Source organism: Ursus arctos, unplaced genomic scaffold (genome assembly GCF_023065955.2).
Source record: "Ursus arctos isolate Adak ecotype North America unplaced genomic scaffold, UrsArc2.0 scaffold_33, whole genome shotgun sequence".
NCBI classification, from domain to species: domain Eukaryota; kingdom Metazoa; phylum Chordata; class Mammalia; order Carnivora; family Ursidae; genus Ursus; species Ursus arctos.
Genome location: NW_026623019.1, coordinates 31,168,951 through 31,241,039, shown reverse-complemented (window position 1 = coordinate 31,241,039; position 72,089 = coordinate 31,168,951).

The window sequence follows — 72,089 nt, the reverse complement described above, 5'->3', positions numbered from 1 at the left end:
CTGGTTATTCAGGGCAGGAGAAAGTACAGGGCCCTCCGAGCCATGGCAACATTCCAAGGACCAGGGCACCAAAACGCTGGGGCCCACGCTCCTGCTCACCATCGACCTTAACTCGGCCCGCACCTCCGCCCATCACACAGCCAGCAGATCGGGCCTGCTGGCCTCCTGGGCGCTAACCCTAACCCTAGGACGGCCCCTGAGGGTCCCTTCCTAATCGTGCCGCTAGGGGCGCCACCATTCATTCAGTGTTGGAGAACTGGCAGGGCCCTCCAAACTCCCTCCAACATTCGAAGGCGCCCGGAACCAAAACGCTTCGGCCCAGGCTCATGTTCACCAGCACCCTCACCTCGGCCCACCGCTCCGCTCGCCGCACATGTGGTGTATCGGGCCTGCCGGCCTCCTGGGGACTAACCCTAAGTGTAGGTCAGCCCCCGAGAGGCACTTCCCGAGTGGCGTGGCGCCGCAACACCGGGGATGGGGACCCCGAGCCCATGTGCTGGACTCACCATGCTGCCCTTCAGCCACCCGAGCCGCTAGGGGCCCCGCTAGTCATTCAGAGCAGGAGAACGGGCAAGGCACTCCGAGCCCCCGGTGACTTTCGAAGGCCCTCCTGCACCAAAATGGTTGGGCCCATGCTCCCGCTCACCAGTGCCTTCACTTCGGCCCACCCCTCCACTCGCCGCACATGTGGTGTATCGGGCCTGTCTGGCTCCTGGGGGCTAACCCTAAACCTAGGTTGGCTCCCGAGGGGCCACTCCCAAGGGGCCTGTCGCCGCGACACCAGGGATTGATGACCCCCAAGGCCCAGCGCCGGACTCACCCTGCCGCCCCGCCGGCACCCGGGCGACTAGGGGCACCGCCGGTCATTCAGGCGGGAGAATGGGCAGGGCCCTCCGAGCCCCTGTGAACTTCTAGGGCCCCACGTGCCAAAAGGCTTGAGCCCATGCTCCCACTCACCAGCGCCCTCACCTCGGCCTGCCCCTCTGCTTGCCGCACAGCCAGTGGATCGGGCCTGCCAGCCTCCTGGGGGCTAAACCTAACCCTAAATTGGCCCCTGAGGGGAACCTCCCAAGGGGCCTGGTGCAGCAACGCCAGGGATTGGGGACCCCCGAGCCCCAACACCATACTCAAGGTGCCACGCCGCCACCACCCAGGACGCTAGGGGAGCCGCTGGCCACTCAGGGCAGGAGAACCGGCAGGGCCCTCCAATCCCCCGGCGACCTTCCAAGGCCTTCCGTGACAAAATGCTTCAGCCCACGCTCCAACTAACCGGCCCCTTCACATCGGCCCGGCCCTCCGCTACCGCACAGCTAGAGAATCATGCCTGCCGGACTCCTGGCTGCTAACACTAACCCTAGGACGGCCTCAGAGGGGCCCCTCCCAAAGGGCCTTGCCCTGCAATGCATGGCATTGGGGACCCTCAAACCACAGCGCCAGACTCACACTGCCACCCCATTACCACACGGACCGCTAGGGGTGCCGCTGGTCATTCAGGGCTGGAGAACGGGCAGAGCCTTCCGAGCCACCCTCGACCTTCGAAGGCCCCCGCGCAAAAACGCTGGATACCATACTCCTGCTCGCCAGCGCCCTGACCTCGTCCCACACCTCCGCTCGCCGCACAGCCGGCGCATCCGTACTGATGGCCTACTGGGATCTAACCCTAACCCCAAACCCTATCCCCTAACCTTAAACCCTAAACCTTAACCCCTAATCCTAACCCTAACCCTAACCCCTAACCCTTACCCTAACCATAACCCTACCCTAAACCTAACCCTAAACCCTAATCCTTAAACCCTAAACCCTAACATTAACACTAAACCCTAAATCCTAACCCCTAACCCTAATCCTGAAACCCTAAACACTAAACCCTAACCTTAACCACTAACCCCAAACCCCAAACCCTAACCCTAAACCCTAACCCTACCCCGAACACTACCATACCCCTAACCCTACCCCTAACCCTACCCCTTCAGCTAACCCTACCCCTAACCCGTAACCTAACCCTAACCCTTACCCTAACCCATACTCTAACCCTAACTCTAACCCGTACACTAACCCTAACCCTAAACTGTACCCTAACCCGTAACTTAAACCGTACCCTAAACCTAACCGTAACCTAACCCATACCCTAACCTTAACAAGTACCCTAACCCATACCCTAACCTTAACCCTAAACCCTAAACCCTGACCCTAACCCATACCCTAACTCGTACCATAACCCATACCCTAACCCTACCCGTACCCTAAACCTAACCCATACCCTAACCATATTCCTAAACCCTAAACCGTAACCCGTACCCTAACCCTAACCAGTACCCTTACCTTAACCTTAACCCATACCCTAACCTGTACCCTATCCCTAACCCGGACCTAACCCATACTCTAACCCATACATAACCATAAAATGTACACTAATCCGTACCCTAACCCATACCCTAACCCTGAACCATAATCAATCCTTATCCCTAACCCGTTCCCTAACCCGTACCCTAAGCCTAACCCTAAACTGTAACCTACCTGTACCATAACCCTAGACAGTACCCTAACCCGTACCCATACCCTAACCCTAACCCGTACCCTAAACCGTACCCTAATGCAAATGCCAACACTAACCCTAAACCGTACCCTAAACCGTACCCTAATGCGTACCCTAACCCGTACCCTAACCCTAACCCGTACCCTAAACCTAACCCGTACTCCAACCCTAACCCTAAACCCAAACCCTAAACCCTAACCCTTACCCTAAACCCTAATCTGTACCCTAACCCATAACCTCTAACCTGTAACCCCTAAACCCAAACCTAATCCATACCCTCTCCTTACTCTACCCTAACCCCTACCCTCACCCATACCCTAAAAGTAACCCATACCCTAACCTTAACCCGTACCCTAATCCGTACCCTAACCCTGGGGATTGGGTACCCCTGGACCCCACCACGGGACTCAGGCTGCCACCCCTCAGGAAACCATGCCCCTTGGGGCCCTGAAGAGCATCCCGTGCAGGAGAACTGGTAGGGCCCCCCTGAGCCCCCAGCAATACTCGGCGGCCCCCTACACCCCAACCCTGAGGCCCACGCTCATCCCACCCCACGCCTTCCCTTCAGCTTGCCACTGAGCTCGTCGCAGAGCCGGCAGATCAGGCCTGCCGGTTTCCTGGGGCCTAGACCTGACCCTAGGTCGGCTGGGTATGGCCTCTCCCCTGGGGCCCGGTGCCGCAGCCCCAGGGACTGGGGACACCTGAGCCCCACTGCAGGATAAAGCCTGCCAGCCTACAGGAAACCGTGCCCCTTGGGAGGCTATAGAGCATTCAGGGCGGGAGAACCAGGAGGGCCCCCAGAGCCCCCGGGGAACTTCGGTGAATCCTAAACCCACCCGTGAAGCCCATGCACACCCCACCCCACACCCTCACCTCAGCCCGCAGCGGAGCTCGCCACATAGTGGGCAGATCTGGTCTGCGGGTTTCCTGGGTCCCAACCCTAACACTAGTTCATCTGTGGAGGGGCCCCTCCCCAGGAGCCTGGAGCCACAGCCGCGGGGATTCGGGTCACCTGAGCCCCATAGCAGGACTCAGTCTGCCACCCCACAGGAAACTGTGGGCCTTGGGAGGCCATAGAGCGTTCAGGGCGGGAGAACCAGGAGGGCCTTCCTGAGCCACCAGCGAACTTCGGCGGCCTCCCGCACCCCAACCCTGAAGCCCACGCTCACCCTCCCCACACCATCACCTCAGCCCGTGTAGCTCACCATACAGCCAGCAGATCGGGCCTGCGGGTCTCCTGGGACCTAACCCTAGCCCTAGGTCGGCCGCGGGTGTGGGGGCCTCCCCAGGAGCCTTAGATCCACAGCCCCAGGGAATTGGGAAACCTGTGCCCCACCGCAGGATTCAGCTTGCCACCCAAAAGGAAACTGTGCCCCTTGGGGCTCTACGGAGCCTGCAGGGCACGAGAACATGGGGAGGCTCCCAGAGCCCACCTTTGGCAGCCTCCCGTGCCGCAGTCCTGAGGCCCATGATCACCCTCCCCCATGGCCTCCTCTCAGCCCTCCACAGAGCTCGCCGCACAGCCTGCAGATTGTCCTTGCCAGGCTCCTGGACCCTAACCCTTACACTAGGTTAGCCACAGAGGGGCCACTCCCCAGGGTCCTGGCACCCTACTCCGGGGGATTGGGGAGACCAAAGCCCGACTGTAGGACTCAGCCTGCAGCCCACTGGAAACTGTACCATTTTGGGGCACAACAGAGCATTCAGGGCAAGAGAATTGGGGCAGCCCCGGAGAGCCCCTTCTGGTGTTCCCCGACATTTGTGGGCCCTTCTGGATGAAACCCCAAGGTTCACACTCACCCGCCCTTGTGCCCTCATCTCACTCGGCCTGGGAGTTCTCTGAGCACTGGGCAGTTCGGACCTGCTGTCTCTTGAGGCCTAACCTAACCCTGGGTCTTCTGCTGAGGGTCCCTCCCTGTTTGCCTGCCTCCAAGGCACCAGGCATTGGGCTCACCTCTGCACGACTAGAGGACTCAGCCTGCCTCACAGCAGGAAACTGTCATTTGGGGCTGCAGCAAGGATTCATAGGAAAATCGGAGGGCCCTCCTCAGCCCATCGCTGGCAACCCCCACTTTCAGAGATGTCCCCGGATCCAATTAGTAGCTTCACACTGACCTTTAAACTTGCTCTCCAAGGAGATCTTTTGAAATTCTCCACACTTCCAACAGATGGCATCATCCAGCTTCAGTGCCTTACCCAGCTTTAGGTCTTGAGATGGATTAAAATGGGAAGTCATTTCACTGATGATGACGTACTGGTGACCAAAGGATACATGCATAAATGCTTCATATCACTTGGCTTCAGGGAAATGCAAATCTAAACCCCTATAGATGCCATATCACATGAGGCCGAATATCTAAAAATAAGAAGACATGAAACTATACATGTTGGAGAGGATGTGGAGAAACGGGAACCCTCTTACACCCCTGTACAAATGCAGTCCGGTACAGCCACTCCTGAAAATGGTACGGAGTTTCTTCAAGAAGTTATAAATAAAGTTACCCTATGTCCCAGAAATTGCACTACTGGGTATTTACCCCAAAGAGACAGAGGTAGCGAAGACGGGACACATGCACCCCAGGGTTCATAGCAGCAATATCCATAATAGACAAGCTGTGGAAGGAGTGCAGATGACCATGGATAGATGAATGGATAAAGAAGATGTGGATCATATATATAATGGAATATTACTCAGCCATCAGAAAGGATGAATACTTACCATCACACCAACCTGGGTGGAGCTGGAGGGTATTATGATGAGTGGAATAAGTCAATGAAAGAAAGACAATGATCATATGCTTTCACTCCTATGTGGAATATCAGAAACAAGGAAGAAGACCATAGGGGAAGGAAGGGAAAATAGAATGGGAAGTCATCAGAGAGGGAGAAAACCCATGATGGACTCTTAACTATCGCAAGAAACTGATGATTGCTGGAGGAGAAATTTGGGGGGGTAACTGGGTGAGTAGCATTAAGGATGCCACACGATACAATGAGCACTGGGTGTTACACACCACTGAAAATTTATTGAAGACTACATCTGAAACTAATGATGTACTGTAAGTTGGCTAATTGAATTTAAATTAAAGAACAAAAGACCTCAAATAAACAATCCTAAACATTTGTATAGAACCACTAAAGATTCCGAACAGCCAGTGCAATGTGGAAAAGAAAAACAAAGCTGGAGGCCTCAGAATTTCAGATTTCAGGTTATACTACAAAGCTGCAGTCATCCTAACAAGACAGTACGGCACAAAAATAGACACAGCAACCAAAGGAACAGGATACAAGTTCAGACAGAAACCCACAATTATGTGGTCCATGAATCTTCCACAAAGCAAGCAACGATATCAAAAGGGAAAAGGACAGTCTCTACAACAAATGGTGTTGGGAAAACCAGACAGCTACGCACAGAAGAATGAAATTAGACTGCTTTCTTACACAATACAGACAAACACAAAACAGTTTCAAGACCTCAGTATGAGACCTGAATCCATAAAAATCCTACAGGAGGGAAGACAGTAACTTCTTGACATGGACCATACCAACGTTTTTCTGGACTGTCTCCTGAGGCAAAGGAAATGAAAGCAAAAATAAACTATTGGGAATACAGCAAAATAAAAAATTTCCACACAGCAGAAGAACAATGAAAACGTAAAAATAATAAGACAACTTACTCAAAGGGAGAAGATATTTGCAAAGATCATATGCAATAAAGGGATAGTGTCCTAAACATATACAACTGATATTACTCGACCCCCAAAAAAGAAATAATCCAGTTAAAAAATAGGCAGAAGACATGGACAGACATTTCTCCAAAGAAGAAATACAAATGGCCAACAGTCCCGTGAAAAGATGTTCACCATCACCCATCATCAGGAAAATGTAAATCCAAAGGACAATGAGGTAATACCTCAAACCTGTCAGAATGGCTACCATCAAAAGCACAACAAAGAGCAGGTGTTGGGAGGATGTGGATAAAGGGGAATCCTCGTGAACTGTGGGTGGGAATGCAAACTGTGGTGGCCACCATGGAAAACAGTATGAAGGTTTTTAAAAAAATTAAATATAAAACTACCCTACGATCCAAGAATCACACTACTCATATTTACCCAAAGAATAGGAAAACAGTAACTTAAAAGGATACGTGCACCCCTATGTTCTTGCACCATTATTTACAATACCAGAATATGGAAGCAACCCAGGTGTCTGTAGAAAAATTGACAAATGAGATGTTAGATGGGTGTATTCACACACACACGCACACACACACACAATGGAGTATTTCTCGGCTTGAAAAAGAATGAAACCTTGCCATTTGCAGGCACATGGCTGGAGCTAGAGCGTATTATCCTACCTAAAGTCAGGCATTCAGAGAAAGACAAATCCCATACAATGTCACTCTAATGGGGAATTTAAGAAACAAACAAAAATAAATAAATAAAAGAGAAAAAGGAGACACACCAAAATACAAACTCTTAATAATAGAAAACAAACGGATGGTTACCAGAGAGGAGGTGGATAGAGGGATGAGTGAAATAGATGAAGGGGATTAAGAGGACGCTTTTCTTGATGACCACTGAGTAATATATAGAATTCCTGAATCACTCTATTGTACACCTGAAACGAATGTAACACTGTATGTTAGCTCTACTGGAATTAAAATAAATTTTAAAAAAAGATTTTTCTTTCAGGAAGCTCTTTGAAAAAGCTTTTCCTGTGCACTGTGCAAAAGCCCTAATTGGGAGGATTCACTCTACAATAATTATTCACTCCATGCCTCAAATTCAGATTTCACTGAGTTCTTACCGTGGATCCCAGCCCCCGGGAGCCATGGTCCTTTTCAGTCCAGGCTCAGCACCAATGCATTCAAGATTGGAAGTAGAGACACATGTCACTTCACAGTCCAGAAAGCTATTATTGTTTCTGTTTCAGTGTGAGAGAGTCACAGACTTTGGGACAGGTTTCAGAGCAGGTTTATTATGGATCCTGGAACTCTACTTCAATGTTCATTGCCTGGATCCATTTGGCTAATAGGTTCCCTGTGGATGGGCTTGCTTCCAAGCACATACATGGAAGATGCAAAGGTGGGTGGGCTTGGTGCAGGACAGGAAGAAGACCAAAAGCAGACAAGGGTCCGATCCCTCCCCTGATCCAGGAACTGCTACGGGAGAGGGTACGGGAGGTAGAATCCATATGAAACTCCAAGGTCACGAGCTGAACACAGGAGGCACAGGTCAAGGGATCTGGAGATGCAAGGGTTGAAGGCTGCTCTGAGTTACCTCTGGGAGGAAGGAAGGGAAGGAATGAGAAGCAGACACTGCTTGCCCCTGGCCCATGCCAGCTGCCCACTACTCCGACACGCATAAGTCTTTGAGCTGACAAAGCCTGGGCTCAGGATGGGCTGGCTCGGGTCCCTCAATCATGAGTGGGACAGCTGGCCCCAGGGCTCAGAGACATGCTGAGGGAGATGAGAGGGAAAGCTGCCCCACCCAGGTCATCCCCTCCTTGAGCAGGCAGCCCTTCAGAACTGCTAAAAAAAAAACCCACTAACGGGGTTGAAAGACATGCCATGGATGAACTAAGGCATAGAGATATGTAAAATAACATTCATTTTTAAGTTCAGAGCTGTCATCTCAGGAAGTGGGGAGAGCTTCCCTAAGAAGACTGACGGGAGGGCAGGCCGTGCTGAAAAGGGAAGCATGGCTCTCCTGATTGGGGACCTGCAGCCCCCTTCCAGTGCAGGGCATCACACTCGCATCACACAAGATCCATGGAAGTGTTCCATCAGGGCCAGATGTTTGTCTCGAGAGGGCTACCCTGGCATCGGACTGCACAGGGCACCAGGGACGAGGGCCAGATGGAGGACAGACAATACCCCGGAGGCCAAGGGGCAAGAGCAGATGCACATGACCTTGAAGATGATGATGAAAAGCAGGAGGTGGCAGCATGGAGCCGGCCCAAAAGTGCCATGGCAGCAGTGCCCACAGCTACACTGACTGGGTGCCTTCTGTGCCCAGTGTGGCTGACTTCAGTGGGCTCCAGACTAGTCCTGACCACAAGTCTAGGAAGTGTGCACCACCCCCGAGCTCCTCTCCCCTTGCAGCTGCTAGGAATCACAGTCACAGACCCTGGTCAGCTTTCGTGGAAACCAAGCAGTGGCTCCCCCGCACGCTGCACCTCTGGTGGTGGTCCAGTGCGACCCTCGTGCCTGGCCAGACACTGATGTCTACCTGTCTCCACACAAATCCACAGACAGGAGGGTGTCCTGAATTCCACAGCACCTGATGAGACAGATCCACAGAACCCAACACCCAGTGGGTCACTCGGGACCTCACCTATGGTCATGGAGCTCACCATACCCTATTTCTGTCACTTCCCACAGAAAGCCTATTTCTGATCCCCCACAATACCAAACATCCTGATTTCTGACCTGGGGTCATGTCATGAACCCACATGGCACATTTCTTTATGTGAAGGCTATGCCTACACCTCCTAGAAAATATTTCTAATGAAGTACAAGTCCATTAGGACTACGGTGTGAATGGTAGCACACAGCCGGCATGGTAGTAGTCAGTAATTCTAACAAGGGTTAACCCCAACCCCCTTCTCACAAAACCTTCCTCCGTCCCACGGAACTCATGGTCTGCCCTCAGAAAACCCTCCAAGAAACAAACTTTTCATCTGAATGCTCTCTTCACCTTCTGCTTCAAATCTTGTCCAACCACAATGATATGAAACTAGAAATCAGTCTCAAGAAAAAAATGGGACAGTCAAAAATAGGTGGAGATTGGGGGGCTTGGGTGGCTCAGTCGTTAAGAATCTGCTTTCAGCTCAGGTCTTGATCCCACGATCCTGGGATCTAGCCCCGAATCAGGCTCCTTGCTCAGTGGGAAGCCCGCTTCTCCCTCTCCCACCCCCCTGCTTGCGTTCCCTCTCTCGCTGTCTCACTCTCTGTCAGATACGTAAATAATCTTTAAAAAATATGTGGAGATTTAACAACATGCTACTGAACAACCAACAGTCAAAGAGGAAATCCAAAAAATTTTAAAAGTACCTTGACATTGATGAAAAAGCAACTTACAAAAACTTATGGGATGCAGGAAAAGTAGCTTTATGGGGGACATACATAGAAATTCAAGTCTTCATCAATCCATGAGAATGCTCTCCAATAAACAACCTGATTTATGTGCTAAAGGAGTAGAAAAAAAAAGAACAAACAAAGCCCGGAATTAGTAGAAATAAGGATATAACAAAAAGGAATGCATAAATAAATCCAATGGAGACTAAAAAGACAAAAAAAAAAATGAAAATGAGACCGGCCTTTTTTGGAAAGATAAATAAAACTGACAAACTTAGCTAGACTCACCAAGAAAGACAGAGGACTCAAATACAATCAGGAAAGAAAGATAATGGATTCCTGTCTCATATCAAAATCAAAAGAACTCTTCAAACTTGGACACAACAACTTCTTGCAAGCCACGTCTCTGAAGGCAAAGGAAATAAAAGCAAAAATGAACTATTGGCACTTCATCAGGATAAAAAGCTTCTGCACGACAAAGCAAACAATCAACAAAACAAAAAGGCAACCTATGGAATCGAAGAAGATATCTGCAAATGATATTACAGATAAAGGGCTGATATCCAAGATTTATAAAGAACTTCTCAAACTCGACACCCAAAAAATGGGCAGAAGACACAAAGAGATACTTCTCCAGAGAAGACATACAAATGGCCAACAGACACATGAAAAAATGCTCCACATCACTTGCCATCAGGCAAATACAAATCAAAACGACAATGAGATACCACCTTACACCAGTTAGAATGGTTAAAATTAACAAGGCAGGGGGCACCTGGGTGGCACAGTGGTTAAGCGTCTGCCTTCAGCTCAGAGCATGATCCTGGCAATATGGAGGTTCCTCAAGACATTAAACACAGAGCTGTCCTATGACCCACCATTTGCACTACTGGGTATCTACTGCACTGACACAGAGTAATGAAAAGAAGGAGGACCTGTATCCCAATGTTCATAGCAGCAATGTCCATAATAGCCAAACTGTGGAAGGAGCCAAGATGTCCTTCAGCAGATGAATGGACAAAGAAGATGTGGTTCATCTACACAATGGAATATTACTCAGTCATCAGAAAGGACGAATACCCACCATTTGAACCAACGTGGATGGACCAGGAGGGGATTATGCTAAGTGAAATTAAGGCAAGCAGAGAAAGACAATTATCATATGGTTTCACTCCTATGTGGAATGGAAGGAATAGCATGGAGGACATTAGAAGATGGAAGGGAAAAGTGAAGGGGGGAATGAGAGGGGGAGATGACCATGAGAGACTACCGACACTGGGAAACAAACTGAAGGTTGCAGAAAGGGAGGGGAAGGGGAATGGGTTATCGTGGTGATGGGTATTAAGGAGGGCACATATTGGGGCGCCTGGGTGGCACAGTGGTAAAGCGTCTGCCTTCGGCTCAGGGTTATGGGATTGAGCCGCATATCAGGCTCCTCCGCTGTGAGCCTGCTTCTTCCTCTCCCACTCCCCCTGCTTGTGTTCCCTCTCTCGCTGGCTGTCTCTATCTCTGTCAAAGAAATAAGTAAATTCTTTTTTTTATAAAAAAGGAGGGCACGTGTCATAATGAGCACTAGGTGTTATAGGCAAACAATGAATCATGGAACACTACATCAAAAACAAATGAAGTACTCTAGGGTGACTAACATCATTTTAAAAATGAGAGAGATATGAAATCCATACAGGAAAACTATCACTATTTGCAAATGACATGAAATCCCGAAAGATTCCACACAAAAAACTGTTAGAATAAAAAAATTCAAGAAAGCTGCAGGGTATAAAGTCAATATACAGAGACCTGTTGTCTTTTTTTTTTTCCGATTTTATTTATTTATTTGACAGGAAGAGAAAAACGACGAGCAGGGGGAGTGTCAGAAAGAGGGAGAAGCAGACCCTCGCTAAGCGGGGAGCCCAACACGGGGCTCGATCCCAGAACTCTGGGATCATGACCTGAGCTGAAGGCAGACACTTCACCTATGGAGCCACACGGATGACCCAACTTCTTGCATTTCTGTATACTGATGACACACGTTCGCAAAGAGAAATTAAAAAAGCAATGCCATTTACAATTGCATCAAAAAAAATCTAGGAATAAAAGTAACCAAGAATGAGAAAGACAGTACACTCAACACATGGCAGAAAAGAAATGAAAAACATGAGCGTCGAGGGGGGCAGAATGTATGAGTCAAAGATTTGGAAGGCAACACAAACAAATGGAAGCTTATGCCATGGTCCTTAACTGGAAAAGTTAATTATGTGAACATGGCCATTGTACCCAAAGCAATCGACAGATGTGATGAAATCCCTATCCGAATTCCAGTGGCATTATTCGAGGAAATAGAAAACAGTCCTCAAACTTGTATGGAATCACAAAAGACCCCAAATACCCAAAGCAACCTGGAGAAAGAAAGGTTCAGTCAACACACTCCTGGATTTCAAGCTAGATTACAAAGCTGTTGTCATCAAAACAGGATGGTACTGGTATAAACACAGACACCAGGTCAGTGGAACAGAACAGAAAGCTCAGAAACTTACACACACGTAGATGATCCTAACTTACGACACAGCAGCAGAAGATATGCCATGAGGGAAGGACTGTGTCTTCAGTGAGCGGTAACAGGCAAACTGGACACTAAATGCAGAAGAATATAACTGGGTCACTTTCTTAAACCACACACACAATTTTTAATGGATGAATCATTTGAACATAAGACCTGAATCCATAAACCTCCAAGAAGACACAGGTACTAAGTCTCTCGACATTGGTTTTGGCAAAGAGTCTTCAGATCGGACACCAAATGCAAAGGCAACAAAAGCAAAAATAAACAAGTGGAACAACATCAAACTGAAATCTTCCACACGGCAAAAGAACCTATCAAAACTTAAAAGGCCACAGACCCAATAAGAAAAAATATCTGTGAATCATATGTGTGAGAAGAGGCTAATATCCAAAATACACACAACACTCATACAAATCAAAACAACAACAACAAAAAAAAGTATAAAAAATGGGGGGAATATGTGAATAGATACTTTCCAAAGATGGCACACAGGTGCCAACAGACAGAAAAAGTTGTTCGACATCACTCATCATCGTCAGGGAAACATCAGTCAAACCCACAATCGGCTATCCCCTCACAACTGTTGGAACAGCAATTGTCCAGAGACAGACACAAGGTGGGGTCAAGGGCGTGCAGACGAGGAGACACTGTGCACTGTTGGTGGGAATGGAAATTGGTGTAGCCACTCTGACAAACTGTATGAAGGTCCCTGAAAAAATAAAAGCAAGTACCACATGACCCAGTAATGGCTCTACTGAGTATTGATTTGGAGAACACAATAATACTGCCTCAAAAAGACAGATGCACTCCCACGTTCACTGTAGCATTATTCACAAGAACCAGACATGGAAACACAGACCTTGGGGGCCTTATGCCAAGTAACTCAGACACAGAAAGACCAATACCAGATGCTCTCATGTACATTCCACGAGGAATAAAAAAATACTGAACGCATAGATACTGAGAGCAGATTGGTAGGTGCCAGATTCAGGGATGGGGTGGTAGAAACGGGTGAAGGTGGTCAAAGTCTCAATGTTTGAGTGAGAAAATCCGACAGTCATGAAATGTTCTGTCCAGCATGGAGACTAAAACTAACCCCGCAGCATGGGGTATAGGTTTCCCTGCTCTTTGAAAGTACAGGGCTTCTGAGAAACCTTGCACAGCAGAAATGGTGTCAAGAAGGAATGGCCATTAATTTACACGGAACAATTAGATAGTGTCCTCAGATTCCAAAATTCCTTCTCTTTGGCTTTTCTTAGCCCTCAGGACACAATTTTCTAATGGAGGCCCAGCATAAATGAAGATAAAGCACAGCAGAGGCTCACAGGCACCATTCAAAGTGCTGGTGGCTGGATGCAGAGAGCGGTTCCCAGCGGAAGGAGCTGGTTGGGGTGCACACTCCCTCTGTCGTGCTTCTCCCCAAAACAGATGCTGACCGCGATTCTCACTGTTCGCCTTTTTTCATAAGAGGAAAATCCTCTTCAGGTCTCTTCCTCTTACTGAAGCTGGGTAATAATGTAGTTCTTTCAAGAAAACCTAGTGTCTTACTGTGAACGTTTAAAAGTGGGGGATACTTGTACTTGGGCATTACTGAGGGAGGAGATGTGAAAGGTTCTCCCAGACACAAACCTCAGCAGATCCACCGGGAAAGGCACCTTCCTCAGCATGCGGAACACGGACTAACTCCTACCCCCCGAGAAACCCTCTCCTTCCCCTCGATCAGGACAACCCACAACAGCTGGGAGTTACCCTAATTCCTCCGTTCTCCTGCTCCTAATAGCTAACCCATCAGCAAATCCTGTGAGCTCCATCTTCAAAATGGACCCAGAATAGGTCTAACCACTCCATCCAAGGTCACCTGCCTGGTCCACAGTGCCTGAGTTCCTGGAAAAGCTTCGTCATTGACCTGCCTTGCCATCTTCAAATATCTGTCATCTGTTCTCAACACTGTAGCCAGGATGGCCCAGTGAAACAGGGTCTCATGGGGTTATAGCCCTGCAATGGCTTTCTGTCACCCTCTGTCACCTCTCTGAGCTCATGTCCTAAGCTGTCTCCTGTGGCCACAGGGCCTTCTTGCTGCTCCTGGACATACCTGGAATTCTCCTGCCCCAGAGCCTTGGCACATGCTTTCCCTTCTGTTAAGAATGCTCTTGATGTGTTCTAACTCACCTTCGGAGAAATCTGAATTGGTGGGTCAGGGACAGAAGATGAGGCTGTGTGTGTTGGGTGAGGCTGGTGGCCCAGAAGAAGGTTCTCTGCCAGCTCTCTGCCTGTGCCTCACTTGTCCTCAGCCAGGAAATTGCACACAGCCCTCACCAGTCACAACTCTCACCCAGGAGACCCACAGCCACCCCTGGAGCCCACCCTGCCCACACCCTGCTGCAGAATGCATTCAGCTCTCCTCTGGGACCCCTGTCAGCTTTACCCATACCTGGAACTCCCCCGTCTCCTGCAAAGCTTCCGGATTCCTCCTCTTCTTCCAAAATCACACTGGCACAGGGCTTTCATGAGAAAGCTATAACGCTAACTAATGAAAAGTTCACACCTACTTTCCCCTTCTGTTGCCTTTCTCTCCACCTTCTTTCCTACCTGTGCAAAGTGTAACATATCAGTGGAACATGAACATGCTCTGAGACCTGAATCTTTCATTGCAGCTTTCTGAGGACTCCTTATGTGATAAGAAACTAGTGTATCCTACAACAGGGTGTTTTACAACTCTCATCTATAGTATAGTACAGCCCAATTAACTGCAATTTTACCTCACTCTTCATGAAGCAGAACACTTTTTCCTTTCTTCTTTTACTTAAATTTCAGTTAGTTCACATGCCATGGAATATTCGCTTCAGGGGTAGGATTTAGTGATTCCTCACCTGCATACAGTACCCGGTGCTCATCACAAGTGCCCTCCTTAAAACCCCTCACCCATTTAACACTTCCCCTCACACCCTTGTCCTGTAGCAACACTCAGTTTGTTCTCCAAGGTTGAGGCTATTTCCTTGTTTGCCTCTCTCATCACCCCTCAACCGTGTTCATCTATTTTCTTTCTGAAATCCCACAAGCGTGAGAGCATAGGATATTTGTCTTTCCTCACTGATTTTGCTTAGCTTAATACACTCTAGGTCCATCCACATCCTTGCAAATGGTAAGATTTCATTCTTTTTGAAGCTGGGTCATATTCCATTATATATATGTATCCCACATCTGCTTTATCCATTCATCAGTGCATGGACATTGGGATTCTCTCCATAGTTTGGCTACTGTGGACATTACTGCCATAAACATCATGGTGCATGGACCCCCTTCGAATCTGCATTTCTGTGTCCTTTGGGTAAATACCTAGGAGAGCAATTGCTGGATCATATTGTTGTTCAATATTTAACTTTTTGAGTAACCCCCACACTGTTTCCCAGACTGGCTGCACCACTTTGCATTGCCACCAACAGGATGGGAGCATTGCCCTTTAAGCAAGACATTATCTGCTGGCAATTTCATAAGAGGAAACAAAACCTGTGGGAGATGCACCCAGGGTCAGGCAAGCAGTTGCAGACTTCACCCCAAGGCTCCTGACGCCAAGCCCCTTGAAGCCACAAGCATGCCACTATCCAAAAGAATTCCCAGACTCTCCTTCTGACTCCACCACCAAAGAAACTACAGAGAGAATATGGCACCTCAAAATATTGAGATAATATATTTAGTAAAACTAGAAAGTCAAGCTCAACTTTTAAACAGGAACAGGCCGCTTTGGATAATTTTGAATTTTCCCTCCACCCTAATTTTAACTCTTCTGATGAATAAACTAATCAATGATGAAACATCACCTTTGTCAAATGACATCATCCAAGTCTGTATCAGATGAAAAACGCCACCTAACTCTAGATGCTGGCCACTCAACCATATCTAAGTCATAATTGAATAAACACTGTTAGATGAAGGAACAAATTAGATGTTACAAACAGGCACAGAGTGAATCTCACCTTCCCTTTCTAATAAAAGAGGGTTCCTAGGAAACAGATGGTCAAAATACATTTGTAAGCAATAAATGGACAGAGAAATTGTGATCCCCTGCAAAGTTCTACCTGCAGGGAAACTAAGTAATTCTTCCACCAAACCCAGAATGCTGACAGCTACTTCAATTTTACTTTGTGGCTCAACTAGAGGAAAGAGAAATGCCCAGGAGGTTTTGGGAAAATGAGAGGTTTTACCTCCAGCCCTGAAATAGATAGGACATTGTGCCAAACATACCTGTGCTTTCTCTGAACACTGGCGTCCTGTGACAAGTTGCCTCGCTGACTCTGATGCTGACGTTCAAAACCTTGGGTGTCTTGGAGCCAGAGCAGAGAAGTGCTGTCAGCTGGGGATAAGAAGGCGCCTCTGACCTAAAGCCTGCACACCTGCTTCGGTTTCTGGGTGAAGGGGCAACACATACTTGTTGTTTAGCAGTAATTATCTTCATTCTCAATAGACCAATGAACTTGCCTTTTCTGAATAGCAGACTTACTCTTCTAAAGAAACCCTCAATTCGTCTATTCCCAATATAACTAGAGTGGATCATTTATTTCGCACTGAAATAGAAAACACTGTTATTGTCGACACTGCGTGAATGAATTTTAAAAACATTTTAGAGAGAAAGGAAGAGTCCTTTATTCAAACCCAAGTCAGGACAGCTGCCTGGGAGACACAATCTTCACCAAGAAGGGAGTGCTCCGGGGAAGGAACATTTGGGGCAGGCTTATATATTTTTTTTCTGTTTTGTTTTACGTACAGAGTTACACACCACAATGAGGATCTTCTTAGATTCCAGAAAGTGACAGACTCTTTCTTATGTTTTCAGTATGTACATGTCAGTATGACTTTAATCTTATGGGAGCCAAAGGTTCTTTATTTTTTCTTATCTTTATGTTGGCATTTTTGGTTATTGTTTTCTTCTCGAAGCAGATGTACAACATGTGCTTGGGGCAGAAACAGGGCCCATGCTTTGAAGATTTGTCCAGTCATTTTGAGCCAGGTAAAATGTTAAAGGATAGCTTCCCTGGGATCCCAGGATCAGGGCCCACAGATGATATAAGATAAAAATTACTTTCATCATTATAATTACTACTAAATGGAGAAATGTGAGACAAAAGCACCTTTCACAAGAGTACCAAGAAATCAAAATCATGCCCACAGAAGACTACCTGCTCCATGGTCAGCACAGGTAACAGAAGTGTTCACAGTCTCTGGACTCTTGCCCTTCTCCTGCCTAAATCTCTGAAGCACACAGACCACTTAAAATCAGAATTGTAGAACTGCTAGACACCTTAGAGATGTCTGGCACCATTCCCTTGGACTGCAGAAAAAAACACAGTAGCTCGTTGTCACCAACTAATTTCAACATGAAGTGCCCCCTGGATGCATTAAGTTCTTTCTCTGCAAATGTTGACTAATGTAAGTCACAGTCATACCATATAAACACTACGATGGCTGGGAAGTCATCGTAGGTAAGGGAATATTTTAGCCATGTTTATAAGCATTGGCTCACTTTGTAGAAGAGGCTGAGCTGAGTGTTTTTAAATGCTATTTCAGACCTGTATTACAGCACCCACTGAACATACCATAGCCTGAATCGACTAAAAAAGATAGTTGGTTTCAGTAACTTTAGTACCAGGAAAATATTATACTGTCTGTATTCCTAAGGATCTTTGAGTATCTTACCCAGAGGTCCTCCACTGAGATAATGATCTTAATGATCACCATGGGCAGAGGTGAAATGGCCCGCTGAATTCATTCCAGTTGTCCACATGACAAGAAAATCCTGATACTTGATAGGTTTTCAGATCGAGAAGACCAGAGATAAGAGGGAAATAGTACCCTGTATGGAACAACAAGGGATTTGGAGTCAATTTGGGGATCCCACTTAGGGTTCTAACACTAAAATCCTCTGTGACTCATATCATTTGAGTCCCTGTCTAACCACCTGAAAGTGTGCCTAAAAATATCTACACCCTAGTTGAGAAGTTTAAGAGGCAGAATGCTACAAAGAGCCAGTATGATGTCTCTTAAGAACAGGTGCTCAGGAAGCCATAATTGCTATTGGTTCTATTTATTTTCCAGAAGAAAGAACACATGCTGAATCCATATTCCTAATAGATGACTCACCAGATGATTTTCAAACCTGAAGGAGGGCCAAGAAGTCGCTCTTGTGTCATATTTCACTTAGAAATCATGTTGTTGGACTGGTGAGGACGATACGATAGCAACGTTATCACTAAGAGTGGGGAGCTTGTAATTTACATACTGCCATGTTGACCCCTTAGCACAGAGCCACCAGAAAGGGCAGCTGGGAGGGGGCACCATGATCACTATGAGTGGAGAGCTTCCCATTTCCATATGGCCATGTTGACCCTCTTAGCTCAGGGCCACCAGAAAGGACAGCTGAGGGGGAGCACAGGCCAAGGCTGCCAGGTGTGGCTGGGGCAGGCAGAACTCTGACTTAAGGCTCAACTCCTGTCTAGGTTATTATAATGCTCTTCACAAAGAAAGTGCCATTGTGTGTGAGCCCTCATGTAGAAAAGGTTCAGAATTTCCATTGAGATTCCCTTTCTGACCTTTAGGATATGTAGCAAAGTTCCATTTAATTTTAAACATTGAAGGACTCCCTGGTTTTCTTTTCGCTATGACTGTGGCTCAATTCTCCTGTGGTCTAAGAATAGAATCTAGTTAATTTCAGGGTTTAACATTTGTAGACTTGATTCATGGCCCCACCTAACATCTATTTGGGTAAAGAGTCTATGACCACTTGAAAATAATGTATTCTGCACTTATTATGGAATGTTACCAATGTTTTGTCTGCTTTTTCTGTCAGATATTGAGAAAGGTATATTAAAATCTCCAAAAAATGCTGCTCTATTCAACGTGGCATCGGAGAATCTACCAGTGTTAGAAGGCAAGAGAAACAAAAAGTATAAGAATTGAGGGGATAATTGTGACTATTCACAGATAATATGATTGTGTACATAGAAAATCCAAAACAGTCTATAAATACCCTATTAGAATTAAAAATGCAATTTATAAATTTGAGGTGGATTGTAGCTTCCCATTGGACAGTTTCTGAAAGAAAACGTAGAACCTGTCAATCTTGGGGTAGGACATTGGGTGCACTAACCATTTAAAAGAATTCAGTGGGACTTCATACAAATGTGACATTTCTCCTTATCTTATGACCATAAGAAAATGAAAAAGTGAACCGCAGGCTGGGAAGTAAAGATTTGCAATACACACACTGACAAAGACTCGTCAAGAAAGAATTCCTGCTCATCAACCATAGAAAGTCTATTTATAAATGAATACTTCACAAAAGATTGACTGATGGCCCATAAAAACAGGAAAGGGTGCTCTACAGTATTATTTTCAGGAACAGCAAGGCCTTTCCTAAAATGAAAACATACACTCAAACCAGTATTCCCTAGATGGATGACGTCCTTATTTCTGAGGACAGCTTGAAGAACAGACTAGCATCAAAGTAAAGTGATGGAATTCCTGACACTCAGAGGATGGACAATTGACCTCAAACTACAGTACAATTTCTAGGCATCATTCAGTCCTCTGAAGGCAGACAACTACCACACCCCTTTCTACACCACACAGGTTCCTTCCCATCCCCTACCATAAAAGAAGAAGATGAGAAACAGATAGGACTAGTAGGAAATAGCAAAAATCACATGTGGGGATTATCCTGAAACACACTGATCACATAACTAGTGTAAGGAAGTGTAGGGAACTGACAAGGATAGAGACGCAAGAGGTACTTCTTCGGGAAATGCTGTCTGAAATCGTCACACGTTGGTACCAGCTAATGAGGGCTCTGAGCATACCCTAGGGTTTGCTCACAAGGGTCTGCAACACCATCGCTGAGGACTGAAACTCTTCAAGACCTCAAAGCTTGCCTGATTGACTATTGGACTAAGAGATTCCCATGTTCTGAAAACAGATACTAATTGAAAGGTTCACCTGGGTTCTCTCGGAGGCCCTACAAGAAGCTGAACCATTCACTGAAAATCAATTACACACACACACACACACACACACACACACACACACACACACCTGTCATTTCACCAATTACTTAAACATTCAAGGTTCTTCCTACCTTTTCTTTTTCACATTGATATTTATACTCACATGAAATGTCATCATTTCTAATGAACACTGATGTCAAAATAGAGATCCATTGACACAATATTCACAAAATGGAACTTACCTGCTGTCATTTTCAATATAGCGTTTTTTAAAGTTCATACATATTTTAGGTGTTTGGTAACTTATACAGGAGAAGATCAGCATTGAAAAACTCTGAATACTGACAATGAGTTTTAAGCCTAGAGAACAAAAATTGTCCAATTTCATAGATAATAAGGAACCAAAGGGAAAGCATGGAAGCTGTAGTCGAATAATTTTACACATGTGCATCCTCTCTTATTCTACTACTGAGGGGCGTGTTTTATTACCACTATACATGCATCAATTGTCTTCCACGTGCACCTGCACAGGTATAATGAATTACTACAGTAGAATGAAATGTCTGGGAACTACTTGGCGGCATCTATAATGAACAATGAAATTTCGATCTTATATTTGGTGAACTTCCACTGTCTGTCCGTTTAAACAATGGACCCTAAACAGAAGGGGGAATGAACCACGAGAGACTATGGACTCTGGGAAACAAACTGAGGGCTTCAGAGGGGAGAGGGGTGGGGGATTGGGATGGGCCAGTGATGGGTATTAAGGAAGGTACATATTGCATGGAGCACTGGGTGTTATATGCAAATAATGAATCACGGAACACTACATCAAAAACTAAGGAAATACTGTATAGTGACTAACATACCATAATAAACAATTATTATTAGAAAAAAAATTAAAGGTAAAAAAAAAAAAAACAATACAGCTTTTCTGTTTCAAGAACAATCACAGTTGAGAAAAAACTAACTTTCAATCCCCAAAGCAAAACACAGACCAAGTTCCATTTCACTCCCCTTTATTCACATTCTCTGTGGGTTCTAAGCTATTTCCCTACCTCCTTTCCTGCTGAGCAGGGAGCCCGCCTCAATCCCAGAACCATGCGATCATAACCTGAGCCAAAGGCAGATGCTTAACTGGATGAGTCAGCCAGGAGCCCCAGCCATGTTTTTCTTAATCAAAAGGACACTTTCTCACGATGCCTTCACATGACTTCACATGGTACCAGAGACCTGCATTTGCCTCTAGAAGGTTGCAGATGAAGGCAATTGCAAACTCTGACAGTGGTTTATCAAATACAATGACCTGCCTGGTGACAGTGAATCTCTTATGAGCCCACGAGAGGGTGCTGTGACACTCAGCTGTGGCTGGGCTGGCACAGAGAACCAAATCCATTTCCCTGCCTGATGTCTGTGAGGAACAGATGCCCCCACTGTGAATGAGACCCTGCCCTGAGCTGTCCAGAGATGGCCATCCTAACATAGGATGAGGATAAAGGACAATGCCTGAGGAGACCTCATCTGTCTCTTTTATCTTTTCATATTTTTGACAGTGGACAAATCACTGCCTAGGAGTCCCCAACTACCTTAGTCTCATCTGTGAATGACCAAGACGTTTTACAAAACACTTAAGATTTTGACCTCACAATTGGCCACAACCACTTACCATAGGGATTCAACATTAAGCAAAGATACTGTTCGTTGGAAGAGAGGTCCTGCCCACTGTTGTTTCTCACTTATATGCTCATCTTCCTTACCTCATGGTAACATAACCACCTTGATTCCTGCTTCCGTCTTCAGGAAGGCTGATGTGACTTGAAGGGCATTACCCTGACATCGTTCTTTCTTAGCAAAAAGATGTGGACATTTCCCTAGTCCTATACACCCAAAGTTGAATCGGAATCAGGATTGAGGAGGCTGATGAGAGTTGAAGGTGTTTTCCTGTACACGGTGGTTTATTACCAATAAGGATGGGTCAGAGTCCTCGAAATTCCAGAACCTTTTCATTAATGTTTCCTACTCGTGAAAGATGATGTACATTGGTCTTTCCCTGTAGAGTGTGGTGACTCAGAGAAAAGTGCTTAGCACTTTCGTCAGACTTCCACGATCACTTTGGGGCTGGCTTCCATATTCACAAAGGATGATGTTAGGGCTAAGAGGGTTCCTGTACACTGTTATTTCTTACAGATAAGTGTATGGCATTTTTGTTACATTGCCAGAACCACTTAGCGCTGGGCTTGCCGGCCTCCTGGGGACGAACCCTAACCCTAGGTCGGCCCCCGAGGGGCCCCTCCCAAGGGGCCTGGCGCCACAACGCCGGGGATTGGGGACCCCCGAGCCCCAGTGCTGGACTCACTCTGCCACCCCGCACGCACCCAGGGCGCTAGGGGCGTGGGCAGTCATTCAGGAAGGGACAAGGGGCAGCGCCCTCCGATCCCCCTGCGACTTTCGAAGGCCCCCCGCGCAAAAACTCTGGCTCCCACACTCCTGCTCCCAGCGCCCTAACCTCGGCCCACCCCTCTGCTCGCTGCAGAGCTGGCGGATCGGGCCTGCTGGCTTCCTGGGGGCTAAGCCTATCCCTAGGTCGCCCCCAAGGGGCCCCTCCCAAGAGGCCTGGCACCGCATGCCAGGGATTGGGGACCCTCAAGTCCCAGCACCGGACGCACCCTGCTGCCCCGCTGCCACATGGGGTGCTAGGAGCATCGCCTGTCCTTCAGGGCGACAGAACGGTCAGGACCCTCTGAGCCACCTGCGACCCTTGAAGGCACTCCGAGCCAAAGCCAAATGCTCTGGCCCACGCTCCCGCTCGCCAGCTACCTCATCTCGACCCACACCTCCATTCACTGCACATGGGTGGAACGAGCCTGCCAGTCTCCTGGGGGCTGACCCTAACCCTAGGTCAGCCCCCGAGGGGCCCGTCGCAAGGGGCCTGGCGCCGCAACGCTGGGTATTAGGGACCCCCGAGCCCCAGTGCCGGAATCACCCTGCCGCCCCGCTGCCACCCGGGCCGCTAGGGGTGCCTCTGGTCATTCAGTGCGGGAGAATGGGCAGGACCCTCCAAGCCCAAGGCGACCTTGGACGGCCCCCACATCCAAAACGCTTGAGCCCACGCTCCTGCTCCTCAGCGTCCTCACCTCAGCCCGCTCCTCCGCTCGCTGCAGAGCCAGTGGATGAGGCCTGCCCTCCTCCTGGGGCTACCCATAACCCTAGGTTGGCCCCTGAGGGGCCCCTCCGAAGGGTCCTGGCACCGCAATGCCTGGGAATGGGGACCCCTGAGCCTCAGCGCCGGACTCACCGTGTTGCCCCGCCACCACCCGGGCCGCTAGGAACACCGTCGGTCATTCAAGGAGGGAGAACGGGCTGATCCCTCCGAGCCCCTGCCGACCTTCGAAGGCCCCCCGCGCCAAAACGCTTGGGCCCATTCTCCCCCTCGCCTGTGCCCTCACCTCAGTCCGCCCCTCCGCTCCCTGCACAGCCGGTGGATCGGGACTGCCAGTCACCTGGGTGTTACCCTAACCTTTGGTGGGCCCCTGAGGGGCCCATCCCAGGTTCCTATTGCTGCAACACCGGGGATTGGGGACTCCCGAGCTCCAGCGCCCAACTCACCCTCCCGCCCTACCGCCACCTGGGCCCCTAGGGGCGCTGCCTTTCATTCAGGGAGGGAGAATGGCCAGGGCCCTCCAAGCCACCAGCGACCTTCGAAGGCCCCCCGCACCAAAAGGCTTGGGGCCACGCTCCCATTCGCCAGCGCCCTTACCTTGGCCCTCCCCTCCGCTCCCCGCATAGCTGGCGGATCGGGCCTGTGGGCCTTCTGGGGGCTAACCCAAACCCTAGGTGGGTCCCTTAGTGGCCCCTCCCAAGGGGCCTGGCTTCGCAACGACGGGGATTGGGGACTCCTGAGACCCAGCGCCGGACTCACCATGCCCCCACCGCCACCTGGGCCACAAGGGGCATCCCCAGTCATTCAGGGCGGGAGAACGGGCAGGACCCTCTGAGCCCCTGGTGAACTTCGAAGGCCCCTTGCTCCAAAACTTTGGGCCCACGTTCCCGCTCGCCAACACCCTCATCTCAACCCGCCCCTCTGCTCACCACACAGCTGGCAGATCGGGCCTACTGGCCTCCTGGGGGTAGCCCTAACCCTAGGTCGGCACCCAGGGGGGCCCTCTCAAGGGGCCTGGGGCCGCAACACTGGGGATTGGTGACCCCCGAGCCGCAGTGCTGGACTCACATTGCCACTCCACCGCCACCGGGGCCGCTAGTGGCCCCTATGGTCCTTTAAGGCGAGAGAACTGGCAGGGCCCTCTGAGGCCCGGAAGACCTTCGAAGGCACCCTGCATCAAAACGCTTGCGCCCACAATGCCGCTGGGCAGCGCCCTCACCTCAGCCCGCCCCTATGATTGTTGCACAGCCAGCGGATCGGGTCTGCTGGCCTCCTGGGGCCTAACCCTAAACTAGGTCGGCCCCAGACGGACCACTCCCAAGTGCCTGGCACCGCCACAACGGGGATTGGGGAACCCCGAACCCCAGCTCTGGACTCACCCTGCCGCCCCGCTGCCACCCTGGCTTCTAGGGGCGCTGCCGGTCATTCAGGGTGGGAGAACAGGCAGGGCCTTCCGAGCCCCCGGTGACATTTGAAGGCCCCCTGTGCCAAAATGCTTGGGCCCATGCTCCCGCTCGCCAGCGTGCTCACCTCAGCCCGCCCCTCACTCCCCGCACAGCCTGCGGATCCGGCTTGCTGGCCTCCTGGGGGCTAACCCTTCCTTAGGTCAGCTCACGAGTGGCCCCTACCAAGGGGCCTGGCGCCACCACGCCAGGGATTGGGGACCTCCAAGCACCAGCGCCAGACCCACCCTGCTGCCCCGCCGCAACCCGGCCCGCTAGGGGCACCGTCCTCATTCAGGGTGGGAGAACAGGCAGGGCCCTCCGAGCCCCCAGCGACCTTCAAAGGCCCCCTGCGCCAAAACGCTTGGGCCCACGCTCCCACTCAACAGCGCCCTCACCTCTGCCATTCCCTCTGCATGCCACACAGCCGGCGGACCGGGCCTGTTGGTCTTCTGTGAGCTAAACGCAAACCCTACGTCGGCCCCCGAGGGGCCCCTCCCAAGGGGTATGGCGCCGCCACGACGGGGCGCCGCTGGTCATTCAGCACGGTAGAACTTGCTGAGCCCTTTGAGCCCCCAGTGACCTTCGAAGGCCCCCCGCGCCAAAACGCTTGGGCCCACGCTCCCGTTTGCCAGTGCATTCACGTCGACCCTTCCCTCCACTTGCAGTAAAGCCGTCAGATAGGTCCTGCCGGCCTCCTGGAACTAACTGAAACCCTACGTCAGCACTGGAGCGGCCCCTCCAAAGGGGCCTGGCTCCGCCATGCCAGGGCTTGGGGACCCCCGAGCACCACACCAGACTCACCCTGCAGGCCCGCCACGACCCGGCCCGCTAGGGGAGCTGTCCTCATTCAGGGCTGGAGAACGGGCACTGCCCTCCGAGCCCCTGTTGACCTTCAAAGGCCCCCCGCAACAAAACACTTGGGCCCATGCGTCCGCTCGCCAGCGTGCTCACCTCAGCCCGCCCCTCTGCTCACAGCACAGCCAGTGGATCGGGGCTGTCGGCCTCCTTTGGGCTAACCCTAACCCTAGGTTGGCTCAGGAGGGACCCCTCCCAAGGGGCCTGGCGCTGCCACGCCGGGGATTGGGGACCCCTGAGCACCAGCGCTGAACTCACCCTGCCGCCCCACCACTACCAGGCCCACTAGGGGGCCGTTCTCATTCAGGGCAGGAGAAAGGGCAGGGCCCTCCGAGCCCCTGGCGAACTTTGAAGGCCCCCACGCCAATACGCTTGGGTCTACGCTCCTGCTCTCCAGCACCCTCTCCTCATCCGGCCCCTCTGCTCGCCGCACAGCCGGCAGACTGGGACTGCCGGCCTCCTGGCGGTTAACCCTAACCCTAGGTCAGCTCCCGAGGGGCCCCTCCCAAGGGGCCTGGCGCTGCCACGCCGGTGATTGGGGACTCCCGAGCCAAACCACCGGACACACCCTGCCGCCCCGCCGACACCCAGGCCGCAAGGGGCGCCGCCGGTCATCTAGGTTGGATAACAGGCAGGGCCCTCCGAGCCCCCAGTGACATTCGAAGGCTCCCCGCGCCAAAATGCTTCAGCTCACGCTTCTGCTCACCAGTGCCCTCACCTCGGCCAGCCCCTCCGCAAGCTGCACGACCAGCGGACTGGGCCTGGTGGCCTCCTGGGGTCTAACCCTAACCCTAGATTGGCTGTTGAGGGGCCCCTCCCAAGGGGTCTGGCACCACCACACCGGGCATTGGGGACCCCCGAGCACCAGCGCCGGACTCACCCTGCTGCCCTGCTGAGACCCGGCCAGCTAGGGTCGCCGTCCTCATTCAGAGTGGGAGAACTCACAGGGCCCTCTGTGCCCCCTGCGACCTTTGAAGGCAACCCGCGCTGAAATGCTAGGGCCCATGCTCCCGCTCACCATTGCCCTCACCTGGGCCCCACCCCCCGCTCCCCACACAGCCAGCGGATCATGCCTGCCAGCCTCCTGGGGGCTAACCCTAACCCTAGTTCAGCCCCTGAGGAGCCCCTCCCAAGGGGACTGGCGCCATCACGCCGGGGATTGGGGACAATCGAGCCCCAGCGCCAGACTTTCACTGCCACCCTGCCGCCACCCAGGCTGCTAGGGGCGCCGCCGGTCCTTCAGGGCAGGAGAAGGGGCAGGGCCCTCCGAACCCCCAGCGACCTTCAAAGGCCCCCTGCGCCAAAACATTTGGGCCCATGCTCCCACTCGCCAGCGCATTCACCTCAGCCCGCCTCTCCGCTCGCCAAACAGCTGGTGGATCGGGCCTGCTGGGCTCCTGGGGGCTAACCCTAAACCTAGGTCGGCCCCCGAGGTGCCCTTCCCAAGGGTCCTAGCTCCGCCACGCCGGGGTGGGGACCCAAGAGCATGAGCGCCAGACTCACCCAGCCGCCCCGCCACCACCAGGGCTACTAGGGGCGCCGCCAGTCATTCAGGGCGGGAGAAGGGGCATGGGTCTCTGAGCCCCCGGCGACTTTCGAAGGCCCCCCGCGCCAAAACGCTTGAGCCCACGCTCCCGCTCGCCAGCGCCCTCACCTCGGCCCACCACTCCTCTCGCTGCACGGCTGGCAGAACGGGCCTGCCGGCCTCCTTTGGGCTAACCCTAACCCTAGGTAGGCCCCCGAGGGACCACTCCCAAGTGCCTGGCGCCGCCACGCTGGGGATTGGGGACCCACGAGCCCTAGCTCCAGACTCACCCTGCCGCCCCGCCGTGACCCGGCCCGCTAGGGGCAACGTCCTCACAGGGTGAGAGAAAGGGCAGGGCCCTCTGAGCCCCCGGTGACCTTCGAAGGCCCCCCACACCAAAATGCTTGGGCCCAAGCTCCTGCTCTCCAGCGCATTCACGTCGGCCCCCCCCCTCCGCTTGATGCACAGCCAGCGGATCAGGCCGCCGGACTCCTGGGGGTAACCCTAAAGCTAGGCATGCCCCAGAGGGAACCCTCCCAAGGGGCCTGGTGCCACCAAGCCTGGGACTAGGACCACAGGCCCCATCGCCAGACTCACCCTGCCTCCCTGCTGCCACTCGGGCCACTAGAGGCACCGCTGGTCATTCAGGGCGCGAGAACAGACAGGGTCCTCCGAGCCACCAGAGCCCTTCAAAGGCTCCCCGTGCCAAAACCCTGGTGCCCACACTCCTGCTCCCCAGCGCCCTCACCTCGGCCCGCCCATCCTCTCCCTGCACAGAGGGCGGATCGGGCCTGCCGGCCTTGTGTGGGCTAACCCTAACCGTAGGTCGGCCCCCCAGGGTCCCTCCCAAGGATCCTGGTGCCTCTATGCCAGGGATCAGGGACCCCAAGCCCCAGAACCAGACTCACCCTGCCGCAACGCCACCACCCAGGCCACTAGGGGAGCTGCCGCTCATTCAGGGCAGGAGAACAGACAGGGCTGTGGAGAAACTGGCAACATTTGAAGCCTCCCCTGCCAAAATGCAGGGGCCCACGCTCCCGCTCCCCAGCGCCTTTACCTCTGCCCGCCCACCTCTCGCCGCCCAGCCAGAGGATTGGGCCTGCTGGCCCCCTGGTTGCTAACTCTAACCCTAGGTTGGCCCAGGAGGAGCCCCTCCCAAGGGGCCTGGCCCTACAATGCTGGGGATTGGGGATCCCTGAGCCACAGCTCAGGACTCACCCTGCAGCCCCACCGCCAACGGAGCCACTAGGGGCGCCGCTGGTTATTCAGGGCAGGAGAATGGGCAGGGCCCTCCAAGACATGGCAACATTCGAAGGCCCAGGGCGCCAAAACGCTGGGGCCCACGCTCCCTCTCGTCATTGCCCTCAACTCGGCCCGCACCTCCGCTCCTCGCACAGCTGGCAGATCGGGCCTGCCGGCCTCCTGGGCGCTAACCCTAACACTAGGAGGGCCCCTGAGGGTCAATTCTTAAGGAGCCTTGCGGTGCAAAGCCAGGGATTGGCGACCACCAAGCCCCAGCAACGGATGCACCCTGCCGCCCCGCCCCACACAGGCCGCTAGGGGCGCCGACGTTCCTTCAGGTTGGGAGAACGGGCAGGGCCCTCTGAACAACCGCCAACCTTCGAAGGCGCCCCGAACCAAAACGCTTCAGCCCAGGCTCATGTTCACCAGCACCCTCACCTCGGCCCAACTCTCTGCTCCATGCACAGGCGGTGTATAGGGCCTGCCGGCCTCCTGGGGGCTAACCCTAACTGTAGGTCGGCCCCTGAGGGGCCCTTCCCAAGTGGCCTGGCGCCCCATACCGGGGATGGGGCAACCGAGCCTTGTGCCGGACTCACCCTGCTGCCCTTCAGCCACCTGAGCCACTAGGGGCCCCGCCGGTCATTCAGAGAGGGAGAACGGGCAGGTCCCTCCGCGGCCCCGCCGAACTTCAAAGGCCCCCCATGCTAAAACGCTTGGGCTCATGCTCAGGCTCGCCAGCGCCCTCACCTCGGCCCACCCCGCCACGTGCCGCACAGACGCTGATCGGGTCCACCGGCCTCCAGGGGGCTAACCGTAACCCTAGATCGACCCCCGAGGGGCCCCTCCCAAGGGGCCTGGCGCCGCAACGCCAGGGATTTGGGACTCTGAGCCTCAGCACCTGACTCACCCTGCCGCCCAGCTGCCACCCAGGGGCTTGGGTTGCTGCCGTTCATTCAGGGCAGGAGAACTTACAGGGCCCTCCGAGACACGGTGACCTCGAATCCCCCCCGCGCCAAAACGCCCTGCCCCACGCTCCCAAACACCAGCACCCTCACCTCGGTCTGCCACTCCACTCTCCACACAGCTGGCGAATAGGAACTGCTGAGTTCCTAGGGGCTAAACCTAACCCTACGTTGCCATCCGAGGGGCCCCTCCCAAGTGGCCTGGCGCCGCCACGCCGGGGATGGGGACCCCGAGCCCAACTACTGGACTCACCCTCCAGCCCTTCAGGCACCCGAGCCGCTAGGGGCCCACCGGTCAATCAGGGCAGGAGAATGGGCAGGGCCCTCCGAGGCCCCCTGAATTTCGAAGGCCCCCCGCGCAAAAGCATAAGCTCCCATGCTTCTGCTCGCCAGCGCCCTCACCTGGGCCCACCCCTCCGCTTGATTCAGACCCGGTGGATAGGGCCTGCCGGGCTCTTGGTTCTAACCAAAACCCTAGGTCGGCCCCGTGGGGCACATCCCAAGGGGCCTGGCTCTGCAACGCTGGGGATTGGTGACTCAGAGTCCCAGAGCCAGACTCACCCAGCCGCACTGTCGCCACCCGGGCAACTAGGGGCGCCTCCAGTCATTCAGGGTGAGAGAAGGGGCAGGTCCTTCCGAGTCCCCGGTGACCTTCAAAGGCTCCCCGCGCCAAAACACTGGTGCCCATGCTCCCACTCCCCAGCGCCCTCACCTCGGCCTGCCCCTCCGCTCCCCGCACAGCAGGCGGATCGGGACTGCCAGCCTCCTAGGGGCTAACCCTAACCCTAGGTGGGCCCCTGAGGGGCCCCTCCCAAGGGGCCTGGCGCCACAACGCCGGGGATTGGAGACCCCGAGCCTCAGCACCTGACTCACCTGCCGCCCAGCCGCCACTCGGGGGCTTGGGGTGCTGCCGTTCATTCAGGGCTGGAGAACGGGCAGGGCCCTGTGAGACACGTCGACCTTTGAAGGGCCCCTGCGCCAAAACGCCTAGGGCCACCCTCCCACTCACCAGCGCCCTCACCTAGGTCTGCCACTCCGCTCTCCACACAGGTGCCGAATAGGGCCTGCTGGCCTCCTAGGGGCTAAACCTAACCCTAGGTTGGCCCCCGAAGAGCCCCTCTCAAGGGGCCTGGTGCCGCAACGCCAGGGATTGGGGACGCCCAAGCCCCAGCGCTGGATGCACCCTGCTGCCCCTCCCCACCCGGGCCGCTAGGGGCGCCGCCGTTCATTCACAGTGGGAGGATGGACAGGGCCCTCAGAATCCCCGCCAACTTTTGAAGATGCCCCGAACCAAAACGCTTGGGCCCAGGCTCATATTCACCAGCACCCTCACCTCAGCCCAACTCTCCGCTCGACACGCAGGTGGTGTATCGGGCCTGCCGGCCTCCTTGGGGCTAACCCTAACCATAGTTCAGCCCCCGAGGGGCACTTCCTAGGGGCCTGGCATCACAACGCTGGGGATGGGGACCCCGAGCCCAAGTGCCAGACACACCCTGCTGCCCTCAGCCACCCGAGCCGCTAGACACCACTGGTCAATCAGGGCGGGAGAATGGGCAGGGCCCTCAGAGCCCCCGCTGACCTTCGAAGGCCCCCCACGCAAAAACATTGGCTCCCATCCTCCTGCTCCCCAGCGCCCTCACCTCGGCCCGCCCCTTCGTTTGCTGCAGAGCCAGTGGATAGTGCCTGCCAGGCTCCTGGGGGCTAACTGAAATCCTAGGTCGGCCCCGTGGGGCACAACCCAAGGGGCCTGGCTCTGCAAAGCTGGGGATTGGTGACTCAGAGCCCCAGAGCCAGACTCACCCTGCGGCACTGTCGCCACCCAGGCCGCTAGGGGCGCCGCCTCTCATTCAGGGCTGGAGAATGGACAGGGCCCTGGAGAAACCAGCGACATTTGAAGCCTCCCGTGCCAAAATGCAGGGGCCCACGCTCCCGCTCGCCAGAGCCTTTACCTCGGCCCGTGCACCTCTCGCCGCCAGCCAGAGGATTGGTCCTCCCGGCCTCCTGGGTGCTAATTCTAACCCTAGGTCCGCCCACGAGGAGCCCATCCCAAGGGGCCTGGCCCCGCAACGCTGGGGATTGGGGATCCCTGAGCCACAGTGCGGGACTCACCCTGCTGCCCCACAGCCAACGGAGCCGCAAAGCGCGCCGCTGGTTATTCAGGGCAGGAGAATGGGCAGGGCCCTTCCAGACATGGCAACATTCGAAGGCCCAGGGCAACAAAACGCTGGGGACCACGCTCCTGCTCTGCATCACCCTCAACTCGGCCCGTACCTCCGCTCTTCACAGAGCCGGCAACTCGGGCCTGCCGGCCTCCTGGGCGCTAACCCTAACCCTAGGACAGCCCCTGAAGGTCCCTTCCTAAGGGGCCTGGCGCCACAACGCCAGGGATTGGGGACCCCCAAGCCCCAGTGCCAGATGCACGCTGCTGCACCGCCCCACACGGGCCGCTAGGGGCGCCACCGTTCATTCAGGGTGGGAGAACTGGAGGGCCCTCGGAACCCCTGCCGACATTCGAAGGTGCACCAAATCAAAACGCTAGGGCCCAGGCTCATGTTCACCAGCACCCTCACCTCGCCTCAACTCTCCGCTCGATGCACAGGTAGTGTATCGGGCCTGTGGAGCTCCTGGAGGCTAACCCTAACCATAGGTCGCCCCCCAAGGGGCCCTTCCCAAGGGGCCTGGCATCGCAACGCTGGGGATGGGGACCCGGAGCCCATGTGCCGGACTCACCCTGCTGCCCTTCAGCCACCCGAGCCGCTAGAGGCCCCGCCGGTCAATCAGGGCAGGAGATCGGGCAGGGCCCTCCGAGCCCACGCTGACCTTTGAAGGCTCCCCGCGCAAAAACGTTGGGTCCCAGGATCCTGCTCGCCAGCGCCCTCACCTCAGCCCTCCCATCCGCTTGCTTCAGAGCTGGTGGATAGGGCCTGCCGGGCTCCTGGCAGCTAACCAAAACCCTAGGTCGGCCCTGTGGGGACATCCCAAGCAGCCTGGCTCTGCAACGCTGGGGATTGGTGACTCAGAGCCCCAGAGCCAGACTCACCGTGCCGCACTGTCCCCACCCGGGCCACTAGGGGCGCCGCAGGTCATAGAGGGCGAGAGAAGGGCAGGGCCTTCTGAGCCACCGGTGACTTTCAATGGCAACCCACGCCAAAACGCTGGTGCCCACACTCCCGCTCCCCAGCGCCCTCACCTTGGCCTGCACCTCTGCTCGCCGCACAGTGTGAGGATTGGGCCTGACGGTCTCCTTGGGGCTAACCCTAACCCTAGGTCGGCCCCCCAGGGGCCCCTCCCAAGGGTCCTGGTGCCACTACGCCAGGGATCTGGGACCCCAAGCCCCAGAGCCAGACTCACCCTCCCACAAAGCTGCCACCTGGGCCGCTAGGGGCGCCGCCGGTCATTCAGGGCGGGAGAATGGACAGGGCCCTGGAGAAACCAGGGACATTTGAAGCCTCAGGCGCCAATATGCTGGGGTCCACAATCCAGCTCCCCAGCGCCTTTACCTCGGCCCGCCCACCTCTCGCTGCCCAGCCAGAGGATCAGGCCTGCCGGCCTCATGGGGGCTAACTCTAACCCTAGGTCGGCCCAGGAGGAGCCCCTCCCAAGGGGCCTGGCACCACAACACCGGGGATTGGGGATCCCCGAGCCGCAGCGTGGGAATCACCCTGCCGCCCCACTGCCAACGGAGCCGCTTGGGGCTTCGCTGGTTATTCAGGGCAGGAGAAAGGGCACAGTCATCCGAGCCATGGCAACATTCGAAGGCCCAGGACGCCAAAATGCTGGGGCCCATGCGCCCGCTCGCCATCGCCCTCAACTCGGCCTGCATCTCCACTCCTCGCACAGATGGCAGATCGGGACTGCCGGCCTCCTGGGCGCTAACCCTAACCCTAGGACTGCCCCTGAGGGTCCCTTCCTAAGGGGCCTGGCGCCACAACGCCAGGGATTTCAAACCCCCGATCCCCAGTGCCACACTCACCCTGCGGCCCCGCCACACCCGGGCCGCGAGTGGCGCCGCCGGTCATTCAGGGCGGAAAAACGGGCAGGGCCCTCCGAGCCCCCAGCAACATTCATAGGCCCCCACGCCGAAACGCTTTGGCCCACGCTCCCGCTCGCCAAAGCCCTTACCTTGGCCGCTGCTCCACACACTGCACAGCCAGCCTATCAGGGCTGCCGGCCTCCTGGGGTCTAACCCTAACCCAAGGTCAGTCCCCGAGGGGCACCTACCAAGGGGCCTGGCGCCGCAACGCCAGGGATTGGGGACCCCTGAGCACCAGCGCCTGACTCGCCCTACCGCCCCGCCGCCTCCTGGGCCGCTAGGGGCGCTGCTGGTCATTCAGGATGGGAGAATGGTCAGTGCCCTCCAAGCCCCGGCGACCTTCGAAGGTCCCCCGTGACAAAACGCTTGGGCCCACACTCCAGCTCGCCAGCGCCCTCACCTCGGCCCGCTGATCAGCTCACCCCACAGCTGGGGAATAGGGCTTGCCGGCCTCCTAGGGGCTGAACCTAACCCTAGGTTGGCCCCCAAGGGGCCCCTCCCAAGGGGCCTGTCGCCGCAACGCTGGGGGTTGGGGATACCCGAGCCGCAGCGCCTGACTAACCCTGCCGCCCCGCCGCCATCTGGGCGGCTAGGGGCGCTGCCGGTCACTCAGGGAGGAGAATGGGCAGGGCCCGTCGAGTCCCTGGAAACATTCGAAGGCCCCCGGAGCCAAAACGCTTGGGCCCAAGCTCCCGCTCGACAGAGAACTCACCTCAACCCACCACTCCATTCGCTGCACAGCTGGTGGATTGAGCCTGCTGGCGTCCTGGGGGCTGACCCTAAACCTAGGTCAGCCCCCGAGGGGCCCCTCCCAAGGGGCCTGGTAGTGCAACGCGGTGGATTGGGGACCCCCGAGCCCCAGCACCAGACTCACCTGCCTCCCCACCACCACCCGGGCCGCTAGGGGCGCCGCGGGTCATTCACGGTGGGAGAACTGGCAGGGCATTCCGTTTCCCCTGCGACCTTCGAAGGACCCTCGTGCAAAAAAGGTGGCTCCCACGCTCCTGTTCCCCAGAGCCCTCACCTTGGCCTGCCCCTCAGGTTGCTGCAGAGCTGGTGGATAGGGCCTGCCGGGCTCCTGGGGGCTAACTGAAACCCTAGGTCGGCCCCATGGGGGACATCCAAAGGGGCCTGGCTCTGCAATGCTGGGGGTTGGTGACTCAGAGCCCCAGAGCCAGACTCACCCTGCCGCACTGTCGCCACCCGGGCCGCTAGGGGCGCCACAGGTCATTCAGGGCGAGAGAAGGGGCAGGGCCTTCTGAGCCTCCTATGACCTTCAAGGGCTCCCTGCACCAAAACGCTGGTGCCCAGGCTCCCGCTCCCCGCGCCCTCACCTCGGCTCGCCCCTCAACTCTCAGCACAGCAGGCGGATCGGGCCTGCTGGCCTCCTGGGTCTTAACCCTATCCCTAGGTCGGCCCCTCAGGGGCCTCTCCCAAGGGTCCTGGTGCCGCTACACCGGGGATCAGGGACCCCAAGCCCCAGAGACAGACTCACCCTGCCGCAACGCTGCCACCCGGGCCGCTAGGGGTGCCGCCGGTCATTCAGGGCGGGAGAACGGACAGGGCCCTGGAGAAACCTGCGACATTTGAAGCCTCCCATGCCAAAATGCAGGGGCCCATGCTCCCGCTTGGCAGCGCCTTTACCACTGGCAAACCACCTCTCTCTGCCCAGCCAGAGGATTGGGCCTGCCAGCCTCCTGGGTGCTAACTCTAACCCTAGGTCGGCCCACGAGGAGCCCCTCCCAAGGGGCCTGCCCCCGCAACGCCGGGGATTGGGGACCCCCGAGCCCCAGCGCCAGACTCACCCTGCCTCCCCGCTGACAACGGGCACGCTGGGGTGTCGCTGTTCATTCAGGGTGGGAGAACGGGCAGGGCCCTCGAGACCCCGGCGACCTTTGAAAGCCCCAAGTCAAAACGCTGGTGCCCAGGCTCCTGCTCGCCAGCACCTTTACTTCGGCCCGCCCCTCCTCTCGCAGTCTAGCTGGCATATCGGGCCTGCCGGCCTCCTGGGAGCTAACTCTAACCCTAGATCGGCCCACGAGGGGCCCATACTAAGGGGATTGATCCCACAACGCCGGGGATTGGGGACTCCTGATTCCTAACGCCAGACTCACCCTGCCGTCCCACATCACCCGGGACGCTAGGGGCGCCGCCAGTCATTCAGGTAGGTTGAAGGGGCAGGGCTTTCTGAGCCGCGGGACATTCGAAGGCCCCCAGAGCCAAACCGCTATGGCCACGCTCCCACTCACCAGCACCCTCACCTCAGCCCACCCCTCCGCTCGCCCCACAGTGACGTATCGGGCCTGCCGGCCTCCTGGGGGCTGACCCTACCCTAGGTCGGCTCCCGAGGGGCCCCTCCCAAGGGGACTGGTGACCAAAGCCGGGGATTGGGGACACCCGAGCCGCAGCGCCGGACTCACCCTGCCGCCCCGTCGACATCGGGCCCGCTGGGGCGTCGCTGGTCCTTCAGGGTGGGAGAATGGGCAGGGCCCTCAAGACTCCGGTGACTTTTGAAGGCCATCCGCGCCAAAACCCTGGGGCCCACGCTGGAGCTCGCCAGCGCGCTCACCTCAGCCTGCCCCTCCGCTCTCTGCACAGCTGGCGGATCAGGCCTGCCGGCCTCCTGGGGGCTAACTCTAATCCTTGGTCGGCCCCAGAGGGGCCCCTCTGAAGGGGCCTGCCGCAACGCCAGGGATTGGGGACCCTCGAGTCGTAATGCTGGACTCACCCTGCTGCCCCGCTGACACCAGTGGTGCTAGGGCGCCACCGGTCTTTTTGGGCGGGAGAACGGGCAGGGCCCTCTGAGCCCCGGTGAACTTTGAAGGCCCCCAGCACCAAAACGCTGGGACCCACGTTCCGCTTGCCAGCGCCCTCACTTCAGACCGTGACTCCATTCGCCTAAAGACGGTGGATTGGGCCTGCCGGCCTCCTGAGGGCTAACCCTAACCTTAGGTTGGCCCCCAAGGGGAACATCCCAAGGGGCCTGGCGCAGCAACGCCAGGGATTGGGGACCCCGAAGCCCCAGCGCCATACTCACCGTGCCGCCCCGCCACCACCCGGGCCGCTAGGGGCGCTGCTGACCATTCAGGGCGGGAGAATCAGCAGGGCCCTCCAATCCCCAGGCGACCTTCCAAGGCCCCCCGCGCCAAAATGCTTGGGCCCACGCTCCAGCTCGCCAGCGCCCTCACCTCGGCCTGGCGCTCCGCTACCGCACAGCTGGCGGATCATGTCTACCGGACTCCTGGGTGCAAACAGTAACCCTAGGACAGCCCCAGAGGGTCCCCTCCCAAGGGGCCTTGCGCTGCAACGCATGGCATTGGGAACCCCCCAAACCGCAGCGCCAGACTCACACTGCCATCCTGCCACCACCCGAGCCGCTAGGGGCACCAACAGTCATTCAGGGCGGGAGAAGGGGCAGGGCCCTCCGAGGCTTTAACGACGTTCAAAGGCCCCCAGTGCCAAAACGCTGGATACCATACTCCTGCTCGCCAGCGCCCTCACCTCGGCCCACTCCGCTCGCTGCACAGCGGGCGCATACGTCCTGATGGCCTACTGGGATCTAAACCTAACCCTAAACCCTAACCCCTAACCTAAAACACTAAACCTTAACCCCTAATCCTAACCCTAACCCTAACCCCTAACCCTTACCCTAACACTAACCCTACCCTAAACCTAACCCTAAACCCTAAGATTAACACTAAACCCTAAACCCTAACCCCTAACCCTAATCCCGAAACCCTAAACACTAAACCCTAACCTTAACCACTAAGCCCAAACCTCAAACCCTAACCCTAAACCCTAACCCTACCCCGACCCCTACCATACCCCTAACCCTACCCCTAACCCTACCCCTTCGGCAACACTACCCCTAACCCGTAACCTAACCCTAAACCTAACCCTAACCCGTACCCTAACCCAAACTCTACCCAAACCCTAACACTAACCCTAACCTGTACCCTAACCCTAACCGTAACCCTAACCCGTACCCTAACCCTAACTCTACCCATACCCTAACCCTAACCCTAAACTGTACCCTAACCCGTAACTTAAACCGTACCCTAAACCTAACCGTAACCCTAACAAGTACCCTAACCCATACCCTAACTTTAACCCTAAATTCTAAACCCCGACCCTAACCCATACCCTAACTCCTACCATAACCCGTACCCTAACCCTACCCGTACCCTAACCATAACCCTAAACCCTAAACCGTAACCCGTACCCTAACCCTAACCAGTACCCTTACCTTAACCTTAACGCATACCATAACCCGTACCCTAACCCATACCCTAACCCATACCCTATCTCTATCCCGGACCCAAACCCATACCCTAACCCATATCTAACCCTAACCTGTACCCTAACCCGTACCCTAACCCATACCTTAACCCTAAACCGTACACAATCCCTATCCCTAACCCGTTCCCTAACCCGTACCCTAACCCTAACCCATACCCTAAGCCGTACCCAAATCCGTATGCCAACACGTACCCTAAACCGTACCCTAACCCGTACCCTAAACTGTACCCTAATGCGTACCCTAACCCTAACCCGTACCCTAAACCTAACCCGTACTCCAACCCTAACCCTAACCCTAAACTCAAACCCTAAACCCTAACCCGTACCCTAAACCCTAATCTGTACCCTAACCCTAACCTCTAACCTGTAACCCCTAAACCCAACCGTAACCCGTACCCTCTCCTTACCCTAACCCTAACCCCTACCCTCACCCATACCCTAACCGTAACTCATACCCTAACCTTAACCCATACCCTAATCTGTACCCTAACCCCGGGGATTGGGTACACCTGAGCCCCACCACGGGACTCAGCCTGCCACCCCTCAGGAAACCATGCCCCTTGGGGCGCCGCAGAGCATCCCGTGCAGGAGAACTGGTAGGGCCCCCTTGAGCCCCCAGCGAATCTCGGCAGCCCCCTACACCCCAACCCTGAGGCCCACGATCATCCCGCCCCACGCCTTCCCTTCAGCTTGCCACCGAGCTCATCGCAGAGCCAACAGATCAGGCCTGCCGGGTTCCTGAGGCCTAGACCTGACCCTAGGTCGGCTGGGTAGGGCCCCTCCCCTAGGGCCTGGTGCCGCAGCCGCAGGGACTGGGGACACCTGAGCCCCACTGCAGGACAAAGCCTGCCAGCCCGCAGGAAACCATGCCCCTTGGGAGGCTGTAGAGCATTCAGGGCGGGAGAACCAGGAGGGCACCCGAGCCCCCGGCGAACTTCGGCGATCCCTAAACCCAACCTTGAAGCCCATGCTTACCCCACCCCGCACCCTCACCTCAGCCCGCGGCGAAGCTCGCCACATAGTGGGCAGATCTGGCCTGCGGGGTTCGTAGATCCCAACACTAACCCTAGTTCATCTGTGGAGGGGCCCATTCCCAGGAGCCTGGAGCCGCAGCCGAGGGAATTCAGGACACCTGAGCCCCACAGCAGGACTCAGTCTACCACCCTGCAGGAAACCATGCTCCTTGGGAGGTCATAGAGCATTCAGGGCAGGAGAACCAGGAGGGCTCTCCTGAGCCACCAGCAAACTTCGGCGGCCTCCCGCACCCCAACCCAGAGGCCCACGCTCACCATCCCCTCACCCTCACCTCAGCCCGTGTAACTAGTCATACAGCCAGCAGATCGGGCCTGCGGGGCTCCTGGGCCTAACCCTAGCCCTAGGTCGGCCGTGGGTGTGGGGGACTCCCCAAGAGCCTTACACCGCAGCCCCGGATAATTGGGATACCTGTGCTCCACCGCAGGACTCAGCTTGCCACCCGACAGGAAACCATGCCCCTTGGGGCTCTACAGAGCCTACAGGGCACGAGAACTTGGGGAGGCCCCCGGAGCCCATCCCCATTGTTTGGCAGCCCCCCGTGCCCCAACCCTGAGGCCCATTCTCACCCTCCCCGATGGCCTCCTCTCAGCCCTCCACAGAGCTCGCCGCACAGCTTGCAGATTGTCCCTGCCGGGCTCCTGGACCCTAACCCTTACACTAGGTTGGCCACAGTGGGTCCCCTCCCCAGGGTCCTGGCACCCCACTCCGGGGGATTGGGGATACCCAAGCCCCACCGTAGGACTCAGCCTGCAACCCACAGTAAACTGTACCATTTTGGGGCACAACAGAGCATTCAGGGCAAGAGAATTGGGGCACCCCCTGAGAGCCCCTTCTGGTGAACGCCGAACTTTGTGGGCCCTTCCGGATGAAACCCCAAGGGTAACACTCACCCGCCCTTGTGCCCTCATCTCACTCAGCCTGGGAGTTTTCTGAGCACTGGGCAGTTCGGACCTGCTGTCTCTTGAGGTCTAACATAACCCTGGGTCTTCTGCTGAGGTTCCCTCCCCGTTTGCCTGCCTCCAAGGCACCAGGCATTGGGCTCACCTCTGAACAACCAGAGGACTCAGCCTGCCCCACAGGAGGAAACTGTCCATTTGGGGCTGCAGCAAGGAATCATAGGAAAATCGGAGGGCCCCCCGCAGCCCATCCCAGGAAACCCCCACTTTCAGAGATCTCCCCGGATCCAATTAGTAGCTTCACACTGACCTTTAAACTTGCTCTCCACGAAAATCTTTTGAAATTCTCCACACTTCCAACCGATGGCATCATCCAGCTTCAGTGCCTTACCCAGCTTTAGGTCTTGAGATGGATTAATATGGGAAGTCATTTCACTGATGATGATGTACTGGCGACAAAAAGATCCATGCATAAATGCTTCATATCACTTGGCTTCAGGGAAAGCAAATCTAACCCCTATAGATGCCATATCACACGAGGCCGAATATCTAAAAATAAGAAGACATGAAACTATACATGTTGGAGAGGATGTGGAGGAACGGGAACCCTCTTACACCCCTGTACGAATGCAGTCTGGTAAAGCCATTCTTGAAAATGGTTCGGAGTTTCCTCAAGAAGTTATAAATAAAGCTACTCTATGTCCCAGTAGTTGCACTACTGGGTATTTACCCCAAAGAGACAGAGGTAGTGAAGACGGGACACATGCACCACAGTGTTCATAGCAGCTATATCCATAATAGACAAGCTGTGGAAGGAGTGCAGATGACCATGGATAGATAAATGGATAAAGAAGATGTGGATCATATATATAATGGAATATTACTCAGCCATCAGATAGGATGAATACTTACCATCACACAGACCTGGGCGGAGCTGGAGGGTATTATGATGAGTGGAATAAGTCAATGAAAGAAAGACAATGATCATATGCTTTCACTCCTATGTGGAATATCAGAAACAAGGAAGAAGACCATAGGGGAAGGAAGGGAAAATAGAATGGGAAGTCATCAGAGAGAGAGAGAAAACCCATGATGGACTCTTAACTATCGCAAGAAACTGATGATTGTTGGAGGAGAAGTTGGGGGGGGGTAACTGGGGGAGTAGCATTAAGGAGGCCACAGGATACAATGAGCACTGGGTGTTACAGACGACTGAAAATTTATTGAAGACTACATCTGAAACTAATTATGTATTGTAAGTTGGCTAATTGAATTTAAATTAAAGAACAAAAGACCTCAAATAAACAATCCTAAACATTTGTATGGAACCACTAAAGATTCCGAACAGCCAGTGCAATGTGGAAAAGAAAAACAAAGCTGGAGGACTCAGAATTTCGGATTTCAGGTTATACTACAAAGCTGCAGTCATCCTAACAAGAGAGTATGGCACAAAAATAGACACAGCGACCAAAGGAACAGGATACAAGTTCAGACAGAAACCCACAATTATGTGGTCCATGAATCTTCCACAAAGCAAGCAACGATATCAAAAGGGAAAAGGACAGTCTCTACAACAAATTGTGCTGGGAAAACTAGACAGCTACGCACAAAAGAATGAAATTAGACTGCTTTCTTACACAATACAGACAAACACAAAACAGTTTCAAGACCTCCATATGAAACCTGAATCCATACAAATCCTACAGGAGGGAAGACAGTAACTTCTTGACATGGACCATACCAACGTTTTTCTAGACTGTGTCCTGAGGCAAAGGAAATGAAAGCAAAAATAAACTATTGGGAACACAGCAAAATAAAAAGTTTCCACACGGCAGAAGAACATGAAAACGTAAAAATAATAAGACAACCTACTCAAAGGGAGAAGATATTTGCAAAGATCATATGCAATAAAGGGATCGTGTCCAAAACATATACAACTGATTCTACTCAACCCCCAAAAAACAAATAATCCAGTTAAAAAATAGGCAGAAGACATGGACAGACATTTCTCCAAAGAAGAAATACAAATGGCCAACAGTCCTGTGAAAAGATGTTCACCATCACCCATCATCAGGAAAATGTAAATCCAAAGGACAATGAGGTAATACCTCAAACCTGTCAGAATGGCTAACATCAAAAGCACAACAAAGAGCAGGTGTTGGGAGGATGTGGATAAAGGGGAATCCTCGCGAACTGTGGGTGGGAATGCAAACTGTGGTGGACACCGTGGAAAACAGTATGAAGGCTCCTCAAAAAATTAATTATAGAACTACCCTACAATCCAACAATCACACTACTCGTATTTACCCAAAGAATAGGAAAACAGTAACTTAAAAGGATAGGTGCACACCTATGTTTCTTGCACCATTATTTACATATTCACAATATGGAAGCAACCCACGTGTCTGTAGAAAAATTGACAAATGAGATGATAGATGTGTGTATTCACACACACACACACACACACACACACACACACACACACATACACACAATGGAGTATTATTCGGCTTGAAAAAGAATGAATCCTTGCCATTTGCAGCCACATGGATGGAGCTAGAGAGTATTATCCTAACTAAAATCAGTCAGTCAGAGAAAGACAAATCCCATACGATGACACTCTAATGGGGAATTTAAAAAACAAACAAAAATAAATAACTAAAAGAGAAAAAGGAGACACACCAAAATACAAACTCTTAACAATAGAGAACAAATGGATGGTTACAAGAGAGGAGGTGGATAGAGGGATGAGTGAAATAGATGAAGGGGATTAAGAGGACGTTTTTCTTGATGACCACTGAGAAATATATAGAATTACTGAATCTCTCTATTGTACACCTGAAACGAATGTAACACTGTATGTTAGCTCTACTGGAATTAAAATAAATTTTTAAAAAAGATTTTTCTTTCAGGAAGCTCTTTGAAAAAGATTTTCCTGTGCACTGTGCATAAGCCCTAATTGGGAGGATTCACTCTACAATAATTATTCACTTCATGCCTCAAATTCATATTTCACGGAATTCTTACCGTGGATTCCAGCCCACGGGGGCCATGGTCCTTTTCTGTCCAGGCTCAGCACCAATGCATTCAAGATTGGAAGTAGAGACACATGTCACTTCACAGTCCAGAAAGCTATTATTGTTTCTGTTTCAGTGTGAGAGAGTCACAGACTTTGGGACATGTTTCAGAGCAGGTTTATTATGGATCCTGGATCTCTACTTCAATGTTCATTGCCTGGATCCATTTGGCTAATAGGTTCCCTGTGGATGGGCTTGCTTCCAAGCATATACATGGAAGATGCAACGGTGGGTGGGCTTGGTGCGGGACAGGAAGAAGACCAAAAACAGACAAGGGTCCGACCCCTCCCCTGATCCAGGAACTGCTACGGGAGAGGGTACAGGTGGGAGAATTCAGGTGAAACTCCAAGGTCACCAGCAGAACACAGGAGGCACAGGTCAAGGGATCTGGAGATGCAGGGGTTGAAGGCTGCTCTGAGCTACCTCTGGGAGGAAGGGAGGGAAGGAATGAGAAGGAGACACTGCCTGCCCCTGGCCGATGCCAGCTGTGCACCGCTGCGAAACGCATCCATTGACACAGGTGACACAGCCTGGGCTCAGGATGGGCTGGCTCGGGTCCCTCAATCCTCAGTGGGACAGCTGGCCCCAGGGCTCAGAGACATGCTGAGGGAGATGAGAGGGAAAGCTGCCCCACCCAGGTAGCCCCCTCCTTGAGCAGACAGCCCTTCAGAACTGCTAAAAAATACCCAATAACGGGGTTGAAAGACATGCCATGGATGAACTAAGGCATAGAGATATGTAAAATAACATTCATTTTTAAGTTCAGAGCTGTCATCTCATATAGTGGGGAGAGCTTCCCTGAAGAAGACTGAGGGGAGGGCAGGCCATGCTGAAAAGGGGGACATGGCTCTCCTGATTGGGGACCAGCATCCCCTTTCCAGGGCAGGGCATCATCCTCGCATCAAACGAGATCCATGGAAGTGTTCCATCAGGGTCAGATGTTTGTCTCGAGAAGGCTACCCTGGCATCAGACTGCACAGGGCACCAGGGACGAGGGCCAGATGGAGGAGGGACAGTACCCCGGAGGTCATGGGGCAAGAGCAGTGGCACAGACCTTGAAGATGATGATGAAAAGCAGGAGGTGGCAGCATGGAGCCGGCCCGAAAATACCATGGGAGCAGTGCCCACAGCTACACTGACTGGGTGCCTTCTGTGCCAGGTGTGGCTGACTTCAGTGGGCTCCAGACTAGTCCTGACCACAAGTCCAGGAAGTGTGCACCACCCCCGGCCTCCTCTCCCCTTGCAGCTGTTAGGAATCACGGTCACAGACCCTGGTCAGCTTTCGTGGAAACCAAGCAGTGGCTCCCCCGCACGCTGCACCTCTGGTCGTGGTCCAGTACGACCCTCGTGCCTAGCCAGACACTGATGTCTACCTGTCTCCACACAAATCCACAGACAGGAGGGTGTCCCTGAATTCCACAGCACCTGATGAGACAGATCCACAGAACCCAAAACCCAGTGGGTCACTCGGGACCTCACCTATGGTCATGGAGCTCACCATACCCTATTTCTGTCACTTCCCACAGAAAGCCTGTTTCTGATCCTCCACAATACCATATGTCCTTGTTGCTGACCTGGGGTCATGCCATGAACCCACATGGCACCTTCTTTAAGTGAAGGCTATGCCTACACCTCCTAGAAAATATTTCTAATGAAGTACAAGTCCATCAGGACTACGGTGTGAATGGTAGCAAACAGCCTGCATGGTGGTAGTCAGTAATTCTAACAAGGGTTAACACCACCCCCGTCTCACAAAACCTTCCTCCATCCCCACTGAACTCATGGTCTGCCCTCAGAAAACCCTCCAGAAAACAAAACTTTCATCTGAATGCTCTCTTCACCTTCTGCTTCAACTCTTGTCCAACCACAATGATATGAAACTAGAAATCAGTCTCAAGAAAAAAATGGGAGAGTCAAAAATAGGTGGAGATTGGGGGGCCTGGGTGGCTCAGTCGTTAAGGATCTGCTTTCAGCTCAGGTCTTGATCCCAGGATCCTGGGATATAGCCCCATATCAGGCTCCTTGCTCAGTGGGAAGCCCCCTTCTCCTTCTCTAACGCCCCTGCTTGCGTTGCCTCTCTCACTGTCTCACTCTCTGTCAGATACTTAAATAATCTTAAAAAAATATGTGGAAATTTAACAACATGCTACTGAACAACCAACATTCAAAGAAGATATCAAAAAAATTTTAGAAGTACCTTATACTGATGAAAAAGACAACCAACAAAAAATTATGGGATGCAGCAAAAGTAGCTTTATGGGGGACATTCATAGAAATTCAAGTCTTCATCAATCCATGAGAATGCTCTCCAATAACCTGATTTATGTGGTAAAGAAGTAGAAAAAAAAAACAACAAACAAAGCCCCAAATTAGTAGAAATAAGGAAATAACAAAAAGGAACGCATAAATAAATCCAACAGAGACTAAAAAGACCAAAAAAACAAAAACAATGAAAAGGAGAGCGGCCTTTTTGGGAAAGATAAACAAAACTGACAAACTTAGCGAGACTCACCAAGAAAGACAGAGGACTCGAATACAATCAGGAAAATAAGATAATGGATTCCTGTCTCATATCAAAATCAAAAGAACTCTTCAACCTTGGACACAACAACTTCTTGCAAGCCACGTCTCTAAAGGCAAAGGAAATAAAAGCGAAAATGAACTATTGGCACTTCATCAAGATAAAAAGCTTCTGCACGGCACAGCAAACGATCAAAAAAACAAAAAGGCAACCTATGGAATTGAAGAAGATATCTGCAAATGATATTACAGATAAAGGGCTGGTATCCAAGATCTTTAAAGAACTCCTCAAACTCGACACCCCAATAATGGGCAGAAGACACAAAGAGGTACTTCTCCAGAGAAGATATACAAATGGCCAACAGACACATGAAAAAATGCTCCACATCACTTGCCATCAGGCAAATACAAATCAAAATGACGAGATACTATCTTACACCAGTTAGAATGGTTAAAATTAACAAGGCACGGGGCACCTGGGTGGCACAGCGGTTAAGCGTCTGCCTACGGCTCAGGGCGTGATCCTGGCATTATGGGATCGAGCCCCACATCAGGCTTCTCTGCTATGAGCCTGCTTCTTCCTCTCCCACTCCCCCTGCTTGTGTTCCCTCTCTCGCTGGCTGTCTCTATCTCTGTGGAATAAATAAATAAAATCTTGAAAAAAAAATTAACAAGACAGAAATAAAAAAAAAAAATGTCAGAGAGGATGTGAAGTAAGGGGAGCCCTCTTACACTACTCATGAGAATTCAAGCTGGTACAGCCACTTTTGAAACCAATATGGAGGTTCCTCAAGACGTTAAACACAGAGCTATCCTACGACCCACCAATTGCACTACTGGGTATTTACCCCATAGACAAAGAGTAATGAAAAGAAGGGGCACCTGTATCCCAATGTTCATAGCAGCAATGTCCATAATAGCCAAGATGTCCTTCAGCAGATGAATGGACAAAGAAGATGTGGTTCATCTATACAATGGAATATTACTCAGTCATCAGAAAGGATGAATACTCCCCATTTGCACCAACGTGGATGGACCAGGAGGGGATTATGCTAAGTGAAATTAAGTCAAGCAGAGAAAGACAATTATCATATGGTTTCACTCCTATGTGGAATGGAAGGAATAGCATGGAGGACATTAGAAGAAGGAACGGAAAAGTGAAGGGGGGGAATGAGAGGGGGAGATGAACCATGAGAGACTACTGACACTGGGAAACAAACTGAAGGTTGCAGAAAGGGAGGGGAAGGGGAATGGGTTATCCTGGTGATGGGTATTAAGGAGGGCACGTGTCTGGGCGCCTGGGTGGCACAGCGGTTAAGCGTCTGCCTTCGGCTCAGAGCGTGATCCCGGCATTATGGGATCGAGCCCCACAACAGGCTCCTCCGCTGTGAGCCTGCTTCTTCCCTTCCCACTCCCCCTGCTTGTGTTCCCTCTCTCGCTGGCTGTCTCTATATCTGTTGAATAAATAAATAAATTCTTAAAAAAAGAAAAAGGAGGGCACGTGTCATAATGAGCACTAGGTGTTATATGCAAACAATGAATCATGGAAAACTACATCAAAAATAAATGAAGTACTGTAGGGTGACTATCATCATTTTTAAAAAAGAGAAAGATATGAAATCCATACAGGAAAACTGTCACTATTTACAACTGACATGAAATCCCTAAAGATTCCACACACACACACAAAAAAAATGTTAGAATAAAAAAAAATTCAAGAAAGCTGCAGGATATAAAGTAAATATACAGAGACCCGTTGTCTTTATTTTTTTTTTTTAGATTTTATTTATTTATTTGAGAGGAAGAGAAAAAGCACGAGCAGGGGAGTGTCAGAAAGAGGGAGAAGCAGACCCTCGCTAAGCAGGGAGCCCAACACGGGGCTCAATGCCAGAACTCTGGGTTCATGACCTGAGCTGAAGGCAGACGCTTCACCTATGGGGCCACCCAGATGACCCAACTTCTTGCATTTCTGTATACTGATGACACACCTTCGCAAAGAGAAATTAAAAAAAGCAATGCCATTTACAATTGCATCAAAAAAAATCTAGGAATAAAAGTAACCAAAAATGAGAAAGACATAGTACACTCAACACATGGCAGAAAAGAAATGAAAAACATGTGTGTCGAGGGGGGCAGAATGTATGGGTCAAAGATTTGGAAGGCAACACAAACAAATGAAAGCATACGCCATGCTCCTTAACTGGAAGAGTTAATTATGTGAACATGTCCATCGTACCCAAAGCAAAGGACAGATGTGATGAAATCCCTATCTGAATTCCAGTGGCATTATTCGAGCAAATAGAAAACAGTCGACAAATTCGTATGGAAACACAAAAGACCCCAAATACCCAAAGCAACATGGAGAAAGAAAGGTGCAGTCAACACAATCCTAGATTTCAAGCTAGATTATAGAGCTGTTGTCATCAAAACAGGATGGTACTGGCATAAGCACAGACACCAGGTCAGTGGAACAGAACAGAAAGCTCAGAAACTTACCCACACGTAGATGATCCTAACTTATGACACAGCAGCAGAAGATATGCCATGAGGGAAGGACTGTCTCTTCAGTGAGTGGTAACAGGCAAACTGGACACTAAATGCAGAAGAATATAACTGGGCCAATTTCTTACACCACACTCAAAATTTTTAATGGATGAATGATTTGAACATAAGACCTGAATCCATAAACCTCCAAGAAGACACAGGTACTAAGTCTCTCGACATTAGTTTTGGCAAAGAGTCTTCAGATCTGACACCAAATGCAAAGGCAACAAAAGCAAAAATAAACAAGTGGAACAACATCAAACTGAAATCTTCCACACGGCAAAAGAAACCAGCAAAAACTTAAAAGGCCACTGACCCAACAAGAAAAAAGTATCTGCGAATCATATGCGTGAGAAGAGGCTAATATCCAAAATACACACAACACTAATACAAATCAAAACAAAAAAAAAACTATATAAAAAATGTGGGGAATATGTGAATAGATACTTTCTAAAGATGGCACACATGTGCCAATAGACAGAGAAAGTTGTTTGACATCACTCATCTTCGTCAGGGATACATCAGTCAAACCCACAATCGGCCATCCCCTCACAACTGTTGGAACAGCAATTGTCCCAGAGACAGACACCTGGTGGGGTCAAGGGTGTGCAGACGAGAGACACTGTGCACTGTTGGTGGGAATGGAAATTGGTGCAGCCACTGTGACAAACGGTATGGACGTTCCTGAAAAAATAAACGCAACTACCACATGACCCAGTAATGGCTCTACTGAGTATTGATTCGGAGAACACAAAAATACTGCCTCAAAAAGACAGATGCACTCCCAAGTTCACTGCAGCATTATTCACAAGAACCAGACATGGAAACACAGTCCTTGGGGGCCTTATGCCAAGTAACTCAGACACAGAAAGACCAATACCAGATGCTCTCATGTACATTCCACGTGGAATAAACAAATACTGAATGCATAGATACTGAGAGCAGATTGGTAGGTGCCAGATTCAGGGATGGGGTGGTAGAAACGGGTGAAGGTGGTCAAAGTCTCAATGTTTGAGTGAGAAAATCCGACAGTCATGAAATGTTCTGTCCAGCATGGAGACTAAAACTAACCCCGCAGCATGGGGTATAGGTTTCCCTGCTCTTTGAAAGTACAGGGCTTCTGAGAAACCTTGCACAGCAGAAATGGTGTCAAGAAGGAATGGCCATTAATTTACACGAACAATTAGACAGTGTCCTCAGAGGCCAAAATTCCTTCTCTTTGGGTTTCTTAGGCCTCAGGACACAAGTTTCTAACGGAGGCCCAGCATAAATGAAGATAAAGCACAGCAGAGGCTCACAGAGACCATTCAAATTGCTGGTGGCTGGATGCGGAGAGCGGTTCCCAGAGGAAGGAGCTGGTTGGGGTGCACGCCGCCTCTGTCGTGCTTCTCCCCAAAACAGATGCTGAACGCGATTCTCACTGTTCACCTTTTTTCATAAGAGGGAAATCCTCTTCAGGTCTCTTCCTCTTACTGAAGCTGGGTAATAACGTAGTTCTTTCAAGAAAACCAAGTGTCTTACTGTGAACGTTTAAAAAGTGGGGGATACTTGTACTTGAGCATTGCTGAGGGAGGAGATGTGAAAGGTTCTCCCAGACACAAACCTCAGCAGATCCACCAGGAAAGGCATCTTCCTCAGCATGCGGAACACGGACTAGCTCCTACACCCAGAAACCCTCTCCTTCCCCTCGATCAGGACAACCCACAACAGCTGGGAGTTACCCCAATTCCTCCGTTCTCCTGCTCCTAATAGCTAACCCATCAGCAAATCCTGTGAGCTCCATCTTCAAAATGGACCCAGAATAGGTCTAACCACTCCATCCACGGCCACCTGTCTGCTCCACAGTGCCTGAGTTCCTGGAAAAGCTTCGTCATTGACCTGCCCTGCCATCTTCAACCCTCTGTCATCTGTTCTCAACACTGTAGCCAGGATGGCCCACTGAAACAGGGTCTCAGGGGGTTATAGCCCTGGAATGGCTTTCTGTCACTTCTCTGAGGTCATGTCCTAAGCTGTCTCCTGTGGCCACAGGGCCATCTTGCTGCTCCTGGACATACCTGAAATTCTCCTGTCCCAGAGCCTTTGCACATGCTTTCCCTTCTGTTAAGAATGCTCTTGATGTGTTCTCACTCACCTTCGGAGAAGTCTGAATTGGTGTGACAGGGACAGAAGATGAGGCTGTATGAGTTGGGTGAGGTCGGTGGCCCAGAAGAAGGTTCTCTGCCAGCTCTCCGCCTGTGCCTCACTTTTCCTCAGCCAGGAACGTGCACACAGCCCTCACCTGTCACAACTCTCACCCAGGAGACCCATAGCCACCCCTGGAGCCCACCCTGCCCACACCCTGCTGCAGAATGCATTCAGCTCTCATCTGGGATACCTGTCAGCTTTACGCAGACCTGGAACTCCCCCGTCTCCTGCAAAGCTCCCGGATTCCCCCTCTGCTTCCAAAATCACACTGGCGCAAGGCTTTCATGAGAAAGCCATAATGCTAACTAATAAAAGGTTCACACCTACTTTCCCCTTCTGTTGCCTTTCTCTCCACTTTCTTTCCTACCTGTGCAAACTGTAACATATTAGTGGAACATGAACATGCTCTGAGACCTGAATCTTTCATTGCAGCTTTCTGAGGAGTCCTTATGTGATAAGCAACTAGTGTATCCTACAACAGGGTGTTCTACAACTCTCATCTATAGAATACTACAGCCCAAATCACTACAATTTTACCTCACTCTTCATGAAGCAGAACACTTTTTCCTTTCTTCTTTTACTTAAATTCCAGTTAGTTCACATGCCATGGAATATTCGCTTCAGGGGTAGCTTTTAGTGATTCCTCACCTGCATACAGTATCCGGTGCTCATCACAAATGCCCTCCTTAATACCCCTCACCCATTTAACTCTTCCCCCCACGCCCCTGTCCTGCAGCAACACTCAGTTTGTTCTCCAAGGTTGAGTCTATTTCCTTGTTTGCCTCTCTCATCACCCCTCAACTCTGTTCATCTGTTTTCTTTCTGAAATTCCACAAGCGTGAGAGCATAGGATATTTGTCTTTCCTCACTGATTTTCTTAGCTTAAAACACTCTAGGTCCATCCACATTCTTGCAAATGGTAAGATTTCATTCTTTTTAAAGCTGGGTCATATTCCATTATATATATGTATCCCACATCTGCTTTATCCATTCATCAGTGCATGGACTTTTGGATTCTCTCCATAGTTTGGCTACTGTGGACATTGCTGCTATAAACATCATGGTGCATGGACCCACTTTGAATCCGCATTTTTGTATCCTTTGGGTAAATACCTAGGAGAGCAATTGCTGGATCACGGGGTTGTTCAATGTTTAATTTTATGAGGAACCCCCACACTGTTTCCCAGACTGTCTGCACCACTTTGCATTCCCACCAACAGGATGGGAGGGTTCCCTTTAAGCAGAACATTATGTGCTGGCAATTTCATAAGAGGAAACAAAACCTCTGGGAGATGCACCCAGGGTCAGACAAGCAGTTGCGGACTTCACCCCAAGGCTCCTGACGCCAAGCCCCTTGAAGCCACCAGCATGCCACTATCCAAAAGAGTTCTCAGACTCTACTTCTGACTCCACCACAAAAGAAACTACAGAGAGAATATGGCACCTCAAAATATCGAGACAATACATTTAGTAAAACTAGAAATTCAAGCTCAACTTTTAAACAGGAACAGGCCGCTTTGGATAATTTTCAATTTTCCCTCCACCCTAATTTTAACTCTTCTGATGAATAAACTTATCAATGATTAAACATCACCTTTGTCAAATGACATCATACAAGTCTGTATCAGATGAAAATGCCACCTAAGTCTAGATGCTGGCCACTCAACCATATCTTAGGCCCAATTGAATAAACACTGTTAGATGAAGGAACAAATTAGATGTTACAAACAGGCACAGAGTGAATCTCACCTTACCTTTCTAATAAAAGAGGTTCCTAGGAAACAGATGGTCAAAATACATTTGTAAGCAATAAATGGACAGAGAAATTGTGAATCCCTGCAAAGTTCTACCTGCAGGGAAACCTAGTAATTCTTGCACCAAACCCAGAATGCTGACAGCTACTTCAATTTTACTTTGTGTCTCAACTAGAGAAAAGAGAAAAGCCCAGGAGTTTTGGGATAATGAGAGGTTTTACCTCCAGCCCTGACATAGATAGGACATTTTGCCAAACACACCTGTGCTTTCTCTGAACACTGGCGTCCTGTGACAAGCTTCCTAGCTGAGTCAGATGCTGACCTTCAAAAGCTCGGGTGTCTTGGAGTCAGAGCAGAGAAGTGCTGTCAGCTGGGGAGAAGAAGGCACCTCTGACCTAAAGCCTGCACACCTGCTTCGGTTTCTGGACGAAGGGGCAACACATACTTGTTGTTTAGCAGTAATTATCTTCATTCTCAATAGACCAATGACCTTGCCTTTTCTGGAAAGCAGACTTACTCTTCTAAAGAAACCCTCAATTAGTCTATTCCCAATGCAACTAGAGTGGGGTGTGGTTTATGCCCACCTCCAGGCCCCCACCTGGAGGGTTATCCTGCATGATTCTAATAGCCAATTAACATTAACCCGGGGACACACGGGGCATAATGCTGAAGTATGGGACGGCTCTGGGGCTTGCTACTGCCACACCTGTGCCTGGGGGACCAGGGCACACCCTGCTGAACTCGGGGTACTGCTCAAGATGAATCGCCTGCACTGTGTCAGAACTGAAGGTGGGGATTCTGTGAGGTCCTTACCCGCACTCTTCCAGGGGAACAGGGGAAACCTGAAATTCTGCAACCCATCCCACAAAAGCTCAGGTGAGTGGGCGCCCTGGAATTCACGGGTATGGGGAATAAGGTCAGTTGAGGACATGGGGCAGAAGAGACTTTAAAGGGAAAAAGAAAACTCACCTTAGTCCCCACAATGAACCCTCTCCATGTGCCCTTCCAGAACCCTGCCTCCCACCTGGGGCGCACCTGAGCCCCGGACCCCAACCCCAGTGCACGCTGCTCACTCACCAGCAGGGATCTCCACAGGGCAACTCTCTCTCTCTCAGTGCCCCTTCTTCTGCCCCAAGTCTGCAAACCACTGCAAATCTGAGACTGCCCACAGAGACATATCTCCAGCCCCAAGCGGTGAATTGTTGGGGAGGTTAGTGCCTGAGCCCCTTGGTTGCTGGGCAACCCGCCCTCAAGCCCTTGGAACCCTGAAAGTGCAGGGAGCCCAAGAGGCGCCTCCTCTACCCAACACCCGGCACAGGCATGGGTGGGGTCGTGGGCCGGGGCCCCCACACACACCTGGCCCCTTCCAGGGACCCCTCTACCTGCAGACCAACCTCAGAGTCCTGCCCCTTCCCTTTCTGCACCAGCCCTCCCTGCTGGGGTGTGCCTGGTTCTGGGCTAGGTCAGTGGCTCTCAGACCCTCCAAGGCTTGGGATTTAGGAAATGCAATGATTTCATGCATTTCCAGTATGTACATGTCAGTATGACTTTAATCTTATGGGAGCCAAAGAGGTTCTTTATTTTTTCTTATCTTCATGTTGGCATTTTTGGTTGTTTTCTTTTCAAAGAAGATGTACAACATGTGCTTGGGGCAGAAATAGGGCCCATGCTTTGAGTTTTTGCCCAATCATTTTGAGCCGGGTAAAATGTTAAAGGATAGCTTCCCTGGGAGCCCAGGATCAGGGCCCACAGATGATATAAGATAAAAATTACTTTCATCATTATAATTACTACTAAATGGAGGAATTTGAGACAAAAGCACCTTTCACAAGACTACCAAGAAATCAAAATGATGCCCACAGAAGGCTACCTGCTCCATGGTCAGCACAGGTAACAGAAGTGTTCACAGTCTCTGGACTCCTGCCCTTCTCCTGACCAAATCTCTGAAGCACACAGACCACTTAAAATCAGAATTGTAGAACTGCTAGACACCTTAGAGATGTATGGCACCATTCCCTTGGACTGCAGAATAAAACACAGTAGCTCGTTGTCACAAACTAATTTCAACATGAAGTGCCCCCTGGATGCACTAAGTTCTTTCTCTGCAAATGTTGACTAATGTAATTCACAGTCATACCATTTAAACACTAGGAAGGCTGGGAAGTCATCGTAGGTAAGGCAATATTTTAGCCATGTTTATAAGCATTGGCTCACTTTGTAGAAGAGGCTGAGCTGAGTGATTTTAAATACTATTTCAGGTACAAGAGAGGAGTTAAGATGGCGGAGGAGTAGGGGACCCCTTTTTCAGCAGCTCCCCTGAGTCCAGCTGGATAGGTACCAGACCAGCCTAAACAACCACGGAATCAGCCTGAGAGGCAGGAGATATATCTGGATCTCTACAAATGAACATCTCCAGCGCTGAGTATTGAGGTTGGAAGCGGGGAGTCTTGAAACCTGGCACAGATACTGGAAGATAAAAGGAAGGGGGAGGGAACCGCCACGTTCAGGCGCCAGGAAGAAGCAGCCACCTGCAAAGGGGAGTGGTCAGACTCACAGCAGACACCCCTAGAGAGCAGACTGAGACTGGTGAGCCCAGAGAGCACACCACCAGGCATCTCGCGGAACACAGCAATCCCAATGTGCTCATGGGATCCAGAATGAGATTGGAAGCTCCTGGAGCCTGTGCGGGTCCACTGGAGGCTGGCAGGCCACCTGCACAGGGGAGCGGGCAGATTCATTGTCAGAACAAGGGAAACAGCAGACTGAGACCCTGAACCAGGTGCGCCCGCCACCAGGCTTCTCACGGAACTCCGGAATCCCAGTGTGCTCACCTGGCATAGACAGACCCAGAGACCCGGGAGCACGCGTGGCGGCTGGCGGCTCCTGGGCCACCTGCATGGGGGAGTGCACGGACTCGTGGTTGGCACATAGGGAATAGCAGACTGAGACCCTGAAGGAGGTGGAATGCAACAGGCTACTCAGGAAACTCCTTAATCCGGTGTACTCACGGGATCCAGACTGAGACCTGGAGATCTGGGAGCTCGAGGGGGCGGCTGGTGGCTGGTGGCCTTAGAAACACAAAGGACAGATATGCACCTGCCCTGGAAGTGAGGGCAGGGACACCAGGTGTGGGGCACACATCCAGGGACGCTATGGGGTTGAGCAGCACCAACAGTAACGGAGTTAAAGTGGCCAGAACAGCCGTGGAGAACAGGACGTAATCCCTCTGTTCTGTGACAATTCAGCCTCTGCTGCTCTGACTCTCAGAAGAGGCACAGCAGACCGCCAGAGAAAGCCACCAGGGAACAAAAGCCTGGAAATACTGGCTCACAACTTGCCAACACCCATTCCCCTCGCAGGGGACAGGGCAACTCTACCCAAACAGGGTTGCCTGAGTATGGGTGCGGCAAAATACAAATTCTTAACAATAGAGAACAAACGGATGGATACCAGAGAGGAGGTAGATAGAGGGATGAGTGAAATAGATGAAGCGGATTAAGAGGACACTTTTCTTGATGACCACTGAGTAATATATAGAATTACTGAATCACTCTATTCTACACCTGAAATGAATGTAACACTCTATGTTAGCTCTACTGGAATAAAAATAAATTTTTTTTTTAAAAATTTTTCTTTCAGGGACCTCTTTGAAAAAGCTTTTCCTGAGCAATGTTCATAAGCCCTACATGGGAGGATTCACTCAACAATAATTATTCACTCTATGCCTTGAATTCAGATTTCACTGAGTTCTTACTGTGGATCCCACCCACGGGAGCCATGGTCCTTTTCTGTCCAGGCTCAGCACCTATGCATTCAAGATTGGAAGTAGAGACACATGTCACTTCACAGTCCAGAAAGCTATTATTGTTTCTGTTACATTGTGAGAGAGTCACAGACTTTGGGACAAGTTTCAGAGCAGGTTTATTATGGATCCTGGATCTCTACTTCAATGTTCTTTGCCTGGATCCATTTGGCTAATAGGTTCCCTGTGGATGGGCTTGCTTCCAAGCACATACATAGAAGATGCAAAGGTGGGTAGGCTTGGTGTGGGACAGGAAGAAGATCAAAAGCAGACAAGGGTCCAACCCCTCCCCTGATCCATAAACTGCTACGGGAGAGGGTACGGGAGGTAGAATCCATGTGAAACTCCAAGGTCAACAGCTGAACACAGGTGGCATAGGTCAAGGGATCTGGAGATGCAGGGGTTGAAGGCTGCTCTGAGCTACCTCTGGGAGGAAGGGAGGGAAGGAATGAGAAGGAGACACTGCCTGCCCCTGGCCCATGCCATCTGCCCACCGCGCCAACACGCATCCGTCTACACAGCTGACACAGCCTGGGCTCAGGATGGGCTGGCTCGGGTCCCTCAATCCTCAGTGGGACAGCTGGCCCCAGGGCTCAGAGACATGCTGAGGGAGATGAGAAGGAAAGCTGCCCCACCCAGGTAGTCCCCTCCTTGAGCAGACAGCCCTTCAGAACTGCTAAAAAAAAAAAAAACCCACTAACGGGGTTGAAAGACATGCCATGGATGAACTAAGGCATAGAGATATGTAAAATAACATTCATTTTTAAGTTCAGAGCTGTCATCTCAGAAAGTGGGGAGAGCTTCCCTGAAGAAGCCTGAGGGGAGGGCAGTCCATGCTGGAAAGGGAGACATGGCTCTCCTGATTGGGGACCTGCAGCCACCTTCCAGGGCAGGGCATCATCCTCGCATCACACGAGATCCATGGAAGTGTTCCATCAGGGCCAGATGTCTGTCTCGAGAAGGCTACCCTGGCATCAGAATGCACAGGGCACCAGGGACGAGGACCAGATAGAGGACTGACAATACCCCGGAGGCCATGGGGCAAGAGCAGAGGCACATGACCTTGAAGATGATGATGAAAAGCAGGAAGTGGCAGCATGGAGCCGGCCCGAAAGTACCATGGGAGCAGTGCCCACAGCTACACTGACTGGGTGCCTTCTGTGCCAGGTGTGGCTGACTTCAGTGTGCTCCAAACTAGTCCTGACCACAAGTCTAGGAAGTGTTCACCACCCCCGGCCTCCTCTCCCCTTGCAGCTGCTAGGAATCACAGTCACAGACCATGGTCAGCTTTCGTGGAAACCAAGCAGTGGCTCCCCCGCACGCTGCACCCCTGGTGGTGGTCAAGTGCGACCCTCGTGCCTGGCCAGACACTGATGTCTACCTGTCTCCACACAATTCCACAGACAGGAGGGTGTCCCTGAATTCCACAGCACCTGATGAGACAGATCCACAGAACCCAACACCCAGTGCGTCACTCGGGACCTCACCTATGGTCATGGAGCTCAACATACCCTATTTCTGTCACTTCCCACAGAAAGCCTGTTTCTGATCCTCCACAATACCATACATCCTGGTTGCTGACCTGGGGTCATGCCATGAACCCACATGGCACCTTTCTTTAAGAGAAGGCTGTGCCAACACCTCCTAGAAAATATTCCTAATGAAGTACAAGTCCATCAGGACTACGGTGTGAATGGTAGCTCACAGCCTGCATGGTGGTAGTCAGTGATTCTAACAAGGGTGAACCCCAACCCCCGTCTCACAAAATCTTCCTCCGTCCCCACGGAACTCATGGTCTGCCCTCAGAAAACCCTTCAGGAAACAAACCTTTCATCTGAATGCTCTCTTCACCTTCTGCTACAAATCTTGTCCAACCACAATGATATGAAACTAGAAATCAGTCTCAAGAAAAAAATGGGACAGTCAAAAACAGGTGGAGATTGGGGGGCCTGGGTGGCTCAGTCAATAAGGATCTGCCTTCAGCTCAGGTCCTGATCCCAGGATCCTGGGATTTAGCCTGGAATCAGGCTCCTTGCTCAGCGGGAATCCCGCTTCTCCCTCTCCCACCCCCCTGCTTGCATTCCCTCTCTCACTGTCTCACTCTCTGTCAGATACTTAAATAATCTTAAAAAAATATGTGGAGATTTAACAACATGCTACTGAACAACCAACAGTCAAAGAAGAAATCAAAAAAGATTTTAGAAGTACCTTGACACTGATGAAAAAGTCAACTTACAAAACTTATGGGATGCAGCAAAAGTAGCTCTACAGGGGACATTCATAGAAACTCAAGTCTTCATCAATCCATGAGAATAGTCTCCAATAAACAATCTGATTTATGTGGTAAAGAACTAGAAAATAAAACAACAAACAAAGATCCAAATTAGTAGAAATAAGGATATAACAAAAAGGAATGCATAAATAAATCCAACAGAGACTAAAAAGATCAAAAAAACAAAAAAAAAATGAAAATGAAAGCTGCTTTTTTTGGAAAGATAAACAAAACTGACAAACTTAGCTAGACTCACCAAGAAAGACAGAGGACTCAAATACAATCAGGAAAATAAGATAATGGATTCCTGTATCATATCAAAATCAAAAGAACTCTTCAAACTTGGACACAACAACTTCTTGCAAGCCACGTCTCTAAAGGCAAAGGAAATAAAAGCAAAAATGAACTATTGGCACTTCATCAAGATAAAAAGCTTCTGCACGGCAAAGCAAATAATCAACAAAACAAAAAGGCAACCTATGGAATTGAAGAAGATATCTGCAAATGATATTATAGATAAAGGGCTGGTATGCAAGATCTATAAAGATCTCCTCAAACTCGACACCCAAAAAATGGGCAGAAGACACAGAGATACTTCTCCAGAGAAGACATACAAATGGCCAACAGACACATGAAAAAAAGCTTCACATCACTTGCCATCAGGCAAATACAAATCAAAACGACAATGAGATACCACCTTACACCAGTTAGAATGGTTAAAATTAACAAGGCAGGGGGCACCTGGGTGGCACAGCGGTTAAGCGTCTGCCTTCAGCTCAGGGCGTGATCCTGGCATTATGGGATCGAGCCCCACATCAGGCTCCTCTGCTATGAGCCTGCTTCTTCCTCTCCCACTCCCCCTGCTTGTGTTCCCTCTCTCGCTGGCTGTCTCTATCTCTGTGGAATAAATCAATAATATCTTGAAAAGAAAATTAACAAGACAGGAAATTACAAAAAGTCAGAGAGGATGTGGAGAAAGGGGAGCCTTCTTACACTACTCGTGAGAATTCAAGGTGGTATAGCCACTTTTGAACAATATGGAGGTTCCTCAAGACGTTAAACACAGAGCTATCCTACGACCCACCAATTGCACCACTGGGTATTTACCCCATAGACACAGAGTAATGAAAAAAGGGGCACCTGTATCCCAATGATCATTGCAGCAATGTCCATAATAGCCAAACTGTGGAAGGAGCCAAGATGTACTTCAGCAGATGAATGGACAAAGAAAAATGTGGTTCATCTATACAATGGAATATTACTCAGTCATCAGAAAGGATGAATACCCCCCATTTGCACCAACGTGGATGGACCAGGAGGGGATTATGCTAAGTGAAATTAAGTCAAGCAGAGAAAGACAATTATCATAAGGTTTGACCCCTATGTGGAATGGAAAGAATAGCATGGAGTACATTAGAAGAAGGAAGGGAAAAGTGAAGGGGGGAATGAGAGGGGGAGATGAACCACGAGAGACTATTGACACTGGGAAACAAACTGAAGGTTGCAGAAAGGGAGGGTAGGGGAATGGGTTATCCTGGTGATGGGTATTAAGGAGGGCACGTGTCTGGGCGCCTGGGTGGCACAGCCGTTGGGCGTCTGCCTTCGGCTCAGGGCGTGATCCCGGCGTTCTGGGATCGAGTCCCACATCAGGCTCCTCTGCTATGAGCCTGCTTCTTCCTCTCCCACTCCCCCTGCTTGTGTTCCCTCTCTCGCTGGCTGTCTCTATCTCTGTCAAATAAATAAATAAAATCTTAAAAAAAAAAAAAGGAGGGCACGTGTCATAATGAGCACTAGGTGTTATATGCAAACAATGAATCATGGAACACTTCATCAAAAACAAATGAAGTACTGTAGGGTGACTAACATCATTTTAAAAAAAGAGAAAGATATGAAATCCATACAGGAAAACTATCACTATTTGCAAATGACATGAAATCCCGAAAAATTCTACAAAAAAAACTCTTAGTTTAAACAAATTCAAGAAAGCTGCAGGATATAAAGTCAATATACAGAGACCTGTTGTCTTTATTTTTTTTCAGATATTATTTATTTATTTGAGAGGAAGAGAAAAAGCACATGCAGGGGGAGTGTCAGAAAGAAGGAGAAGCAGACCCTCGCTAAGCGGGGAGCCCAACACGGGGCTCAATCCCAGAACTCTGGGATCATGACCTGAGCTGAAGGCAGACGCTTCACCTATGGGGCCACCCAGATGACCCAACTTCTTGCATTTCTGTATACTGATGACACACGTTCGCAAAGAGAAATTAAAAAAGCAATGCCATTTACAATTGCATCAAAAAAAATCTAGGAATAAAAGTAACCAAAAATGAGAAAGACATAGTACACTCAACACATGGCAGAAAAGAAATGAAAAACATGTGTGTCGAGGGGGGCAGGATATGGGTCAAAGATTTGGAAGGCAACACAAACAAAAGGAAGCATACGCCATGCTCCTTAACTGGAAGAGTTAATTATGTGAACATGTCCATCGTACCCAAAGCAATGGACAGATGTGATGAAATCCCTATCTGAATTCCAGTGGCATTATTCGAGTAAATAGAAAACAGTCCTCAAACTTGTATGGTTTCACAAAAGACCCCAAATACCCAAAAGAACCTGGAGAAAGAAAGGTTCAGTCAACATACTCCTGGATTTCAAGCTAGATTACAAAGCTGTTGTCATCAAAACAGGATAGTACTGGCATAAACACAGACACCAGGTCAGTGGAACAGAACGGAAAGCTCAGAAACTTACCCACACGTAGATGATCCTAACTTACGACACAGCAGCAGAAGATACGCCATGAGGGAAGGACTGTCTCTTCAGTGAGCTGTAATAGGCAAACTGGACACTAAATGCAGAAGAATATAACTGGGTCACTTTCTTACACCACACACAAAATTTTTAATGGATGAATGATTTGAACATAAGACCTGAATGCATAAACCTCCAAGAAGACACAGGTACTAAGTCTCTTGACATTCGTTTTGGCAAAGAGTCTTCAGATCAGACACCAAACGCAAAGCAACAAAAGCAAAAATAAACAAGTGGAACAACTTCAAACTGAAATCTTCCACATGGCAAAAGAAACCATCAAAAACTTAAAAGGCCATTGACCCAATAAGAAAAAATATCTGCGAATCATATGTGTGAGAAGAGGCTAATATCCAAAATACACACAACACTCATACAAATAAAAAAAAAGTATAAAAAAATGGGGGGAATATGTGAATAGATACTTTCCAAAAATGGCACACAGGTGCCAACAGACAGAAAAAGTTGTTCGACATCACTAAATATCGTCAGGGAAACATCAGTCAAACCCACAATCGGCTATCCCCTCACAACTGTTGGAACACAAATTGTCCAGAGACAGACACCAGGTGGGGTCAAAGGTGTGCAGAAGAGGAGACACTGCGCACTGTTGGTGGGAATGGAAATTGGTGCAGCCACTGTGACAAACGGTATGGACGTTCCTGAAAAAATAAACGCAACTACCACATGACCCAGTAATGGCTCTACTGAGTATTGATTCGGAGAACACAAAAATACTGCCTCAAAAAGACAGATGCACTCTCATGTTCACTGCAGCATTATTCACAAGAACCAGACATGGAAACACAGACCTTGGGGGCCTTACGCCAAGTAACTCAGACACAGAAAGACCAATACCAGATGCTCTCATGTACATTCCACGTGGAATAAACAAATACTGAACGCATAGATACTGAGAGCAGATTGGTAGATGCCAGATTCGGGGATGGGTTGGTAGAAACGGGTGAAGGGGGTAAAAGTCTCAATGTTTGAGTGAGAAAATCTGACAGTCATGAAATGTTTGTCCAGCATGGAGACTACAACTAACCCTGCAGCATGGGATATAGGTTTCCCTGCTCTTTGAAAGTACTGGGCTTCTGAGAAACCTTGCACAGCAGAAATGTTGTCAAGAAGGAATGGCCATTAATTTACACGGAACAATTAGTGTGCTCAGACTCCAAAATTCCTTCTCTTTGGCTTTTCTTAGGCCTCAGCAGACAAGTTTCTTTCTTCTTTTTTTTTTTTTTAAAGATTTTATTTATTTATGTGACAGAGAGACAGCCAGCGAGAGAGGGAACACAGCAGGCGAGTGAGAGAGGAAGAAGTAGGCTCCCAGCAGAGGAGCCCGATGTGGGACTCGATCCTGGAACTCCGGGATCACACCCTGAGCTGAAGGCAGACGCTTTAACGACTGCGCTACCCAGGCGCCCCGGCACACAACTTTCTAATGGAGGCCCAGCATAAATGAAGATAAAGCACAGCAGAGGCTCACAGACACAATTCAAAGTGCTGGGGGCTGGATGCGGAGAGCGGTTCCCAGCGGAAGGAGCTGGTTGGGATGCACGCCGACTCTGTCGTGCTTCTCCCCAAAAGAGATGCTGAACGCGATTCTCACTGTTCACCTTTTTTCATAAGAGGGAAATCCTCTTCAGGTCTCTTCCTCTTACTGAAGACGGGTAATTATGTAGTTCTTTCAAGAAAACCAAGTGTCATACTGTGAACATTTAAAAAGTGGGGGATACTTGTACTTGAGCATTGCTGAGGGAGGAGATGTGAAAGGTTCTCCCAGACACAAACCTCAGCAGATCCACCAGGAAATGCACCTTCTTCAGCATGCGGAACACGGACTAGCTCCTACCCCCAGAAACCCTCTCCTTCCCCTCGATCAGGACAACCCACAACAACTGGGAGTTACCCCAATTCCTCTGTTCTCCTGCTCCTAATATCTAACCCATCAGCAAATCCTGTGAGCTCCATCTTCAAAATGGACCCAGAATAGGTCTAACCACTCCATCCAAGGCCACCTATCTGGTCCACAGTGCCTGAGTTCCTGGAAAAGCTTCGTCATTGACCTGCCTTGTCATCTTCAACCCTCTGTCATCTGTTCTCAACACTGTAGCCAGGATGGCCCAGTGAAACAGGGTCTCATGGGGTTATAGCTCTGGAATAGCTTTCTGTCACCCTCTGTCACCTCTCTGAACTCATGTCCTAAGCCGTCTACTGTGGCCACAGGGCCTTCTTGCTGCTCCTGGACATACCTGGAATTCTCCTGCCCCAAAGCCTTTGCACATGCTTTCCCTTCTGTTCAGAATGCTCTTGATGTGTTCTAACTCACCTTCGGAGAAATCTGAATTGGAGTGACAGGGACAGAAGATGAGGCTGTGTGTGTTCGGTGAGGCTGGTGGCCTAGAAGAAGGTTCTCTGCCAGCTCTCCGCCTGTGCCTCACTTTTCCTCAGCCAGGAACTTGCACACAGCCCTCACCTGTCACAACTCTCACCCAGGAGACCCACAGCCACCCCTGGAGCCCACCCTGCCCACACCCTGCTGCAGAATGCATTCAGCTCTCCTCTGGGACCCCTGTCAGCTTTACCCAGACCTGGAACTCCCTCGTCTCCTGCAAACCTCCCGGATTCCTCCTCTTCTTCCAAAATCACACTGGCGCAAGGCTTCCATGGGAACGCTATAACTCTAACTAATGAAAGGTTCACACGTACTTTCCACTTCTGTTGCCTTTTTCTCCACCTTCTTTCCTACCTGTGCAAACTGTAACATATCAGTGGAATATGAACATGCTCTGAGACCTGAATCTTTCATTGCAGCTTTCTGAGGACTCCTTATTTTAAGAAACAAGTGTATCCTACAACAGGGTGTTTTACAACTCTCATCTATAGAATAGTACAGCCCAATTCACTACAATTTTACCTCAGTCTTCATGAAGCAGAACACTTTTTCCTTTCTTCTTTTACTTAAATTCCAGTTAGTTCACAGGCCATGGAATATTCGCTTCAGGGGTAGGATTTAGTGATTCCTCACCTGCATACAGTACCCGGTGCTCATCACAAGTGCCCTCCTTAATACCCCTCACCCATTTAACTCTTCCCCCCACGCCCCTGTCCTGCAGCAACACTCAGTTAGTTCTACAAGGTTGAGTCTATTTCCTTGTTTGCCTCTCTCACCACCCCTCCACTCTGTTCATCAGTTTTTTTCTGAAATTCCACAAGGGTGAGAGCATAGGATATTTGTCTTTCCTCGATGATTTTGCTTAGGTTAATACACTCTAGGTCCATCCACATCCTTGCAAATGGTAAGATTTCATTCTTTTTGAAGCTGGGTCATATTCCATTATATATATGTATCCCACATATGCTTTATCCATTCATCAGTGCATGGACTTTGGGATTCTCTCCATAGTTTGGCTACTGTGGACATTGCTGCTATAAACATCATGGTGCATGGACCCCCTTCGAATCTGCATTTTTGTATCCTTTGGGTAAATACCTAGGACAGCAATTGCTGGATCATGTGGTTGTTCAATGTTTAACTTTTTTGAGGAACCCCCACACTGTTTCCCAGACTGGCTGCACCACTTTGCATTCCCACCAAAAGGATGGGAGGGTTCCCCTTTAAGCAGAACATTATCTGCCGGCAATTTCATAAGAGGAAACAAAACCTGTGTGAGATGCACCCAGGGTCAGGAAAGCAGTTGCAGACTTCACCCCAAGGCTCCTGACGCCAAGCCCCTTGAAGCCACCAGCATGTCACTATCCAAAAGAATTCCCAGACTCTCCTTCTGACTCCACCACCAAAGAAACTACAGAGAGAATATGGCACCTCAAAATATCGAGATAATACATTTAGTAAAACTAGAAAGTCAAGCTCAACTTTTAAACAGGAACAGGCTGCTTTGGATAATTTTGAATTTTCCCTCCACCCTAATTTTAACTCTTCTGATGAATAAACTAATCAATGATGAAACATCACCTTTGTCAAATGACATCATCCAAGTCTGTATCAGATGAAAAAAAGCCACCTAACTCTAGATGCTGGCCACTCAACCATATCTTAGGCCCAATTGAATAAACACTGTTAGATGAAGGAACAAATTAGATGTTAAAACAGGCACTGAGTGAATCTCACCTTCCCTTTCTAATAAAAGAGTGTTCCTAGGAAACAGATGGTCAAAATACATTTGTAAGCAATAAATGGACAGAAATTGTAATCCCCTGCAAAGTTCTATCAGCAGGGAAACTAAGTAATTCTTGCACCAAACCCAGAATGCTGACAGCTACTTCAATTTTACTTTGTGTCTCAACTAGAGAAAAGAGAAAAGCCCAGGAGGTTTTGGGATAATGAGAGGTTTTACCTCCAGCCCTGACATAGATAGGACATTTTGCCAAACATACCTGTGCTTTCTCTGAGCACTGGCGTCCTGTGACAAGCTGCCTTCCTGACTCCGATGCTGACGTTCAAAACCTCGGGTTTAATGGAGCCAGAGCAGAGAAGTGCTGTCAGCTGGGGAGAAGAAGGCACCTCTGACCTAAAGCCTGCACACCTGCTTCGGTTTCTGGGTGAAGGGGCAACACATACTTGTTGTTTATCAGTAATTATCTTCATTCTCAATAGACCAATGACTTGCCTTTTCTGGAAAGCAGACTTACTCTTCTAAAGAAACCCTCAATTCATCTATTCCCAATGCAATTAGAGTGGGGTCTGGTTTACGGCCTCCTTCAGGCCCCCACCTGGATGATTTTCCTGCATGATTCTAAAAGCCAATTAGCACTAACCTGGATGCGCATGGGGCATAATGCTGAAGTTGGGGGACGTCTCTGGGGCTTGCTACTGCCACACCTGTGCCTGGGGGACCAGGGCACACCCTGAACTTGGGGTACTGCTCAAGATGCATCACCTGCACTGTGTCAGAGAACCAATGGACACATCACTGAAGGTGGGGACTCTTTGAGGTCCTTACCCGCACTTTTCCAGGGGAACACGGGAAACCCTGAAATTCTGCAACCAATCCCACAAAAGCTCAGGTGAGTGGGCGCCCTGGAGTTCACGGGTATGGGGAATAAGGCCAGTTGAGGACATGGGGCAGAAGAGAGTTTAGAGGGAAAAAGAAAACTCACCTGAGTCCCCACAATGAACCCTCTCCAGGTGCCCTTCCAGAACCCTGCCTCCCACCTGGGCACACCCTACCCCCGGACCCCCCCACCCTCGGTGCACGCTGCTCAGTAACCAGCTGGGACCTCCGCAGGGCAACTCTCTCTCTCCCAGTGCCCCTTCTTCTGCCCCAGGTCTGCACCCCACTGCAACTCTGGAACCATCCACAGAGACATAGCTCCACCCCCAAGCGGTGATTGGTCAGCGAGGGTGGTTCCCCAGGCCCTGGGATGCCAGGAAACCCGCCCTCAAGCCCCTGAAACCCTGAAATGCAGGGGGTCCAAGAGGTGCCTCCTCTACCCAACACCCAGCACAGGCATAGGTGGGGTCCTGGGCTGGACTCCCCCCACACACTTGGCCCCTTCCAGGGACCCCTCTAGCTGCAGACCACCCTCAGAGTCCTGCCCCTTCCCTTTCTGCACCAGCCCTCCCTGCTGGGGTGTGCCTGGTTCTGGGCAAGGTCAGTGGCTCTCAGACCCTCCAAGGCTTGGGCGTTAGGAAATGCAATGATTTCATGCATTCTCAGTATGTACATGTCAGTATGACTTTAATCTTATGGGAGCTAAAAGGTTCTTTATATTTTCTTAACTTCATGTTGGCATTTTTGGTTATTGTTCTCTTCTCGAAGCAGATGTACAACATGTGCTTGGGGCAGAAATAGGGCCCATGCTTTGAGTTTTTGCCCAATCATTTTGAGCCGGGTAAAATGTTAAAGGATAGCTTCCCTGGGAGCCCAGGATCAGGGCCCACAGATGATATAAGATAAAAATTACTTTCATCATTATAATTCCTACCAAATGGAGGAATTTGAGACAAAAGCACCTTTCACAAGAGTACCAAGAAATCAAAATGATGCCCACAGAAGGCTACCTGCTCCATGGTCGGCACAGGTAACAGAAGTGTTCACAGTCTCTGGACTCCTGCCCTTCTCCTGACCAAATCTCTGAAGCACACAGACCACTTAAAATCAGAATTGTAGAACTGCTAGACACCTTAGAGATGTCTGGCACCATTCCCTTGGACTGCAGAATAAAACACAGTAGCTCGTTGTCACAAACTAATTTCAACATGAAGTGCCCCCTGGATGCACTAAGTTCTTTCTCTGCAAATGTTGACTAATGTAATTCACAGTCATACCATTTAAACACTAGGAAGGCTGGGAAGTCATCGTAGGTAAGGGAATATTTTAGCCATGGTTATAAGCATTGGCTCACGTTGTAGAAGAGGCTGAGCTGAGTGTTTTTAAATACTATTTCACACCCGTTTTACAGCACCCTCTGAACATACAAGAGCCTGAATGGACTAAAAATGATAGTTGGTTTCAGTAACTTTAATACCAGAAAAATATTATACTGTCTGTATTCCTAAGGATCTTTGAGTATCTTACCCAGAGGTCATCCACTGAGATAATGATCTTAATGATCACCATGGGCAGATGTGAAAAGGCCCACTGAATTCGTTCCATTTGTCCACATGAGAAGAAAATCCTGATACTTGATAGTTTTCCAGATAGAGAAGACCAGAGATAAGAGGGAAATAGTACCCTGTATGGAACAACAAGGAATTTGGAGTCAATTTGGGGATCCCACTTAGGTTTCTGACACTAAAATCCTCTGTGACTCATATCATCTGAGTCCCTGTCTAACCACCTGAAAATGTGCCTAAAAATATCTACACCCTAGTTGAGAAGTTTAAGAGGCAGAATGCTACAAAGAGCCAGTATGATGTCTCTCAAGAACAGGTGCTCAGGAAGCCATAATTGTTATGGGGTCTATTTCTTTTCCAGAAGAAAGAACACATGTTGAATCCATATTTCTAATAGATGACTCACCAGATGATTTTCAAACCTGAAGGAAGGCCAAGAAGTCGCTCTTGTGTCATATTTCACTCAGAAATCATGTTGTTGGACTGGTGAGGACGACACGACAGCAACGTCATCACTAAGAGTGGGGAGCTTCTAATTTCCATACGGCCATGTTGACCCCCTTAACTCAGAGCCACCAGACAGGGCAGCTGAGGGGGACCACAGGCCAAGGCTGCCAGGTGTGGCTGGGGCAGGCAGAACTCTGACTTAAGGCTCAACTCCTGTCTAGGTTATTATAATTCTCTTCACAAAGAAAGTGCCATTGTGTGTGAGCCCTCATGTAGAAAAGGTCCAGAATTACCATTGAGATTCCCTCTCTGACCTTAACATATGTAGCAAAGTTCCATTTAATTTTTAAACATTGAAGGACTTCCTGGTTTTCTTTTCGCTAGGACTGTGGCTCAATTCCCCTGTGGTCTAAGAATAGAATCTAGTTAATTTCAGGGTTTAACATTTGTCGACTTGATTCCTGGCCCCACCTATCATCTATTTGGGTAAAGAGCCTATGACCACTTGAAAATAATGTATTCTGCACTTATTATGGAATGTTCCCTATATGTCAATTAGGTCACATTTGTTACAAATGTTTTGTCTGCTTTTTCTGTCAGATATTGAGAAAGGTATATTAAAATCTTCAAACAATGCTGCTCTATTCAAGGTTGCATCGGAAAATCTACCAGTGTTAGAAGGCAAGAGAAACAAAAAGTATAAGAATTGAGGGGATAATTGTGACTATTCACAGATAATACGATTGTGTACATAGAAAATCCAAAACAGTCTATAAATACCCTATTAGAATTAAAAATGCAATTTATAAATTTGTGGTGGATTGTAGCATCCCATTGGACAGTTTCTGAAAGAAAACATAGAACCTGTCAATCTTGGGGTAGGACATAGGGTGCACTAACCATTTAAAAGAATTCAGTGGGACTTCATACAAATGTGACATTTCTCCTTATCTGATGACCATAAGAAGATGAAAAAGTGAACCGCAGGCTGGGAAGTAAAGATTTGCAATACACACACTGACAAAGACTTGTCAAGAAAGAATTCCTGCTCATCAACCATAAAAAGTCTATTTATAAACGAATACTTCACAAAAGATTGACGGATCGCCAATAAGAACAGGAAAGGGTGCTCTACAGTATTATTTTCAGGAACAGCAAGGCCTTTCCTAAAATGAAAACATACACACAAACCAGTATTCCCTAGATGGATGACGTCCTTATTTCTGAAGACAGCTTGAAGAACAGACTAGCATCAAAGTAAAGTGATGGAATTCCTGACACTCAGAGGATGGACAATTGACCTCAAACTACAGTACAATTTCTAAGCATCATTCTGTCCTCTGAAGGCAGACAACTACCACACCCCTTCCTACACCACACAGGTTGCTTCCCAACCGCTACCATAAAAGAAGAAGATGAGAAACAGATAGGACAAGTAGGAAATAGCAAAAATCACATGTGGGGATTATCCTGAAACACACTGATCACATAACTAGTGTAAGGAAGTGTAGGGAACTGACAAGGACAGAGACTCAAGAGGTACTTCTTTGGGAAATGCTGTCTGAAATCGTCACACGTTGGTACCTGCTAATGAGGGCTCTGAGCATACCTAGGGTTTGCTCACAAGGGTCTGCAACACCATCGCTGAGGACTGAAACTCTTCAAGACCTCAAAGCTTGCCTGATTGACTATTGGACTAAGAGATTCCCATGTTCTGAAAACAGATACCAACTAATTGAAAGGTTCACCTGGGCTCTCTCAGAGGCCCTACAAGAAGCTGAACCATTCACTGAAAATCAATTACACACACACACACACACACACACACACACACACACACACACACACACCTGTCATTTCACCATTTACTTAAACATTCAAGGTTCTTCCTACCTTTTGTTTTTCACATTGATATTTATACTCACATGAAATGTCATCATTTCTAATGAACACTGATGTCAAAATAGAGATCCATTGACACAATATTCACAAAATGGAACTTCCCTGCTGTCATTTTCAATATAGCGTTTTTTAAAGTTCATACATATTTTAGGTGTTTGGTAACTTATACAGGAGAATATCAGCATTGAAAAACTCTAAATACTGACAATGAGTTTTAAGCCTAGAGAACAAAAATTGTCCAATTTCATAGATAATAAGGAACCAAAGGGAAAGCATGGAAGGTGTAGTCGAATAATTTTACACATATGCATCCTCTCTTATTCTACTACTGAGGGGCGTGTTTATTACGACTATGCATGCATCAATTGTCTTCCACGTGCACCTGCACAGGTATAATGAATTACTACAGTAGAATGAAATGTCTGGGAACTACTTGGCGGCATCTATAATGAACAATGAAATTTCGATCTTATATTTGGTGAACTTCCACTGTCTGTCCCTTTAGACAATGGACCCTAAACAGAAGGGGGAATGAACCACGAGAGACTATGGACTCTGGGAAACAAACTGAGGGCTTCAGAGGGGAGAGGGGTGGGGGATTGGGATGGGCCAGTGATGGGTATTAAGGAAGGTACATATTGCATGGTGCACTGGGTGTTATATGCAAATAATGAATCACGGAACACTACATCAAAAACTAAGGAAATACTGTATAGTGACTAACATATCATAATAAAAAAATTATTATTAGAAAAAAATTAAAGGTAAAAAAAACCAATGTAGCTTTTGTGTTTCAAGAACAATCACAATTGAGAAAAAACTAACTTCCAATCCCTAAAGCAAAACACAGACCAAGTTCCATTTCACTCCCCTTTATTCACATTCTCTGTGGGTTCTAAGCTATTTCCCTACCTCCTTTCCAGCTGAGCAGGGAGCCCGGGCTCGATCCCAGAACCCTGGGATCATAACCTGAGCCAAAGGCACATGCTTAACTGGCTAAGCCAGCCAGGAGCCCCAGCCATGTTTGTCTTAAGCAAAAGGACACTTTCTCACGATGCCTTCACATGACTTCACGTTGTACCAGAGACCTGCATTTGCCTCTAGGAGGTTGCAGATGAAGGCAACTGCAAACTCTCACAGTGGTTTATCAAATACAATGACCTGCCTGGTGACAGTGAAACTCTTATGAGCCCATGAAAGGGTGGTGTGACACTCAGTTGTGGCTGGGCTGGCACAGAGCACCAAATCCTTTTCCATGCCTGATGTCTGTGAGGAACAGATGCCCCCACTGTGAATGAGACCCTGCCCTGAGCTGTCCAGAGATGGCCATCCTCATGGAGGATGAGGATAAAGGACAATGCCTGAGGAGACCTCATCTGTCTCTTTTATCTTTTCATATTTTTGACAGTGGACAAATCACTGCCTAGGAGTCCCCAACTACCTTAGTCTCATCTGTGAATGACCAAGACATTTTACAAAACACTTAAAATTTTGACCTCACAAATGCCCACAACCACTTACCATGGGGATTCAACATTAATCAAAGATACTGTTCGTTGGAAGAGAGGTCCTGCCCACTGTTGTTTCTCACTTATATGCTCATCTTCCTTACCTCATGGTAACATAACCACCTTGATTCCTGCTTCTGTCTTCAGGAAGCCTGATGTGACTTGAAGGGCATTACCCTGACATCGTTCTTTCTTAGCAATAAGATGTTTACATTTCCCTAGTCCTACACCCCCAAAGTTGAATCGGAATCAGGATTGAGGAGGCTGATGAGAGTTGAAGGTGTTTTCCTGTACAGGGTGGTTTATTACCAATAAGGATGGGTCAGAGTCCTCGAAATTCCAGAACCTTTTCATTAATGCTTCCTACTCGTGAAAGATGATGAATGTTGGTCTTTCCCTGTATAGCGTGGTGACTCAGAGAAAAGTGCTTAGCTCTTTCATCAGACTTCCACGACTACCTTGGGGCTGGCTTCCATATTCACAAAGGATGATGTTAGGGCTAAGATGGTTCCTGTACACTGTTATTTCTTACAGATAAGTGTATGGCATTTTTGTTACATTGCCAGAGCCACTTAGCGCCGGGCTTGCCGGCCTCCTGGGGACGAACCCTAACCCTAGGTCGTCCCCCGAGGGGCCCCTCCCAAGGGGCCTGGCGCCACAACGCCGGGGATTGGGGACCCCCGAGCCCAGCGCCGGAGTCACCCTGCCGCCCCGCGGCAACCCGGGCTGCTAGGGGCGCCGCCGGTCATTCAGGGCGGGAGAATGGGCAGGGCCCTCTGAGACATGGTGACCTTCGAAGGCCCCCCACGGTAAAACGCTTGGGCTCATGCTCATTCTCGCCAGCGCCCTCACCTCTTCTGAACCCTCTGCATGCCGCACAGCCGCTGATCGGGTCAACCAGTTTCCTGGGGGCTAACCGTAACCCTAGATTGACCCATGAGGGCCCCTTCCAAGGGGCCTGGCGCCCCAAAGCCGGGGATTGGGGACTCCGAGCCTCAACACCTGACTCACCCTGTCGCCCAGCCGCCACCCGGGGGCTTGGGGTGCTGCCGTTCA